Genomic DNA, 72089 nt, shown 5'->3' with positions numbered 1-72089 from the left:
GTTTTAAAGCAAATACCAGACTCGTTTAATTTTTTTATCCAAAAAATTAGCTGAAATTGAACTAAATGATTGGCAAAGTTTACATTTATGGTTGTCGCATCAAATATAAAACCTAAATTTCACAATGGAATGATCAGTAGTGGTCATTGTAACAAAGGTGAAAATTTATGGCAATGATCTAGTTTTTCTTTTTCTTTTTCAGAAGCAGAAATTCATTAAGAAAATAAATCCCTATAATAAGAGTAAAAAATGTTATAGTAAGCTTGAATCCACAATATTAATCACAGGATTAATTTCTTGTTATCAAACGTTGAGGAGTAATGATGTTCAAAAATGCGATTTGATGATTAAAACATTATTATTTACAATTAATAATATAAATTTCAACTTCCTATAACACTCTTCAATAGAAAAATGTCACAACTTATAAACTATATAGATTTTAGAAGAAAAAGAGAATTTTTTATATCATCTCCTTTAGCCGGTTCAACAACTATATGTGTCTTTGAAAAAAAATTAGAGGAACATAATTCCAAAATTAGATAACTTTTCCTTTTCAGAATAGAACCTTCTGGTTATAATTTATGAATTTTCTTTTCATCTTTTTGCATTATTAAACATTGTAATTAACTCAAAATTTAGGTATTTGGATTGAATAAATCCTGACCCAGACTGAAAATCTGGATTAAATCAGATTGGTACTTAATCCTTTGTCCAAAATACAAGAGACCACGGCTTTTGGTTTTGTTTCAGTCTAATCCCAATTAATCTGGTCCAAGTTTGACTAAGAAACCATTACATATTTGAGACAGTAAAATAACAAAATGTTATAAATAAAAATTTACCAAATCACCAATCCCTAAAAAATTCACTGTCTGTTTGTTTCCCTTTCTCCTGCGTACCTCTCCTCTCACCTCTGTTCTTCACGGCTGCTAGCTGGTGCTTCTGTGTGTCTTTAACCATCGTGACTGGCGTGTTACTCATTTCTTCTCTCTTGCGTGTATCGCCTTTGTGATAGGTTGATTCGGCTGTAAATCAGAAAATAAATTAATAAATTTTATTTATTTTTTTAAAATTTTACAAACATATTAATTAAGGATATTCAAGAGCACCAAATGAGTACAATCTATATACACAAATTTATCAAGATATCAATAACATTTTAAAGTTCTTGTTAGAATAAAAGGGCTAAACCTTGATAAAAAAGTTTCAGGGTTTGAATCTAAGAATCTTTAAGGTTATGAGAGTTTGATTCAGTCTCCTAAAAAATCTTTCTATTTCTCTCTTTTTTAGATGATTTAAAAGATAGTTAGAGAAACATAACTTTTTCTCTCATCTTCATGAAAATTAAAAATATTAATTAAACATATATATATATATATATATTAAATCAGTATACACGCATCTGCACTTATTAATTTAATATATATATATGTAACTATTTGTTAAAATAAATTAAAAGTCTTAATCGATTTTTTGAGCACTTAGTTTATCAAATTTGTATCAATTCGCAGACTTCTGCTCTGTTGTTTTATCTATGGCATAAAAAGTCACTTGTTACATAAAATTCTTAAATTTGACCAAATGGTAGCAATTTTTTTTATTAAGAAAATTACAAACTGGGGCATATTGTATGTACTGAAATGATAATTTACCTTTGAATAAAAAACAATTTTGTACACTAACCATTAGATCTACCCCAAAATCCCTCTTCTCGAAAAACAATATCTACACTATAATGCCATGTGAAATGAACAAATTGGTCCTTAATGTTCATGTTTCTGTTTAAAAATTTTCAAAAAAAGACAGCTCTTCTTCTTTTAGGGTAAACGCTAAATACCAATAGAATTTCTCATATATGTCTCTCTCTCTCGCTCTCTGTATATATAAATATATATATATATATATATAATGGACTGAGAGACCTCTTGATTTTGTTAGCCATTAAAGACGGTAAGTGATTAAGTGCATTGAAAGTTTGTCTCTTTGACTACTAACCAAAACCTGCTAGGCTTGGCAAAATTCTGAACGGATGGCTCCGGAAGTTGCCGTGCAAGATCTTCAATCTAATTCTCTCTTTTTTTTTTTTTTTTTTTTACGAACAAATTAATTTCTGCAACAAGCAATGCCTGTGGGATTGTTGTAATTTAATGATTTCAAATTGGCTAAGACCCAATTTTATAAGTCAGCTTCTTTATGCCATGACATGCATATTAGCTTGTAATTATAATAAATTGTACCTCCTCAAAAAGGAATGGTTCATGCATTTTTTATCCCTACTAACCAAGAATATATATATATATATTATATAAATAATATACACACATGGCATTGAAAGTACAGCTTTGGGTAGCTCATGTTATATGGTGCTTTCAATTATTTTAAATAACAAGTAGATTCTATAATATTATATATATTTTACACTAATTCTTTTTGAGATTTGAGTGAGGGACAAATCTCGAATGGAGTCGTCAATTCTATAGCAAGAACATTATTGTATACAATAAATTAGGTGATAAATTAAGAGAGAAAATTGTTCTCCTTATAAACAAATAATTCTCTCAATTTTGGCATTAATTATGAGATAAGAGTTTCGTCGAATTTAAAATAAATTGTAATATTTTTGTTGGTTAAACAGATATTGTGATCTTTTTCTTATAAACTCTGAGATTTTTTTAATTTTAAATAAAAATACATGAAGTTTTAGTTGGAACCATCAATTTAATGAGATATGTGTATTTCGTACCCGTAATAAGCTATTAGCAGTATGTATATTTCGATCTAAATTGAAAAATTAAGTTAAACTAGAGATTTAAAAAATGTATGGATTGGACCAAATAATACTTCGTTCAATTCTCGGTTCACAAGATAAGGAATTTAAATGATTTGGACCAAAATACTTTAAAATATATATATATATTTTATTATTTATCAATTTTTTTGTTAACAAATTATAAAAAAATAATAATAATCTTTGTCTAAACTGAAGACCCATCTCCTCACTTTTTATTGGGTGGTAAATCGGATCTTTTTCAGACTATTAATAATCTTTTAAGCTAAATCACCCTTAATTTTCTTTCTCCATGCACGTAATCGTATTTAATTATTCACGATCCAAAGGCCTAAGAATATTTAATTAGAGTTGTTCTCCTTTTTAAATTCCATCTAAGAATTTCTGCTAATTAGCATATTTTTTAATTTAATAATATCTAAATTTTACTGGATTAGAATCTCAGGATCACTAGTACGAATTCATAAATCTGTTCCGAGTATTAAAAAAAAAAAAACGAAGGAAGAAAACAATGAGCCTTAAAGTGCAGAATCTTGTTCATATCCTTTACAATTCAATTTCTTTACTTTTGCCTTTTGGAATTATCTATGGCTTCTCCTAATAGAGAAAGATACTCTTCTATTAAAAAAAAAAAGACATGCCACAAAATTCCAATCCCACTTGAGCTTAGTGGACTTTCATGTGTACTTTCCATATATTCTCTCACAAATTTTCATCAACCCATATGCAATATTTCTTCATACAAAGTATCTAAACCCTAGATAAAGCCTTGTAATCAAACCATATAATATATTTTAAAGAACATATACATACATATCTATGAAATAATAATTTGTGTGATGAAAATATGGTAGATCCCTTTTATTGTTTCAAGAAAAAAAATTAGATTAGTAAACAAAACCGGTAAAATAATCTAGAAATCTCTATACCAATAATAATAAAATAAAATATTATTTCATCGTATATTCATTAGCAAAATGGTTTTTTTTTTCTTTCATTAAAAAGTATCAAATTTATTATTCATATTTTATTTTAACATTTTACCCACAAATAATAAAATTGTACATAAAGCAAAATAGATGCAAAAACAAAATTGGTTTAGAGTATGATTGTAAAAATATAGATACAAAATGATAGACTTCAAACCAGTATCTAAGACTCTTAATTCCAATTATGTATCTCAAAATTACATATATGTATATATGTATGTGTGTGTGTAGATGTAACAACGTACATGATATTGCAACAAGCCATGCTGATTTTTTGTTCAAGAATCTCCATGATGAGGAAAGACCACTAATTACAGACACCCAAAAGCACTAAAAAGGGAATTGGTAGACATAAATGGGTGGGTATGATCACCAAATACGTACTAGAGGAGATGCTTCCTATAGGTTTCTTTAGTGGCAATAATTTTATCTCTTACTCACTTTTTCTTTTTTTAATTATTAAGCTTTTATTTTTGCTCTTTTTTTTTTTCTTTTTCTTACATTTTTGATTATATATATATGAGCACCTATAGTTTTTTTTCATGGGTGACCAACAATTAGATGGGACCATACTGAACATGATTGATTGCTCAGCTTTAGAAGTTTATATATACATATACATATCTGCAGCTTTACATAGAGTGGTGTTATAAGTATATATGGTGGATATAATTGATACAGTGAATTCAAACAGAAGATTGAATTTGGCAGACAAAACATGCCATTTGCATAGGCTTCATAGTCTCCATTTGCTAATTGATTGACGTGCTTTATATGCTTCGATTCTTTTGTGAAGTTAAGTTGTTGACAGCAATACCTTATTTATACCGACTCAATTTCCATCCCTCAATTTTGAGACACCAAATGAGAATGCTGAAAAATTGAAAAGTGGGTATAATATAAGATATTTACTAAGGTAAAATTTCATGTGTGACAAATAATTTTAAGATAAAAGTATACTCTTAAAATTATTTTGAAAATTAAAATTAATTTTTCACCGTACAAAATTTAGTTTAAAAATATATAAAATGCCAAAAGAATTTTTACTGATTACAATAGAAGCAACAGAGAGAAGATAATGAATTGATGTCACCAAATAGAAGGATTTTCAATCATGATCACCCCACTTCGCTAAAATACATATATATGGTCGTATATATATATATATGTGTGTGTATGTATGCATGCATGTAAGTGTTGATCGATTGGCTGTCACATTCATCTCCTTCATAACATAAACAACAAAAGCATTCAAATGACTTCCACTATATAAATGATCTTAATGTGTGTACAGAACGTCAACAAATTATATCTCTTAAGTCAAAGCCTATATATATATATATATACAGAGACCTATACACAATCATCAGCCAGTTATACACACCCCCATAAAAATTTATTTCTTCAACTTTGTTCAAAATCAACTTTAATACCAATGTTCAATTCTTTTTTTGTGTATTGTATATATATACATATATAATACTAAACTCTCTAGAAATAGATAAATGTTAAAAGGTATGTCCCAATTTCTGATGATAGATCAAAAAGAGGGGATACGTGGGTGTCTATGCGTGTGTGCATATAGATATATATGTGTGTGTATATATATATGTATATAGTACGTACAATACCTAATAATTCAAAGAAAAACACGTGGTGACAGTGAAGAAGAAAGTTGTAATAAATCAAAGCAATTTATTAATATTTTACTGTGTAAATAAAAAATAAGAACATTGTGATGGGTGCCAAACTGTCCGAGCGTACTTAAAAGTTGATATATACATATATGATATTCGTGTATACGTATATGCTTGTGTGTGTGTGTGTGTGGGTATACATATATGAGGAGAGTGAATGGGTGGGTAGGGTTTTTAGCATTTGGCGTTTTATGAATTTCACATGTTGACATGTTAGGTTTCAGGTTCTGCTCTCGCCTTTTCCCTTATTTTATTTCCCTGCCTAATTATGCATAAATTATCCGATCCTTAATGCGTGAAGATCTCTAAATACCACTATAATTGGCATTTTTAGGGCAGCTATAACACTGTATATATATATATATATAAATGTGTGTGTGTGTGTGTGTGTGTATAATTCTATATTGGTTTTTAGAGTAGCTATTTATAGTTGAATGTGATGATAAGAAGGGTTACTCATAATGGAAGTTAGGTTTTTTTTTTTCTAAAAAAAATTAAAGTAAATTCATAAGTTTTTCAAATTTTAGAATATCAAGTGATGCGTTTGGTAATTGATAAGGCACATAAATCTGATCTAATTTTTTTACTTAAACAATAATAATTCATTCAAAATGAATTAAAATATAATAATATAATATTTAGTAAGAAAAACCGAGTATTTTTTTAATGCATAATATTACATTATTATAGTTTATTTTTTGTTACATTAACTATTGTATACTTATTTTATTTTTTAAAATCTCTCTGCAACATCTTCTAATAAATTTTTATGTGCCAGAGATTAAGTATTTTGAGTTAGAAATAAGGGATTCATGAAAAAAAAAAAGAAAAAAAAAAAAGAATACAATAATTACCTTTTCTTAGAAAATCTTGAAGACCCATTTTTATTCATTCCATCTATTTAAGATTTTATTCTTATGAACCTATTATATTATATTATAGTTGATATACAGATGTAGTTTATACTTATATGTACTATAACTTATAGATATATGCATATACAACAAAATTAAGGAGCAGTATACCAATTTTCATTGGATTTACAACATTTGAATATTAATTTATGATTTGTAGTGAAGCAGGTGGAAAGAAGTGAGGTGATATTTTTCTATATTACTTGATTGCATGGTTAATTTGTTACTTGCAAAAGCCAAACCTTTAAACCATAATAGAAACCCACCAAAGAGGAAGATCCCAAAACAAAGAAAACATGTATATGGTAATATGCAAAAAGAAATACAATGAAAAATGAAATAAAATAATGGAGGGTAAAGCCAAGAAATTTAATAGAAAAAAGAAGACAGGTTAGACCATGAACTCTAGCCTGCAAAATGAACAACAGATGACCCCCAAGGTTTACCCTAAGGGAGGCAATTCAACAATGAAAGGAATGAGCAAGCAAGCATTAATAGTAACAACTTTCAAAAAGAGTAATGAGTATCACCCATGTTAGCTTGGTTATATATATATATATACATATTATATATAGATATATATAACATAAAATGTTAAATATTAGCTTGCAAGCTTTTAACTTACAACCCACCCTAATGGCATCGTAACAGTGATGGCTAGAGGTGAGTATAGGATGAGTTTGCATATCCTGTAATATTCGGGTTCGGAATTTGATTCAGAATTAATTTTAAATTTTTTTAAAATATATATATATATATATAACTATAATTTTGAAATTTATAAATTTTTATTTAATGTAAAATTAAGAAAAAATAGGTGGATGATGAAATTGAAAATAATTTTCGAAAAAATAGGTGAAATTTTAGATTTGAGAGGTATTTTTGAAATAAAAATTGAAAACTATGGGTCAAAATGTAATTAAAAAAAATTACGCCACATAGGACCACCCAGCAGCTCCAACGAAACGGAGCACGCTGCATGGCAAGACACGCTGACTCGGTGCCAGCGAGAGGGTCATGCTGGTAATATGCGTGCCCGCAATCGGACGGCCCGGATGTGTTCCTGCGCGCGTGGACGGTTCATATCCGTTTCGTACTCAGGCATGATCGGACGGTCACGATTAAATGTGATGAATGGTTCAGATTCGTTCTCTTTTTAAAAGTAATCGTACGATCCAGATCAAATCGTGATGAACGATTTAGATTCATTTTTTCTTTAAACGCGATCGGACGGTCAAGATCAAATGGAATGAACGGTCCAGATTTAAGGGAGACATGTATAAGTATCTCATTTCACATCGAACCTAAACCCTAACCACCAGCCCCCCACCGGAGAAAAAGAACCAGTCATCAGAGAATGGAGCTGACCGTTGCCCGCTGTCGCACCGGAGCCACCTCCGACCGCTGAAAAAAGTAAAAATTCTCTTATTCGCTCAGAATTTGATTTTGAACACCCTCATGGCTAAATCAGAGTAAAAGGAATGTCGGATGAGCCGAAAACCACATGTAAAGTCTGGCGGTGCCACTACGGAAAAAATTAAAAATCACCTCCGATGAGCTCCTTTCTGTTTCCTGTTTTATGCGATTTTTCCACCATTGTGTTCACCATTCTGTTTTCTACAGGTTGACCGAAGAAAAATGCTCAGCCGCAAAGATGAACCGGCAGAGCCGCCGTATCAAAAAATACCACAACCGGTAAATTTTTATTTTTTGATTTTTTAAAGCCAACCGAGGTCCCTTAACGTATTTTTTCGTAGGAATTGGTATAAAACCGGTCGAAATTGGTCAAAATTGGCCAAAAATGGCTAGTCTGAGGCAAACCGCCACCACGGGTAGCGGTGCTGCCGTGCTGGAATTTTGAAATTAGTCGAAAAAAAATTTTTAACACCGATTTTAAGTTCTTTAGGATATTTTTAGGTACGTGAAATGCGTTTTAATCTACACATAAAAATTTAGAAAACCTGGGAACCGCCAGTAGGCGCAGTAGAAAGTTCAGTGGTTCAGACATCGATTCGAGTAAGCATCTTTCACCTTATTTTCAATTATGAAATTGAAGTCTAATTATCAATAATACGATATTTTGCGTAATTTAAAAAATTTTGAGAATTAATTACAGGTTACTAATGGAATCAAAGCCGGTTATTTATTATTGTTGTTCTGTTTAACCAATTGTTTGATTTTATAACTTTAAATGCATGATAACATATCAAAATTGATAAAATAATTCAGTTGTATTCATTTGATGCATATATTATTTGTCTTGTGTTGATTTACGGTTAAATTGTGAAACTAAAAAGTTAAATGTAAACAGAAAATTGATTGGTTAAGTGAATGAATGAATAGTAGTCTTACTGGATATTTTGGGATATGGTGGACAAATCGAGTACATAGAGAACCCTACCGTGAATATCGACTCATACTGGATGGGGTATCAAAGATTGGTATTTTTGGCGCTCATACCAGATGGGGTATAGAGACAGCCTGTTTTACTCTCATACCGGACGAGATATCGAGAATTGATATTTTTGGCACTCATACCGGACGGGGTATGGGTACAACTCGTTTCACCCTCATATTGGACGGGGTATCGAGAATTTATATTTTTAGCGCTCATACAGGGCGAGATATGAGGACGGTCCGTTTCACTCTCATACCGAACGGGGTATTGAGGGATGATATTTTGGTGTTCATACCGAACGAGGTATTGGGACAGTCGGTTAGTTGACAATGTTGAATAATGGTTCATGTATAGTGGGACATCCCTATGAACCTACATGGATACCAGTAGGCAAATAAAAAGAGAATGTTGTTATTCTTACTTACTTGAATATGAGATTGTGATATTGTTGAACTATTGTCTCTATAGGTCGATTTTAAAAATCTCGTAACGGTAAGTATGCAATAAATAATTTTACTTATAATAAATAAATTTACTTAAATTAAGAACTCCATTAGTTATTTTTATGATTTTTATAAACATTCAGTTTCTGTATCGGTAAGTAGTGTGATATTTTTACTGGGTTACAACTCACCCATTCATTAACTATTTCATATCAAGAAGATCAAGATCCAAATCTCGATTAACAAGGAGGTTGTGAATAGTTTACAACCCTGACTCCTTCAAAAGCTAATGAATGTCGTCATATGATGCTCAACTGTTTATTTTTCGTTTATTTCTTTAATTTTCGTTTGTTTTTTTAGAAGATACATTCTCGTAACCCTATTGGGTATTTTAAAATATTGTGTAAAGAATGAAAATCATAATTCTATTATTTTGTTTTCGCATTTAATTTATAATTTATTTTCTTTTAATTTTAAAGTCATTACACATTCTCACTCTCATTTCGTGAAAAAATATAATGATTAATATCTATCTCATATCGAGAATGTATTTAAATATAATTTCATTCATACTTTGTGGATAATTTTTTATATTCGCTACTTAACTATTTTATCCATTTTTTTGTTTAAATATATTTTAAAATAATTATTTAATATAATCAAACAAATTTCAAAATAATGGTTAACAAAAAAAATAATAATTGATACTTATATAATAAGTTGTCCGTTAATATAATATAATTAAATTAAATTATTTATTTTATTTAAAATAATGAATTATTATTTAATTTAATGATTAATATATTTTTGTTTATAAGAAGTTAAGAATTTAAGTTAGTTGTAATTTCGTAACTGTCCCAAGTTATATATATATATATATATATATATATATAATATTACGGATAATATTTATATATTATTTAATTAATAAATATATATTTAAAATAACTAAGTGCTTACCTAATTTCTAAATGTCCTTAACGCTAGTGTTTGTGATAATTTTCAAATGTATTGACTTACTTAATTGTTAAATGTACTGCTCCTATCAATTATTATGCCACTTTAAACTGATATATATATATATATATATAAAATGTTTTATGTAACTTCTATATTTTTCGAATGTATGAGTTATATTTGCGAGATTTTTGTTGAATTAATCAATAAATCTTTTTTAATATTGTAATAATTAATATGTATCAATTAACACTTACCAGCAAGCAAGCGTTGTTTAAATTGTCATTATCACTTGGAAATGCAGAAGAGACAAGACAACCCTTCTCAAACGGTCACATTTTACCAATAAATAAAATAATTAATAATAATTTAAAGAGTTGAATTTTAAAGAAGGCGTGCCGTGGGTGCTCACATAATCACAATTGTTACTTTTGTCTTTGCCAATTCCCAGAAATTATTTAAATTAATTATGTCATGTCGTAATTTGGTACAGCACGACTAAAACTAAATCAATAATTAATAATTAATATTAACAATAAGCAAATTAGTTTAATATTCCAAAACTAGCATAAAATGCAATATAACTTAGGGATAAATAATTATAAAAATTAAAATTAAAAATTTACTATAATGTTTGGATGCGCCTCCGCTGATTTTTAACCATATATTATTATTTTACCTTCTCAATTTTACTATTATTTTCTAATTGGGTGTTACTGTCCAAGTGACTTGTTTTTTTTTTTGCACATTATATAATTACAATAATTGATTATTATATAGTTTTATGTGTATGACCTTACAATAAGGTTTACTCTTTGTGATTTGAAAGGTCCCTTAATTAATTTGGCTTCCAATTTTGGCTCTTTTATCGTCACTGCCTCTATTTTATGTGTGTGCGCGCACACACACACACACATATATATACTTGATTAAAAATTAACAACTTTATTAATTAAATTTTAATTTAATGCATGACGTAACCTACACATTTTATATATATGTACATGTATAAATAAAGTATTCGTGCATGTCATTTTTAAATCTGTTTAATTAATTTGCATAATGGAGTCTGAAGATAACAAGTAGGATGATCAAAAGCAAAATTAATTATTTTAAATTAGTAACGTACGTCGTGCTAGCTCTAATCGTTTTCATTTGCAAGTCCAAAAGATTATATAATTTATAATTTTATACTATGTTTCATCTGGGTAAACCATCTGTTTTATTAATTAATTGACTGATTAATTACATAATTATATTTGCAGATATGATCCATTTCATACACGGTGAATTAAATATTGTGTGTGTATATATATATATATATACTGATTTCCTGTCCATCGAATATAAACAAAATAATGTTATTATGAATTAAAATATTTTGATTGTGAAACCAAATTAATTTATTTATGCAATTTGCAAAATGTCATCTTCTACTCACAAGAACAAGCATATAAAGTGGCACTTATACACATAAAACCATAATATTTAGATATATATGCATATATGTATATATAAGAATTTTTTTCATAAAAATAATTAAACAATTTTAATTTTATTTTGTAGCAGTCATATAATCTTTCAAGAAATATACAAAAAAATTATTACTTTCCTTATGCAGTAATTTAACTTAATTATTTATTTCTGATACACATAATTAGCTTAAGAACATAATAAAAAAAATTAGTTTCCGATATACATAACTAACTATTAGTTTCACACACGCGTGCACACACACACACACATATACACACACACAAAAAATATCTAATTTGAGGTGACTGAATGTAGTAACTGGATGTAAAAAAGAAAAAAAAAGAAAAATTCTGGCATGCATGTATATATGTGTATATAGAGATAGTTAGAGTGAAACAGTGCTGTTAGGAGAAGAGGGGGAGGAAACGGCATCGTTTGGAGTAGAGGAGGAGGAAACGACGTCATTTGGAGAAAACGGTGTCGTTTGGTGACGAGGGGGAGGAAACGGTATCGTTTGGAGAATAGGAGGAGGAAACGACGTCGTTTGGAGAAGAGGGAGTGGACAGTTGAGATGAGGTGAGATGGACAGGCAGGATGGGAAGCAGGTAGGGTATAAATAGGAGACGGGAAAGAAAAAAAAAAGAAAAAGGAAAATAAAAACAAGAGGAAAGGAAATAAAGAAAACAGAGAAGAGAGATCGGGGGAAGAGAAGGTTCGAGAGAGAGAGAGAGGAGGAGAAATAGGACGGTGATGGAGCGAGCTACAGGAAGAAGGAAGATGGAGATGGGAGGTACGGTAAGCTTTAAATTACATGCGTAGGTTGATGTAGATTTGAAATTTTGACCGTAGATGAAGGATTTTGTGTGAGTATGAGTGAAGGTGTATGGAGGACGTCGCGGGACGAGAGCAAAGAAGGAATGTAGCATGTGAGGGAGGTCCGTGAGGGAGAAGAGATGTTGTGTGAGTATGAGGGGGGGCATATGGAGGAGACTGCAGGAGGAGAGAAAAGAAGGAGTGCGGTGTGTGAGTGAGGTTCGTGAGAGGGAGGAGGTTTTGTGTGAGCATGAAGGGAGGTTTATAGAGGGGGGCCGTGGGAGGAGAGAAAAGAAGGAGTGTGGTGTGTGAGTGAGGTTTGTGAGAGGGAGGAGATTCTGTGTGAGCATGAATGGAGGTTTATGGAGGGGGCCGCGGGAGGAGAGAGGGGAAGGAGTGCGGTGTATGAGTGAGGTTCATGAGAGGAAGGAGGTTTTGTGTGAGCATGAAGGGAGGTTTATAGAGGTGGCCGTGGGAGGAGAGAAAAGAAGGAGTGTGGTGTGTGAGTAAGGTTCGTGAGAGGGAGGAGATTCTGTGTGAGCATAAATGGAGGTTTATGGAGGGGGCCGCGGGAGGAGAGAGGGAAAGGAACGCGATGTGTGAGAGGTCCATGTGAGAGAGAGGATTTTGTGTGAGTATGAGTGGAAGTATGGGGAGAAGTCTGCAGGAGCAGAGAAAGAAGGAACATGGTGTGTGAGTGAGGTCCATGTGAGAGAGAGGATTTTTTGTGAGTATGAGTGAAAGTACGGGGAGGAGTCCACAGGAGGAGAGGGAAGAAGGAATACGGTGTGTGAGTGAGGTTCGTGTGAGAGATGTGATTTCGTGATTGTGAGTGGGGTATTTAGAGTAGGTCGTGGAAGGAGAGAGAATAAGGAATTCAGTGAGTGAGGTGGGTTTGTGTAAGAGAGGAAGTGGTGTGTGGTTGTGAGTGGAGGTAGGCATGGAAGGGTGGAGTGTGTGTATGTTGAAAATTAGGGAGGAAGAAAGATTCGAAACTGGTGACGAGTGAGAATATTTGTACAGTTGGGGGATGTCGAGAGACGGTCATATTTAACATGCATAATATTTAAATTACCAAGGATATGTATTAGTTCTGAGTAGTCCCAGGGTGGTCTTAAGGTATGACTTAGGTTAAGTAGGTAGAGTAAATATAGAAATGCTGAGTTCTCTATTATTGCATATGATACTTGTAACTTAATTTTTACTGTACTGAGTTGTATGTACTCACTCTTTATTATTCACAGATGAAGTAAGGATAGAGTCGAAATCGGAGTTGCTGGTTTTCGAGCCTAGCGAATAGAGGAACAGAGCAATGATGTTTTCTTTATTTGGTATAATTGAGTGTGTAAAAATTAGTAATAGTATAGACAGTGTATCTGCTGGGAGTTTATGAGATTATATTTCACCGTGATGTTACATGTAAGGTTGCAGGTTTATCTTGACTTTGAATAATAGATTGCGGTAAGATTTTTATGTGTGTGATTGATTTGTAATGTAACTTTTGTATTTGGTCGTGGAATTGTGTTAGACTATGCCATTAAGAAAAAAAAAATGGTGCGTTATAGTTGGTATCAGAGCAAACTAAAAATACTACTAACGGGTGTCACTATTCTGCAGGTAGGCCAAGGGAAGTGACAAAGAAGGGAAGGGGCCGACCCCGTCGTGAATCTGCTCCGGGGGTGCAGGGCTCATCTGGAGTCCCACGACGAGCATCGGGATTCCACCAGGTGCCACTCGCCGTATTTCAAGTGTCGCCCCCGTACCACGTTGTGCCCCCTTCTGCATAGCCGAGACCTGCTACTGGTCCGTCAGTAACCCATGCGGGGCAATCCGGCGTGCAACAGGAGAACTTTAACCGACTTTGCAGAGTAGTTGGGAGTCTGGCTACTATAATCAGAGAAAAAGAATTACGGGCGGAGACAACATCAGTGCCACAACAGAGAATTCATCAAGGTGTAGTAGATACAAGTAACATTGAGAAGTACCGAAGGCTAAATCCTCCTGCCTTCAATGGGGTTCTGACCCATTGGTGGCGAAAGATTGGATAAAAGATAAAGAAAAATTATTTGAAGTGATAACCGTAACCACGGAACAGAAGGTACAACTGGCTACGTTCATGTTAAGGGGATCCGCCGAGTGCTGGTGGAAATTGAAAAGACGAGCTCTGACCTCTCCACTCACTTGGGAGGTGTTTCTAGAAGTTTTCAATGCGGAGTATTTTCCAAATTTTCTAAGGCAGCGGAAAGAAGCAGAGTTTACTGAACTTAGACAAGGAAGATTCTCTGTGATTGAGTATGCTGAGAGATACATAGATTTGGGCTGGTTTACACCCGAGGTTATGATGAATGAAGCTAAGAAGGCCCGAAGGTTCGAGAAAGGGTTGCGGTCAGAATTATATCACCAGGTGGCTATGTTTATGTTACCTACATATCCGATGGTATTGAAATAGGCACAGTTAGTACAGGCATTGTATGAGGAACATGTTGAGAATAATAAATGATCTTTCAGTTATAGACGACCACCACCATCATCTGGCCAAATAGAGAAGAGGCAGAGAGTGGCACAAGATGCAGCCCCAAGTCATCAGATGTCTCTGAGTAACTCAATTTGCACACGATGTGGTAAGAACCATGGGGATCGACCATGTATGAGTGGCGGTCGGGGCTGCTATCGGTGCAGGAACACTCAACACTTGGTGCGAGATTGTCCCCTGCTGAGAGAGCTTGGTCGACCGTTGGTTCAAGGACGGGTGTTTGCCATAATAGTTCCGGAGGCAACCGCTACTTCGGAAGTAATACAAGGTATACTTTGCATTTCAAATATTCCTGCTAGAGTACTAATTGACCCTGGTGCCACACATTCATCTGTATTGCCTAGGTTTGCATCTAGAATAGGGATAGAACCTCAGGTGTTGGAACAAGTTTTGGTAATATCTACGCCAACTAATGGCACTTTGTGTACTGATGTAATGTTTAACTCCTGTAGTATAGAAATAAATGGGAGAAAATTAAAGGTAGATTTAATTTTACTAGACATTAAGAATTTTGATGTAATACTGGGAATGGATTGGCTTGCTGCACAACATGTTCATGTAGATTGTTTCTGTAAGAGGGTAGTGTTTAAGATCCCTAACGAATAACCTTTTACTGTATGTGAAAAATTAATGAATAAATAAGTTTTGTGTTAAAATAATGTGTTAGACAAAATATATTCATGAGTTACAACTTTATCTATGTCTTTGATAGAGAACGAGAGTAAGAGGCTTACACTCCAAGATATACCAGTGGTGAGAGATTTTTCTAATGTGTTTTCGAGCGACCTTCCGGGACTGCCTCCTAATAGGGATGTCGAGTTCACCATAGAACTCCAGCTCGGCACCCAGCCAATCTCCAAGGTTCTATACAGGATGGTGAGGTCCGAATTATTGGAGTTAAGTAGGCAGTTACAAGAGCTACTAGATAAGAAATTCATCCGACCGAGTGTGTCACCATGGGGGGCTCTGGTATTGTTTGTTAAGAAAAATAATAGGACTATGAGAATGTGTATTGATTATAGAGAACTGAATCAAGAGACAATAAAGAATAAATATTCGTTATCAAGGAATGACGACTTATTTGATCAGTTGCAAGGGGCACAAATATTTTTAAAAATAGATCTGTGTTCAAGGTATCACCAGCTACGGGTTAGAGTAGAAGACATTGTTAAAACGGCGTTCCGCACCAGGTAAGAGCATTATGAATTTCTAGTGATGCCTTTTGGGTTAACGTATGCTCCCGCAGTATTTATGGATTTGATGAATCAAGTGTTCAGGCCCCTGCTGGATCGTTATGTCATTGTCTTCATAGATGACATATTGATTTATTCAAGGGATTCAGTAGAACATGCAAAACATTTAACAACAGTGCTAGGGATGCTTCGGAGAGCCAAACTGTATGCGAAACTCAGTAAATGTGAGTTCTGGTTGGATCAGATAGCATTCTTGGGCCATATTGTATCGAAAGATGGGGTATCAGTGGACCCAGCGAAGGTAGAGGCAGTGATAAAGTGGGAAAGGCCAAAGACTATGGCAGAGATCAGAAGTTTTTTGGAGTTGGTAGGGTATTATCGACGGTTTGTTCAAGGGTTTTTGGGTATTGCGACACCTCTTACAAGGTTGATAAAAAAAATGTGAAATTTGAATGGGATGAGAGGTGTGAGAGCAGTTTCCAAGAATTAAAGTGCAGATTTACTACCACTCCGATATTGGTCATTCCGTCGGCAGAATGGGATTTTGCAATGTATAGTGATGCCTCCTATGTTGGATTGGGTTGTGTATTAATACAACAAGGGAAAGTTATAGCGTATGGGTCCCAACAATCAAGGGCACACGAAATAAATTATCCAACCCATGACTTGGAGCTAGCTACAGTAGTATATGCCTTAAAGCTGTGGCGAGATTATTTATATGGGAACACCTTCATAAGAGTTTACAATATCCGTTTTCACAGCGGGAGTTGAATATGCGACAGAGGAGATGGATGGATCTGTTGAAAGATTTCGACTGTAGAATCATGTATCACCCCGGACAGAAAAATATTGTGGCAGATGCCCTTAGTCGTAAGAGTACCGGGGTGCTGTCTCATTTGATGGTGTCCAAGTGGAGTTTACGGGAAGCCATGCAAGAACTATGTATTCAAGAAGGGGATAATGGATGGTATGTGACTAGTTTAAGGGCACAACCTACATTGGTTCAGAAAATCAGAGAGGGGTAGATGGTGGACACCGAGATGCAGAGGATCCGGAAGGGGGTGGAACAGGGGACAGTGAGGGATTTTGGGGTGGAAGGTAATGGGGTACTCAGGTTTCAAACCAGAATGTGTGTTCCTAGTGATCGTACAATACAAGAAGAAATACTTAGTGAGTCACATAACACAAAATTTTTCATACACCCAGGAAGTACTAATGTACAAGAACTTACAAAAAAATTTCTGGTGGAGGGGCATTAAGAGAGATGTGGCCGAGTATATGTCAAAGTGCTTGATATGTCAGCAAGTGAAAGCAGAACATTAGAGGCCTGGGGGTTTGTTGCAGCCTTTACCCATGCCCGAGTGGAAGTGAGAACATGTCTTCATGGATTTTGTGACCGGGTTGCCAAGGAACCGCAAGAAGCATGATAGTATTTGGGTGGTAGTTGATCGTCTAACTAAATCTTCCCATTTCTTAGCAATGAAGGTGACTGATTCAGTGGATCTATTGGTCAGACTGTATGTTAAAGAAGGTGGTAAGGTTACACGGCATTCCCGTATCGATTGTTTCTGATCGGGATTCCCGATTCATCTCTAGGTTTTGGAGAAGTTTACAACAGGCTTTAGGTACTAAATTGAATTTCAGCATAACTTTTCACCCGCAAACAGATGGACAGACAGAGAGGACGATATAGGTATTGGAGGATATATTGCGAGCATGTGTTATCAACATGGAGGGAGATTGGGAGGATATATTGCCCTTAATAGAGTTTACATACAATAATAGTTATCATACTAGCATCGAGATGGCTCCTTATGAAGCTCTGTATGGTAGACCCTGTAGATCGCCAATGTGTTGGGGTGAAGTGGGAGGGAGACAGTTGTTGGGACCGGAAATGGTGGAGGAAACTATAGCTAAAGTGTTGGTGATACGGCAGAATTTACAAGCTGCCTAAAGTAGACAAAAGGGATACGTAGACAATCGCAGGAGAGATTTGAGCTTTGTAGTAGGGGATCATCTGTTTCTAAAAGTATCTCCCATGAAGGGTTTATTGAGGTTTGGGAAGAAAGGGAAGTTAAGTCCCCATTTCATAGGGCCGTTTGAAATTTTGGAGAAAGTGGGGATGGTTGCGTACAGGGTAGCGTTTCCTCCTCGGTATAGTGGAGTTCACAATGTATTCCACGTATCCCTACTATGAAAATATCATCCGGATCCAAATCATATTATAAGGTATGAATCGTTACCATTGGAAAAGGACTTGTCCTATGAAGAGGAACCGATCTGGTTTCTTGAGTGACAAAAAGGAAGTTGAGAAGTAGGGTGATACCTATGGTGAAGATACAATGGAGACATCACGCAAATGAGGAAGCAACTTGGGAACGGGACGACGAGATGAGATGAAATTATCCGAAACTTTTGGAGGTAAGTTAACAAAATTTGAGGGACCAAATTTTTTTTGGGTGGGAAGTATATGTAGTAACTGAATGTAAAGAAAAAAAATTCTGCCATGCATGTATATATGTGTATATAGAGATAATTAGAGTGAAACGGTGCCATTTGGAGAAGAGGGGGAGGAAATAGCATCGTTTGGAGTAGAAGAGGAGGAAACAATGTCGTTTAGAGGAAACAGTGTCGTTTGGTGACGAGGGGGAGGAAACGATATCGTTTGGAGAAGAGGAGGAGGAAACGACATCGATTGGAAAAGAGGGAGTGGACAGTTGGGATTAGGTGAGATGGACGAGCAGGATGGGAAGCAGATGGGGTATAAATAGGAGACAGGAAATAAAAAAAAGAAAGGAAAAAGAAAAAGAAGAACAAGAGGAAAAGAAAGAAAGAAAACAGATAAGAGAGATCGGGGGGAAGAGAAGGTTCGAGAGAGAGAGAGAATAGCCGGAGCGGAGAGGAATGAGAAGAGAGAGAGGAGGAAAAAGAGAACGGTGACAGAGCTAGCCACGGTAAGAAGGAAAATGGAGATGAGAGGTACGATAAACTTTAAGTTACATGCGTAGGTTGATGTAGATTTGAAATTTTGACTGTAAGTGGAGGATTTTGTGTGAGTATGAGTGAAGGTGTATGGAGGAGGCCGCGGGAGGAGAGTGAAGAAGGAATGTAGCGTGTGAGGGAGGTCCGTGAGGGAGAGGAGATATTGTGAGTATGAACGGGGTCATATGGAGAAAAGAAGGAGTGCAGTGTGTGAGTGAGGTTCGTGAGAGGGATGAGGTCTTGTGTGAGCATGAAGGGAGGTTTATGGAGGGGGGTCGTAGGAGGAGAAAGGAGTGCGGTGTGTGAGTGAGGTTCGTGAGAGGGAGGAGATTCTGTGTGAGCATGAATTGAGGTTTATGGAGGGGGCCGCATGAGGAGAGAGAGGAAGGAACCCAGTGTGTGAGTGAGGTCCGTGTGAGAGAGAGGATTTTGTGTGAGTATGAGTGGAAGTATGGGGAGGAATCCACGGGAAGAGAGGGAAAAAAGAACGCGGTGTGTGAGTGAGGTCCGTGTGAGAGAGAGGATTTTGTGTGAGTATGAGTGGAAGTATGAGGAGGAGTCCGTGGGAGGAGAGGGAAGAAAGAATGCAGTGTGTGAGTGAGGTTCGTGAGAGAAAGGTGATTTCGTGATTGTGAGTGGGGTATTTAGAGTAGGCCGTGGACGGAGAGAGAATAAGGGATTCTGTGAGTGAGGTGGATTTGTGTAAGAGAGGAAGTGGTGTGTGGTTGTGAGTGGAGGTAGGCAGGGAAGGATGGAGTGTGTGTATGCTGAAAATTAGAGAGGAGGAAAGAGAGGCCTATAGAGCGTGGGTGTGAGGTGTCGGGATAGAGGTGTGTGGGTGTAACTGTGTAGGGTGAGGGGGTGAGTGGTGTAGCTATACAGTGTAAGGGTGTGGGTTGTATATAGGTTGGTATAGCTGCTGTAAATTTGGTAGTTGGCAAGGGAACATTACTGGTGTGGGTGTGTTAACACCGATGTTGGTTGTCGCTATCTGTGTGTGTGTGTGTGGCCTGTTAGGGGTCGAGAGGTAGGCGATTTAATGATGATCGCCGATACTGGTAACGGGTGAGAATATTTGTACAGTTGGGGGACGTCGAGAGATGGTCACATTTGACATGCATAATATTTAAATTACCAAGGATAGGTAGTAGTTCTGAGTAGTCCCAGGGTGGTCTTAAGGTATGACTTAGGTTAAGTAGGTGGATTAAATATAGAAATGTTGAGTTCCCTATTGTTGCATATGATACTTGTAACTTAATTTTTACTGTACTGAGTTGTATGTACTCACTCTTTATTATTCACAGATGAAGTAGGGATAGAGTCGGAATCGGAGTTGCTGCTTTCCGAACCTAGTGGATAGAGGAACAGAGCAATGATGTTTTCTTTATTTGGCATGATTGAGTGTGTAAAAATTAGTAGTAGTATAGATAGTGTGTCTGCTGGGAGTTTATGAGATTATATTTCACCGTGATGTTACATGTAGGGTTGCAGGTTTATCTTAACTTTGAATAATAGATTGCGGTAAAGTTTTTATGTATGTGATTGATTTGAAATCTAACTTTCGTATTTGGTCGTGAAATTGTGTTAGACTACGCCATTTAAAAAAAAACGGGACGTTACACTGAATCATCGTTGTGTCGATTGCACGATCAATGACACCTCTAATTAAATATAACCCAATTATATTAATAAATTACCGCTAATTTTTAATATATTATATATTATATATAGAAACAATACATAAAAATTATACTTTTTTATGGATAAAAAATTAAAGAGTTGACTTTTTTATTCAAAATACTTGACTTAATTTTGCATTGTTTGAAAATAGAAAATTTGTGAGGCTAACATGCTCCGAATTGGAATATTAATTCTAAGAGACATGACCCTTGAGCCATAAGCATCAATGATGAATGAATGTACCAAATTGACTTATCATGTGGTAGGGAGGTTCTACTTTTCCACATTTGTCATTTATTAAAAAATAAAAATAAAAAATTTCCATTACATATAATTATCTTCTTTTTTGCAAATATTGTTTAAATTTAACAATATTAAAATAAAAATTAATTAATATATTATCATTAATTCTTGTAAATATTTCTTGACGAATTGCAATGAGGTCGTCAAAGGTTAATTAATTTCTTATTAACTATTAGTTAATTTCAAGATTGGATATTATATGTATATAAATTACTATAAATATCGCTTAATTTTATATTTTACTTATGATATCATCTTCTTTATTTTTACATCAATGTCTTCCCTTCTTTCTTGTCTTAATTCATTTTCTTCTCAATCAAAACTTTCTTGTGTAAATTAATTATAAATTTTATTTTAAACAATATTATTAAAACTAGTGGTATTTTTTTGAATAAAAATATATAAATAACAAATTAACAAATCACAATAATAATTTAGTACTATGACTCACATAAATTTTTAGTAATTTAATACTAACGTTTTTCCAAAAAACTTAAAATAATAATGGATACATAAAATACTTTATATTATTAAGTTATATATGATTAACTAAATACCTTAATTACTTCATATTTGTATATTTACTTTAAAATTTCAAATATATCTACTCAAGTAAGAAATTTGATTTTATGTAAATAAATAGAGTAAAAGGCTTCCAAAATTGTGAGATTTGTTTAGAAAATAACCTTGAATTGAAGTCTTCTTTCCTTTTCGAATAATGAGATATTTTCCCATTTCAGCTTTAAAAAATAAATATTTTACTATAATTTCGTTTTTAATTTTAATTAGCAAATCAAAAGAATTTGGAAACTATTAAAATATAATATATTATTGTGTTCCCGAAAATGTTGTAATACACGAACAAGCTATCAGATTGGACTCTCCCTAATTTTTAAAATTAACTTAATTTAACAAGTTTAAACGGTTAATTATTTCAAATTAAACGTGGTAACTAAAATTAAGCAGTCAAATCCCCGTATCATTCGTTAATACTTATGTAATTAAATAATTCTTTTTTTTTTCTTTAAAAGAACAATTAATATAAATATTTTTTAAGCAGGCGAGCCGTTACCGAGCATTGATTTAGTATGACACGTGTCATTATATTATTGGGCCCCATAGATGTCCAATGGTACTGTCATGTACAAAGCTGACAGTATCTTAGCGATTTTTTTTTATAACGGTTCCGTTCAGTGCACATGAAATTAGAGTGGGGACCACAACCACTGGTCTCGTTGGCACAGACCCCTATGGAATTGATAATTAAGCATTAATTTTTTTTTTATTTGTTCTATAAATTTGCACTTTTAAAACATTTTATTTTAAAAAATTAAGAAACAGGCGTGATGGAACCCAAACCAACCTTTATTTTGTTCTTAATTTATTTTATATTTTCCTATACAATTATTTCTTTTTTAAATAGTAAATATATAATTATTATTTAACACTTATTTTAATACGTTCTCTTAAATATTTTTTATTTTTGAGAATATTAATCAAATTAAGTTAATTTTAAATCTTAAATTAGTTAATGTACTATTTGTAAATATTAGAATTTATTTTTTACTTTTTTGATTAATTTATTTTAAAAAAATATAGGCATTAATCTTTATTTTTAAATGTCACTAATATGAATTAACCATATGACGGTAAGTTTCACAAGAGAAAAGTGGCATCTCATGTTTTAAAAAAAAATTTAATTTAATTTTTAACTATTTTTTATATAATATAAAATTAAAAATTAATAAATTCTTTTAACTTCTACAAAAGGCACTAAGACAACAACTACTCATGTGTTGAAGAATTTATTTAGTTTTTAAAATTTTATGTTCTTAATTTTTAATTTTTATTATATTACAAATAATTTTTTTACATATTTTATATCACGTAATATTTTATATAAAAAATTATTTAAATAAAAATATATATGTATTAACTCACTGTAATAAATAAAGTTATCTATGTATTAAACAAAATTATTAACATTTTTAGTAATATTTAAATGTTAGATACCAAAATATTCTGAAAGTAAAAAATAAACAAAAATTACTATAAAATTAATTTAAATATTTAAACATAATATAAAAATTATTTTAATATTTAAACATATTTTATAAATAAACTAAGCCAAGGGAGAAAATTAAGTTATTATTTAAAAAAAAAAATTTCTATTTATCTATGTCTCTTATATTTCTATCGTTGTTTAATCAAAATGAGATGAAATGAAATATATTATATTTGTTAAAAAAGAAAACAAAAGATGATTAAGTAATAAAAATAAAATAGAACGTGATTTATGAAAATAATGCAAATAATTTAATATAACCCAATAGATGAAGGTCAAATCAAATTATAAATTAATAAAGTTGCACATAATTTTTTAATTTGATGGCTTCAATTACTGCATCGTATAAATTAGTGAGTGGATATAATTAATCGAATGGCAGCAAGTGTGTTTGCAAGCTCACCACCGACCTCTGCAATGTGTAGCCAAATTATTGAGCTCTAAAATTGACTCTTCCAAATTATTGTTTCCACAATCAACTTTGTATATTCCTCAACATTTACTTTTTTAAAATCAACATTTAATTCTATCATAACTTTTATTTTATATCTATTCAAAAAAATTTATAAACTAACACCTAAATGTTTTTTTTTTTTCTTGAAGAGTAATAAACTATAACTGTAACATCTCGAATCCGAGAATTAGACTTCAAATAATATATTTAGTCTTTAAAATAATAATAAAAATTAAAAATTTTAATTTTGAACGTTTTTGATATAATTTTCAAAAATCAAGAACAAACTATAAATAAAGAGATGGTATATTTAAAGAAAAAAAGTTTGAAAACAGGAGTCAAATCACAAAAAAAATACGGACCACGTAAGACAGCCACGTCAGCAGCACGACAAATCGTCGTGTGCTGTGTGGCGGACACACCAGCACGGGTTCCATGGGGGAAGCCACACAAACAGTCTGCGTATCTTTAATTGAATGGCTTGGATTTATTTTCCGAATCAGTGGAATATAACGGCTAAGATTGATCCATGTGGGTTTGGATGGACAGCCCAGATAAAGGGGAGGGGGTACTTAAGCATCACTTCGGACGACCCCCAAAACCTTAGCTGACGCTTCTGACCGGAGAAGAAGAAGAAGAAGGGCGGCCGGAGAAAAGCTTAGCCACTAAAGGGACGACGACGCCACCGTGTCGGAGACTGAAAATACTCTGGTAAGCCAAAAAATTCTTTTCGTTCTTCCTGTTTCTCTGCCCTTTAATTGCCTAACCCATTTTTGATGCATAACAACCAAAAACAACCGTGACTCGCGAGGAAGAAAGACGGAGCTTGGCTAAGCCACTGCACCGGAAGGCTGAAATCACTAGTAAGCTTCGGTTTTCTCCCTCTTTTTGCCGATAAACACCTCATAACCATGATTTAGATAAATTTTCATCGATAGTAGGCCAAAAACGGCCTGACTAAGTGGAGGAGCCACTGGAGAATGAGGACCAGGTGGCAAAGAACGACAGCATCGCGCCCCAAAACCCCAACCCCACCCCCCGATGAGAATTTTAATCCTTTTTTGGCCATTTCTCATATATTTTCACGCTATTTTGACGTACATTTCGGTTATAGCAGAAAAACACAAAAATTCAAGAATCGAGAACCGCTGAAAACTGTAGTGAAAATAACAGTATTTTAGACAGTGACCTAAGGTAATAATCTCTCATTTATTTTATCTGTTATGGTAAAATTGAAGCTAAACTGATAAATAAATGAAAATTTTAATTAATCAGCAGTTCTCTAATTGATTCAAGTACAGGTTACTAATGGAGTAAGTAACCAGTTAATTTATAGCTGTTTGAGTTTTAATTGCAATAATTACTCCTACAGTTGTTTATTATACTATTTTATTGACTGTACTGCCTACTTTGATGTTTTGTTTTAAATTCTACGGTGACCATGGTAAGGCTTCTCTATATATGTTGTTATATCATTCAATTATGTGTTTAATATATTTCTGTCAGTATAATGCATATTTATTTCATATATTTACCATAAAATATGAATTCATTACTCATGTATTTTTGAGATACATATATACATGTATTTTAAGGCTAAATAATAAATAAAAGAAAAGATAAGCATGAATTAATGGTGATGAATAAAAAGGGCTTACTAGGTGTATTGGAAAAGAGTATACAGATTTGATGCATATGGTGAACGCCACCGTGAACGTTACACTCAGTCGAACAAAGCTAAAAAGTTCCATACGGTAAGGGGTTGAGAATTATTTTAATTACGTTCATACCGAATAAGGTCTTGAGGCGGTTGTGTATTTTTGTGCTCATTACCGGACAGGTATGAGGATGATCGTTTGATTATAGAATGCATGTTCGTGTCTACGTCTAGTGGGGATCCCTATGGACCTCCAGCGTCACCAGTAAGCAAGGTATAATGATAAAGATGAATATGGTAAGGATCCAGTTTTAGAAAATAATGAAAGGTTAATTATTATGTCTTTAAAATACGTGTTGTAAATTGCTATCTTAATATTTACCTCGATAAATGACATTTAAAAATTTACAAGTGAATTGAGAAAATTAACGTTTTCAGTAAAACAAATAATGAATGCACTAGCGTTCGAACTTTTGTTAAAAATGAGCTCCATTGGTTATTTTATATTTTTCACAAATTTTTAATTTTCCGTATCAGTAGTAAAACATTAATATTTTTACTAAGTTAATGTAACTTATAATTTATTATTAACCATTTCAAATCAGGACAACTAAAACTTAGATTCTGAACAGTAAGAAAACTAGTTAGGAGATTGCCTCTTCGCTTTTTCAGTTTCGAGTAGAGGTGGATCATATTTATTTTCTTTATTGCTTCTTTCATTTAAGTTTTCAATAATATTCTCGTAATTTTATTAAGTATTTTAAGTAAACTGTAAAAGGAATGTAATCATAAACCAATTGTTTTCGCTAAATTATAAATTTCAGTATTATTTATTTTACTATTTCTAACTCATACGGTAAAAATTCTCAGTAGAGGGTTTGGATTTTTACAACACCCTCTATGTTTTGTTCATCTTTCTACTTTCTGAAGGGAAAAAAAAAGTGTCAAGGGGAACCTTGCTTCACCCTATAAGATCATATTCATTTGAAAATATGAAGAGAAACAAATTACTTGTCCACACTTTTAGCTTGTATTTGCCCTCGTGGCTTTTCTAAACTTGTCATCAATTCGATTAGCATTTGAGAATTAAAAGTACTTTTCGTATGTAGTATGTCACAAGATAAAAAGTTTTTTCTTTTTATGTATCTCCATTATCATTCTTCTCAATCTCAACAATTTCTTCCTCTGCTCTAGTAATGATAAATGATATGTGTAGTACTTAAGTGTGATTTTTTCAGCTCTTTTCTTACTTGTTTTTCTCTTGTAATAAAAAATTCTTTAGCAACATGCTAAAAAGGACCCTACACAGAAACGAAAAAATTTTTGTCGTTAAATCTAAAAAGACAAACCAGTTAAAATCACTGAAGACAATGGATACAATATATACTAGAACAAAAATTTTCAAAAATAAAAAAAAAGATATAATAGAAAATGATTGACGAAATTAAAATAATGAACAAGAAAAATATAACACATACACAACCAGTACCCACAGTGGTATCCTTGACAGAGCAATGTGGCACCTAACACTTCTCTTCCTAAATATGAAGATATGTGATAGTTTATACATGTATAACAACTTTTAGTATTGTGTCATATGACCAAAAGCTATAGGATTGCATCTTTCATGGTTTTTAAGTTTTAGTCCATGCTATTCATAGAACTTTGGGAATACATACATACATATGTGTATATTTATTTATATATTGTGGATGACTCCATAGATAGATAAAATGTAGTTTGATTATATACAAATCCGCAAAGCAATAGTTGCGTACATGACTCTTAGTTACTAAAAAATATGGTATGATACATTTTGAATTTGAAACAAAATATTTGAAAACCAAAAAAAGGAAGAGGCGTTTACCAGCAACTTTGAGAATGTCCCAATTGAATCATTCTCATCATACTAGTTTTGGGATAGGTCATATATGGCCTTTCATTATCTGGAACCATAATATCTATATATATATATATCATATACATATACATATACATGTATATTGAAAAGACAAGACTTTCATTATAGTTGGAAAGGAAAAATATAAATATAAATAGGATTTGAAGGTAGAAACATTCATGATACCATTCAAGTTGTTGGGAATCTATTTAATTTTACGCATTAATATGTTCTTGCATTGGGCTAAGCACAACATGGCTCCTTATAAGAGTTCCCAGTGCCATACTTCAATATATACACATACATATATATATAATTTTTATATGTATATAATTGAATATACTAATAGATTAATTTATTAATTTTTGGAGGCTTTATACATAGTTCTTTTACAGTTTTTTTTGTTTTTCTTTATTCTCTTTCACTTTTCTTCGATGAATAAATTATAAAGTTTATGCCTAAACTAAATCTTTATAAGTAGAAATTAAAGGTATAAAGGTGAGGGGGAAAAAAAAAAAAAGATTCTCAAAGTTCATTGAAAGTTTCATATTTGGGTATCCCAATAAAGGAAAAAATCATGAAAATAATTAATTTATTATGAGAAAAATAGTAATTAAAGCAATTTTAGAAATTTGAAAACTTAATTAAAGCAAAAATAATAAATCTCCAGCGTTGAATTGCCTAAAAAGTGAATCCAACGGTCAAGATATGACATACCCAGGATGATACACTTCATGGTTTTCAGAAAAACTGGTCCCACTCGCCTTATTATTGTTTTTTTTTTTTCCTTTTCAGAAAATAAAATTCCTCTAAAAATATTTAAAAGAAAAATAAAAAGAGTATTTTCTGTTGAGGCTGCCGAGGAGAGACGACTTTCTAAGGTACTATTATTGTGGGGGCCACAATAATTAAAAGTCAATCTCTCATGCTCCCTAAACTAAACAATTATCTTCCTATTCCTATATATATATATATATTTTAATTATTGAAACATATTTATCAGTAATATTTTTTATTTAAATATATTATTATCCAGAGCATTTGCATGTGCCCTGCCGTTCCCTTCACTCTTCATCCGCTTATTATGCCATGTACATGACCCATTATGTTTGTTATGTATATATGTATATATAAATATAAATAATCAAAAAATTATAAATAATGATCTCAATTATGTAATTTTCATCTTTTTTTTTTAAATTTTTATAGTTCCAAAAATTGGGGAGCTATGATAAAAAGTACATGTAATACTAGTTTATTAAAAATATGTTTACAGTGTTGTTTTAAATATCGTGAAATAAATTGATTTGGAAATTTGTTGTTAATTTGATTATATTGTTAATTAGGGTAATGAAATTTGATTTGTTTTTTTTTTTTTTCATGTTCAAAGTATTGGTAATTATTTTAATATAATTAAAATGGTTAATTTAATTAAATTGAGATTATATGGTGAAATCTTATTTTGAATGAAAATCTTATTCCTCATAAATTAATTTCCATATGAGTGATGATTATAGCATAAAATTGGATAACAAATATTTAAGCCCTCGAGATTTATTGCCAATTAATTTTTTTTTTTTTAATGTTATTGCCAATTTTCTTGACAATAAATAAGATTTTCCGTGTGGGACCCACACAGAGGAATCCATCCATCCATCCATCCATCAAATGAATGCAATATGAAGCTGCAAAGCTAGCGCCCATTAAAAAAGAACTCGCCGCGTACATGATGTCACCACCACCACCATCATCATCAGTTCATTCAAATTTAACCAATAAAAATGAGTTCAATTCGAAATTAAGAATATCTTTTTTAGTTTGATTGCATATCTCAAACTCATAATATTTTAGGAATAAACTTTTGAATTCCTTGTCTCAATATGAAAAAATATCCGTTCAAAATTGTCCAAAAAATAAATAAATTTTGATTCACAAAAATTAATTTGATAATAATATTATTATTTTAATGAAATAAAATATATATATAAATATATCAAGTTTAATTTTGATAATTTAGATCGCTCACCTAACTAAATTTATGGTTTGATATTTTTATGATGAAATTATAATTATTTTTGTATGGGTAATTTGTCTTTAATCTATTTTTAATGTGTAAAGTTAATTCACAAGTACTTTTAATTATAGAATAAAAAAAAAAAAAAAGAGGATCTAGAACAAATTATATAATGTTTGACTAATTTAATTTAATTTCAATAATTGATTTCTCAGTTATTCTTAAAACTATTTATTTCATAAATCATATGTAATTCCAATTGAATTATAAACAACCTATTATTAACAAATTGCTATTTCAATTAGACAATACGAACTCATGTAAAACACTGAATTATTTCATGAGGAGTAATCCTAAGTGGGTCCTACAATAGGGGGGGGTAAAACGGCGGAGGATGTGTCGTTTTCTGCGGATGGTCTGTCTCCTCCTCTTCCTCTCTCTAGCCAGCGTTAAGAGGGTATATAAAGAGAGGTATAGGCTCTCTGCAAGAAGCCTCTTAACAATCAATACACTAGAATCATTACTCTCTCTCTTCATTTCTTCTCTGTGTTATTTTTCTCGGGAGAGTGAAAGAAAATATCTGGTTCATTCAATATGCTTATTAACTCTCTCTCTCTCCTCCATTGAAGCTCTCCTTGCGCTCTACATGATCTCTGCAACTCGTTAGTCCTCCCTCTCCTGCTTAATTTTTCATTCCTTTTACAGATTCAAAGATCTAGGTTGTTCTGTTTTGCCGCGGTGATTAACCGGAGGTGAGCAACGATGGCGAGTGATAAAGTTATCACTCTCGAGCAGATCAAGAACGAGACTGTTGATCTGGTAATTTTCCTTCATTTTTCTCCTTGTGACTTTCTCGAGATTTATTTTCTTAATTTTGTTTTATCTGACGATTGGGATTGAGTGTTTTGTTGTCCTGTCCAATTAAGATCGACGAAAACTTTTCTTTTCTTTTCTTTCCCCCCGAGTTTCTATTATCCTTTCGTGAATTAGGTTTGACTGAACCTTGAATCATATTGTGGTTTGCACGCTCCGTCGGATAACTTTCATTTCTATTTTTATAAGTATGAGTTCAGGAGAATTCTATTTTGATTCCAACACTCTGCTAAAGCCATCGGATAATTCTATTTCTATTTTTATACTTTTGTAGTTTAATCTCTTAAGGAAATAGTACTCTGTTTTCATTTACGGGGGAAATAGAAATAAAAAGAGGAAAAAAAAAAACCTTTGAATTGTATTTTATTTTATTTTATCAGAAAAGGAAGAGGTGAAAGCGGATGATTTTTGCTTGTAGGTCTCATTATGTTTGAATAGAAAAATTATTGGAGACAAGAATTTCACTTTTTGTTTTATATAAACCATTTAATCACCATATATTTGGTAGGCCAAACGGACCTTTTTGTTTTCGGGGGTAAGTTCTTCAGAACAGATCTGAACATGTGAAGTGAGAGAGAGGGAGAGGGAGAGGGAGTTAAATTTCAAATAAAATTATTATTATGATATTCCAAAATCCCAAATAAATTCAAAAGAAAAAAAAATGTAAATAAATTTTAAATTAATTAATTAATGGTTATATCAATATTTGTGTTGGTTTACTTTTTGTTTTTTTGGTCTTTCTGTTTGTTTATGTGAAGTCCCGGGAATTTTTAAGTACTTTTTTCCGTAGTACGTTCGCCTTTTTCTCTGTTTGGGATGAGAAAAAATAAAATGGTGTGTCGTTTTTAGTTACTCTCACGTTCGTTCAACGGTACTGACACCCACTCTCCCTCTCTCTCTCTCTCTCTCTCCTCATAATCTACATTAATTTTTCTCGGATTCACAAAATTCTTTTTTGCCTTGATTTGACTGAACTACCCTTCGCTATCTCTCCTATTTACGCTGCGTCCTATACGCCTTTTTATCGGGAATCTTTCACGCGTGAAAATCACGACCCAATCATGTGGCGAGAAAGTGGGGACATGTCCCCACCCTGACGCAGCACTTTTTTATCTTTGTCCCTTCCTCAGTCAACGCTTTTCTTTTGGTTGGCTGCCTCAGCCTGCCTTCCCAAGGAGGCTAGGCCTGATCATCCGCTGAGTCGCGAGTCGGCTCAGTCTGACTCGATCGTCAATCTCTCTAGTCATTTTATTTTAGGGTAAAATTAATTAACGATTAGGACCAAAAAATTTTCAGTTAACAGATTGAGGCAATTGTTAGTTAACAGATCGAAGCAATTATGAAATCCAAACAAAACTAAGCTCTGTTTAATTATACAAGTATGTTTTATGAATATTTACATATTATATGTGTATCTAACCCAAGTGTTGATACAATTGTGAACTTGAGAAATCAAAATTTCTGATGCTTACTTGATTTTGCAGGAACGAGTTCCAATTGAGGAAGTGTTTGCCCAGCTGAAATGTACCAGAGAAGGTTTGAGCTCAGAGGAAGGAGCCAACAGGCTTCAGATCTTTGGACCCAACAAACTAGAAGAGAAGAAGGTATTATATAATTGATTCTCATGAAGTATACTGTGACAAAATGACTTCAATAATTCTGTTTGAATTCTTCATGAATTTATATATAAATTTATTGGTCATGAAACTTATTATATCATACAAAAATGACAGGAAAGCAAATTTCTCAAGTTTTTGGGTTTCATGTGGAATCCGCTCTCCTGGGTCATGGAGGCTGCTGCTATAATGGCCATTGCGCTGGCTAATGGTCAAGGCAAGCCCCCGGATTGGCAAGATTTTGTTGGTATTATCTGTTTGCTGGTAATCAACTCCACAATCAGTTTCATTGAAGAAAACAATGCTGGTAATGCTGCTGCTGCTCTTATGGCCGGTCTTGCTCCTAAAACTAAGGTAATGGAGTTGTAATCGTTAATATGGGCATCTAGGCAGTTAACTTGTCTTCTTTCTCTGAAAATGGTTGTGCATTTTAATTTTGTAATTTAGAATCTTCAAGATAGGAGCACATTTGCACAACACAAGCTACTAGCTTTTTAAGCGGAAGCATGAGAATAATCTCATCTTATTCATGGTTTTACGAGAATTTATGATTGGAAATTAAAAATGAGTTCATTTCATATTAAGTTGTATAGGAATGAAGTGTCTTCCTCTCTTAGAAGATAATTCTGCACAACTCTTCTGATGTTTACTTCTGGTGTATGTCTAGGTTCTTAGGGATGGCAAATGGAGTGAGGATGAGGCTGCAATTCTGGTTCCTGGAGACATCATTAGCATCAAACTGGGGGATATCATCCCAGCTGATGCTCGTCTCCTTGAGGGTGATCCTTTGAAGGTCGATCAATCTGCACTCACTGGAGAATCCCTTCCTGTTACAAAGAATCCAGGGGATGAAGTGTTCTCTGGTTCTACTTGCAAACAAGGTGAAATTGAGGCTGTTGTTATCGCCACTGGTGTACATACATTCTTTGGAAAGGCTGCACATCTTGTGGATAGCACTAATCAAGTTGGTCACTTCCAGAAGGTGCTTACAGCCATCGGAAACTTCTGTATTTGTTCCATTGCAGTCGGTATGCTGGTTGAAATCATAGTCATGTACCCAATCCAACACCGCAAGTACAGGGATGGAATTGACAACCTATTGGTTCTCTTGATTGGTGGGATTCCCATTGCTATGCCCACTGTCTTGTCCGTGACGATGGCTATTGGGTCTCACAGGCTGTCTCAGCAGGGTGCCATCACTAAACGTATGACTGCAATTGAAGAAATGGCCGGTATGGATGTTCTCTGCAGTGATAAGACTGGGACACTAACTCTTAACAAGTTGAGTGTTGACAAAAACTTGATTGAGGTGTTTGTAAAGGGTGTGGACAAAGAACATGTCTTGCTGCTTGCTGCAAGAGCCTCCAGGACAGAAAATCAGGATGCTATCGATGCAGCCCTTGTTGGAATGCTTGCTGATCCAAAAGAGGTACAATTTGTCTCTTCATTTTCCTCCCATATTTTGTTTTTGCTTGTTCCTTCAAGAAGAAATCCTCTTTAAGTGCTTGTGTACAATTTACTCAGGCACGCGCTGGTATTAGAGAAGTCCATTTCTTACCATTTAATCCGGTGGACAAGAGAACTGCTTTGACATACATTGACAGTGATGGCAACTGGCACAGGGCTAGCAAGGGTGCCCCGGAGCAGGTCATTGACCTTGTCCCAACTATATTCACTTAGTTATGGCAATTTATAATGTTATTAGAACTTTTTCTGTTTGCTAACTCATTACCTTATTCCAGATCTTGACCCTCTGCAACGCCAAGGAAGACCTCAAAAAGAAGGTTCATGGTGTTATTGATAAGTTTGCTGAACGTGGTTTGAGGTCATTAGCTGTGGCTAGACAGGTTAGTGGCATTATGAGGTCTCAATTATTGTTTCCCTTCCATTCATAACCAAGAACCCCCTTACTTGATTCTTTGTTATGTATTTCCAGGAAGTACCTGAGAGAACGAAAGAAAGCCCTGGTGCTCCATGGCAATTTGTTGGTTTGTTGAATCTTTTTGATCCTCCTAGGCATGATAGTGCAGAAACCATTCGCAGGGCTCTCAATCTTGGTGTTAATGTCAAGATGATTACTGGTATTTGACTCCCTTGATCATTTGTGTCCATGTTGAACGTGAATCATCTTTTTATTCCTCTACTTTTTGGCTTACTTCTACTTTAACGATTTAGGTGATCAACTTGCCATTGCAAAGGAAACTGGCCGCAGACTTGGAATGGGAACAAATATGTATCCCTCTGCCTCCTTACTTGGTCAAGATAAGGATGCAAGCATAGCTGCCCTTCCTGTAGAAGAGTTGATTGAGAAAGCTGACGGGTTTGCTGGTGTCTTTCCAGGTAGGTGCACTGTTGTTGAATCACTAACAAAAAACTCTGTTATCTCAAAAATTGACAGCAAAATTTATCTTTCTAATGCTCTGAATTTTTACTCACTGCAGAGCACAAATACGAGATTGTGAAGAAATTACAGGAGAGAAAACACATTTGTGGAATGACTGGAGATGGTGTTAATGATGCTCCTGCTTTGAAGAAGGCAGATATCGGTATTGCTGTTGCTGATGCTACAGATGCTGCACGAAGTGCTTCAGATATTGTTCTTACAGAGCCTGGTTTAAGTGTTATTATCAGTGCAGTGCTGACCAGTAGAGCTATTTTCCAGAGAATGAAGAACTATACTGTTAGTTGCTTCCTTAGCATCCTTCAGTTTTTATCTTGAGTGAACATATTTTAACTCCCTTGTTTTTCTCTTTACAGATTTATGCAGTCTCGATCACAATTCGTATTGTGGTAAGTGAAATATTCCTGGTTTTAATTTATATTGCTTCACAATGACATTGTCACTGGATGATACTTTGTTCTTGCTCTTGATCTGTCATCTTTTCCTGATCGTTTGTTATCAAATTTTGCAGTTTGGTTTTATGTTTATTGCTTTGATATGGAAATTCGACTTTGCGCCATTCATGGTTTTGATTATTGCCATTCTAAATGATGGTGAGTTTTAACCAAGTGTATTTTCACAAATGTTCTAGCTTTCCTCTTGCTCTTTTTTATGGTCAATTTAATAGTTTTGGTCCTGACACATTCCATTATTATGTATGTACTAGGTACAATTATGACTATCTCAAAGGACAGAGTTAAGCCATCTCCCTTGCCGGATAGCTGGAAACTAAAAGAGATTTTTGCTACTGGAATTGTTCTTGGAGGCTACTTGGCTCTAATGACTGTCATATTCTTCTGGGCGATGCATGACACAGATTTCTTCACTGTATGATATATTACTTTTTTCTTTGTCGTCTTATATTTAGCTGTAAGTATACAAATGTAAACATATTTATAATCTGTTACATGCAGGAAAAATTTGGCGTGAGATCTTTGAGGCATAGGGACCATGAAATGATGGCTGCTCTGTATCTACAAGTGAGTATTATCAGCCAGGCTCTAATTTTTGTCACTCGGTCACGCAGCTGGTCTTTCATAGAACGCCCTGGACTCCTTCTGGTCACTGCTTTCATCATTGCACAACTGGTAAGAATCTTTCAAAACACTAACTGCATTCTCTGTGCTTTGCTGAATTGGTAGGAAAAGGATTTGGTAGAATAAGCAGCAGCTAATCCCTTGTGTTTCTCTCAGGTGGCAACCCTGATTGCTGTATATGCTAATTGGGGATTTGCTAAGATTAAAGGAATTGGCTGGGGTTGGGCTGGTGTCATATGGCTTTATAGTGTTGTTTTCTATGTCCCACTGGACTTGATGAAGTTTGCCATTCGTTACATCTTGAGTGGGAAGGCCTGGCTCAATTTGCTTGAGAACAAGGTATAGAAATCGATCTTAACTTCATTATATCTTTTCAAATAATTATGTCAATTGCCTAAACTAACTAAGCAGCTTTTTCCTTCTATTATAACAGACTGCTTTCACCACCAAGAAGGATTATGGTAAAGAGGAGAGGGAAGCTCAATGGGCACTTGCTCAGAGAACCTTACATGGGCTCCAACCACCAGAAGCTACTAATCTGTTCAATGATAAGAGTAGCTACAGAGAGTTGTCTGAGATTGCTGAGCAGGCCAAGAGACGAGCTGAGGTCGCAAGGTATGCAAACAAACTACTGAGTTCTTGAGAGGATATTTGATATTAAATTGCTCGTCTATAATGTATCTGGTTCCCCTTAAAGTTAATTAATAACCCTGTACAGTTTTAAAATTGTGAAGATCCATTTTGGTCTTTTTACTTGTCCAACAACAAGTTTTTAGAAAAATATGTATATATATTTTTTTGTTATTTACTAAACATATAACAAGATCTAAAACTCTGTAGAAGAACTTATAAACTCATATTTTATCCAAAAAAAAATTTGTGAAACACTCTGATAGTACAAAATATAACAGTAAACATTATGTTTCCACTATGTGTTTACAGGCTTCGGGAGCTTCACACACTCAAGGGGCATGTAGAATCTGTTGTGAAGCTGAAGGGGCTGGACATCGACACAATCCAGCAACACTACACCGTGTAGAGACCTGCGAAACAAAGAATTGTTGAGAGAGAGAGAGAGAAAGAGAGAGAAGGGATGTTGTTCAATGGAAATATGAAGAGAAGGGCTAATTTAGTTTTTTTTTTTTTTTTTTTGAAGACATGTTAAATGGGGAGAGCATTGTTTATTGTTATAACTCTCCCCCCTTCTTGTTTTATTTTCCTCTGTTATGTATTATTTCCAGAAGGAAGGGTTTAATTTATGTTTTGGCTACTTTGTTTTAACTCCATTTAAGGAGCAAAGTACTTGCTACTTGTCACACACTTTCTTCTGGCCTCTATTCTGCTTCTTCCTTCCTTCGTTGCATATATTAAAGAGTTTTGAATTTGATTGGTAATTTCTTCATCACTTGAATTGCTAGTTGTTCTAAATCTCAAAATATATTTTATATATTACTAAGGAGTTAAACATATTTTTAAGCAATGAGTAAAAACTAGTATACAATTCAATTTACCTCAAGGAGGTATTGTTGACTGGTTAAATAGATTCTCCTAAAGAAAATTAAAAAACGTGATTAAAACACATCAAATGACTTATTTTAGAATCATGCTCGTACTTCAATTTTAAGAAACTAAACTTTCTTCCATGAGTATTAGACTTGATTTAAAGAAATTTGTGGTTGGACTATTGTGAAGTCAGTAATTAAAATATTAACTCAAAAAGCTTTTTCTGAATATTATCTTTTTTGAAAAATTATTAGATGATTTGAATTTTATTAGAGTGAGTTATATTTCTTTCAATAACAATAACTGTAATTCTTTAAGAAAAATGCAAATAATAATAATAATAATAGGCGTGCCGCTTTTGCCAAGAACTTCTGTACTTGTTCTACAGAACCATGAGTTCTCCCCTTAAGGCGCATTTGTAGTGTCCTCATTGTCGCAATTTCTGTGTCTGGATAAACTCAAGTCATGACAACACCCATAAATAAAAAGTTACAATTCACTCTTTATAATTTTATTAAAATTTAAAATTTAGATATTTGTAATAATTTAGTATCTATTTTTTAATATTTTCATTTTTTTTTACAAGAAAACAATTTTTTTTTTTTTTTTTTTTTTTTTTTTTATAGAAAACATCAATGTGTTTGAATTTTTAAACATGAATAAGTAGAAATTCCAAATATAATAAATTAAAAAATATTTTAAAATTTTATAATTTTATATAATGGAAAAATAAACCTTCATAAAAGAACATAATTAAAATTACAATAAGACAAAATCAAGTATACAAAGTTCCAACTTACATTCTGACATATGTAATATAATTAATTATACAGTAAAAAAACTAGCTTGAAAGCACATATATATATCTATATATTATAATATTAAGAAAATGTGGGATAGCATGCGCATACCAATAAAAAATAATTGAAAAAACCTGAATTAATGATACATTAATGTTCTTTTTGCTAGATTTATGCATTTTACATCTGCACAGTATTTGTATGCTGTATACTATCAAATCACCATCTGCAGTTCAAGGAAATATGTATAAAAAAACAAACCCACATTAATATCCACATGCATCTCCTGTTAATTTCCTCTCATCATTTACTCAATCAATCTATATATATATATATATATATATATACACACACAAACACACACACATATATGTTAATCATAGTTCTGTCAAAAATATTATAATATATAATTGATTAATTGATTCCCACATAAAAATAACAGTTTCTTAACCCTCATTTCCCTTTTCTAAGCCCTAAATGTATTCAAAGAGAGAAAAATTAAATTAGTTAAAGCTCAGATTCTGGTATGTTTTATACATATATATAATTTACAAAAAAAAAAAAATTGACAATAAAATAAGGACATTATATCTATATGCAAGCTTTTCCTGATTTCCTGATAGAATTATGAAATACATAAAATATACATGCTATAATTTGAGTAATTAAACAAATTAAAAATTAGGAAGAAGAATTAACTTGATTCAACCAGAAATTTAAGAATATCCATCTGTAATTCCAGACAGACAATATAGCTTCCAACTTCAATCAGCATTTCTTCAATATCCATCTCATCTCCTCCCGGCAAAACACTTCTCAGATTCATCAATCCTCTGCTAACATATTCCTCCTCCTCCTCCTCATCCTCCTCCTCCTCCTCATCATCATCATCATCTTCATCATCTTCTTCTTCTTCTTTCTTTTCTTTTGACAGCTTTTGATCTGTTCTCTTACACCTCTTCACCCCACCACCACCATCATCATCAACCTCGATCTTCTTCTGGTTATCGCCCATGGACGACACTGGATAATTTACATCATCATTACCACTGCGACACTCTTCGCTCTGTTGGAGCTTTGCTTTCATAGCGTGACTCCATGCAAACCCTTCTTCGTCTGTGGACAGCACCATTGCCATGTCAACTTCACGTCTCACCATTTTCTCCAGCTCGTGGTGATCGCCATTTTTATTATCAGAGATTTCGTGATGAGAAACAGTAGGAGGAGGGCGAGTACTCCGCCCGATCTGCTTTAAAGCTGGCAGCAAGTAATTCACGTATTTTCTGGCAAAGTTGGCTCTCATTATCTTGCTTGGTTCCGGAGAATATATGCGACGACGTCGTTTGCTCATCATCTCCATCTATTCATAAAAAAACCAAACACAAAATATATTATTTCAAATGTATTTGTGTAAGTATTGATGCATATGTGCAGAAAAGAGAACAATAGTGAAGTGGGTTTGGGATGTAAATGTATATAAAATGTATATATGTATATCTTACCTTGAAGAAAATGTTGGAGAGAGAGAAAAAGAAGAGAGCTTTGTAGCTAGGGTTGAAGAGAAGTATAGAGATTATGATGAAGGAAATAGATAGAGAGGTAGAGGGGAATTATAAACAAAGGATTGGTGGATGTTATGGGTTGGAAGTACTGTGATATCTTATCCCGGTTAGGGTTACTAAATTTCCCTCCCTAAAACCCTATTCTCCACCAAACAGACTTTGACATGTAGAGAGTCCACCCCACAAGAATAATAATTGGAGTTACAAGGAAATTCAAATTCATTATCAACATCATGGTTCATTAATTCTTTTAATGTAATATAATATTGTTTTTTAGGCCTAAAAATATTTCTTTACATTGTTTTTTTAATACACTGTGATTAATTTTTTAATAGTTTTCAAGATACAATTTTTTTTTTTTTTTTACTTAATCTATTTAGAACTTATTATCTATAATCAAATTTATTAAAATATGAAGAACATTTTCTTATCAATTTCAGTGTATTCGTATCATACACATAAAAATTTATTTGTATAATTACCTAGTTTAAAATCCAAATCTAAATTATAAAAAAAACATTCATAAATTTGTTAATCTGTCTTTTAATTCAATCAAAATGGTGAGAATGTTTATAAAAATTCTTTTATTCCTAAGAAAATCTTCTTAATTTCAGTAATCATGAGTTCATGTTAATAAATTCATAACTTATGTGTATCAAATAAATGAAAATGATAATTTATGTAATGAGTTGTCAAGTCAAGAGCAGAATTTCAATTTGGATGATCTGTAAAGAAGGATCAAATTAAGAGGTAATTGGGTGTAGGGTATTATAAATAGGTAGATATAATTATAAAAAAAGTGTAAGTATATATGTATGGATATAAAAGATTGTGATAGGAAAATCTTGGAGTTGGTTGTATTGAGAGCTGGGCACATGGCCTCACATGGTGTTTTGCCTTTTTACACCTACCTAAAGAAGGACTCTTTCTCCATGTGCCACTACCCAACAAGACAATATAACCCCACTATATAAATGCCTTCACATGATCTCTCTTACCTCTTTTAATTTCCTAATTTCAATTCTTCTTCCTCAACCCTAAATCTAATACATACATACATACATACATACATCCATATATGTATGTATGTATGTATAGCTGCTATATATACATGCCCACATATATATTGCCTTTTTCTTTCTTCTACATTTGCATGTGGCCTCATTTCAAATCAAACCTCACTCTTTCTGCCACTTTCCTCTTTATTTTTTCTTGGTCACCATTTTTCTTTTTTGTCAACCATTATATAGTATTTTATATTTGGAATTTCTTTTTCACGTTAATCTCGAGATGTATAAAAAAAAATATCTTTAATTTTTAAGTACGAGAAAGATAAAGATATATAATAATAAAAGTGACTATAGAATTTACTATATTATATTTATTACGTGACTTAAAAATAAATATATAAAAAAATCTAAAAATTTTATGTGATTAATACCATCAAGAATCCAATTTTATTCCCCAAAAAAACATGAATCTAATTTAAATTTGGATTTTAACAATTATATAAATGTTCTTCAATCAATGCTAAATTTTAAACATTAATTTAGTGGATTAGAATTTTTATTTTTGTACAGTAAGAATCAGATTTATATAATCAAAATAATAAGCAGACAATCTTGTCAATTAGTACATGCCAGTAAGCTCCGGTTTATGTTGGTAAGTTGTCTTAATCAGAATTTTGGTGTTTCTTTTTCTAGGACAAGATTTATTTATTTTTTTTCAAAAATAAATCTGAAATTTTTAAAAGAAGATGAGACAAATTAACAAGTCTACAATTGTTGCTATCTTCTTTTCCCACACCACGCCTGCTGTTCATCTTAACTACTATATCCAAGTGATATATAACACCTTATATCGCAATTTTCATATACGTACACATGATATCTTTAATTATATATTATATAAGCCAATCATAGTTTTAATTCACTCGAATGATAGTCCACAGAAAATGGCTTAAGAAACTTAATTAATTCTCATGCAGTTTGTCTATGATATGTATGCATGCGTACACATATACATACATACATGTATGCATATGTATATATATATATTATATTATATTGTATTGTATGCATATATAATTGAAAACCAAGTGGGCTAAAAGGGGGAAAATGTAATGTCTTTATCGTCGGTGGCAATATTACTTTTAAATAAAAGCTAAACTTGTGTATGTTTAATCGAGGTAATATCTATAGGAATTTGTTTTATTTGTTGTCTGCTTGTCTTTGTTGGACTACTTCTAATATATTATTATTATTATTTTCCTAACATAATATTTTAATAAAAACATATATATATAATATTAATTATTTAATTAAGAAATAATTAATATTTTAAAAAATTTAATCATAAAAAAAAAACACACTGCAATAATTTACTAAGAAACATCAATATACTTTGCGTACATAATAAAAAGAAATTCTAGTTTCTTCGTAAAAAAAATAACCATTAATTCCTTTTTTTTTCTCTTGGAAAAAAAAATAGATTTATAAATCATATACCGTAAGATAAAATTATAAGTTTTTTTCAACTATTGATATCATATATTAATATAGTTAGATGTATAGCTTAGATATTTATGGAATTATATATATATATATATATATGTTCATAAAGATTTGGCATATTAGAGTTGAAAATTAATTTGTTGAATTGTTGCTTTAGAAGCTAGACCCTTGCATGGCATGGGACCAAATTTTGTGGTCTTCTTTTCTATAAGATCTACTTCGTTGTTCATTAATTTTACTTAGCAATCTCTAATTTATGAGATATATTTTCATATATTAACATGCTTTATTTTTCTTTTCCAATTTTAAATTTAATTATTTTTTTAAAATATAAATCTCATATGTTTGATATAAAAATTACTTATAATTTACATATTCTAAAGATAATTGAATTAATTTTATAATACTAAATTTGTATTTTCGTCCACTAACTAATGAATAACAAGAATATTTAGTTTGGGTTGAATATAAAATTAATTTTTAATTAATATATTGCTTTTATTGAATATAAAATTATTTATATTGTATTTTTATTTTATTTTGAAAAGAGTTAAAACTAAGTTAAATCAATACGTAAAATTCAGATATTGAGAAAAATTAAGATTATATTAATTATTCTGATGAAAATTTAATTTATAATATACATATATATATATATATATCAAACAAATATTTATTTTTTGTATAAAATATATAAAGAAGAAAAACATGAGATAATTTTAGCATTTTCTCAACGTTGTCGTGGTCCCAAATATATATATATGTACATATAATATTTTTCATATTTATGTTAAAAAAACAAAAAATTGCTGCATGATTTGATTTGATTAATATTATTTGCATAATATATATATATATGTGGGTGTGAAATAGAAAGTAAAGATTTGGTTGGATTTTGAGGGACACCACGAGGGGACTTCACTCATGTGGGTGGGTTTTTTGTTTTTATTCCTATTTTGGACGTATCTCAACAATCTCATCACGTGCAACAATTTCGGAACTTGAAAATTAAAAATTCGAAAATTGAAAATTAAATATTGTACTGCAACCCCCAACAGACCCAAATAATTATTTAAATTAATTAATGAATATTGTTATATATATATATATATATATAAATAAAAATAAGGATGATTGGGAAAAAAACAAGGTTAGTTGGGGCGGTGTCGTTTTGACTATAAGGTGAAATTGAAACGACGAGACCTAATTTGGATCACAAGAAGGTATATTTGGTCCGTACAGCTTCCCACTTTCTGGGTGGACGACAACGCACGTTCTTTCCCCCCTTTCTTTATCGTTTCTTCTACTCCCAATTAACCACCACCAAGTAACTTTTTTTTAATAAAATAATAATAATTAAAACAAAAAATTACAGATGGTAGAAAACAAAAATTACAGATGGTAAAAAAAAATTACCGGGTAGTAAATAGTACGAATCAAAGTAGTAAATCACATAGTTGTTTGGATTTTAGAAAAGCTTATGAGATAATTTTCTCAATAAGGCTTGTGTAGGACACCCGAAATTCTCTTTTTTAAAAAAATAAATAAAAATTGATGATTCTACAATCTTCTGCTTTTATTTTATATAAAAATATTTAATCGTTATGTGTTATCATATTCGTAGAGGTGCAGAACTAAAAAAAACATAAATTTAATGCAGAAATAATTAATAGAGTTAATATTTACATTCTTTACATAATAATTTTAAACGTCTAATAGAATTATGAGAATGTTCATTCTAAAAAAATAAATAAAAATTAAAAAAATAAAACAAAAAGCGAATAATTAAACATCTTACAATAACCTTCACTAGCACTTGAAGGAAGTTCGGATAGCGAACTTGTAATATCTGGGTCCGAAATTTGGTCTAAAATTAATTTTTTTAAAAAATAATAATAATAATAATAAATATATTTAAATATAATTTTTATTTAATATAAAAATTAGAAAAAAATAGGTGGATGATGAAATTGAAAATAATTTTAAGAAAAATGGGTGAAAATTTGGGATTGGATGATATTTCTGAAAGAAAAACGAAAACTGGAGGTCAAAATATAATTTAAGAAAAATGTGTTACGTAGGACCGCTCAGTTAGCAGCCCTGACAAACCAGAGTGCGTTGCGTGGCAAGGCACGTTGACTCGGTGCAACGCGGGAGGCCACGATGGCAATCCACGTGCCCACAATCGGACGGTCCAGATTTGTTCCTGTGCGCGTGGACGGTCTAGATCTATTCATTCCTCAGGCGCAGTCAGACGGTCGCGATTAAACGCAATGAACGGCCCATATTCATTCTCTCTTTAAATGCGATCATGCAGTCTAGATCAAATCGCAATGAATGGTCCATATTCATTTTCTTTTTAAATGCGATCGAACAGTCGAGATCAAACGTGATGAACGGTCCAGATTGAAGGGAGACGAATATAAATACCTCACTTTACACTGAATCTTAACCCTAGCCGCCAGCCCCCCACCAGAGAAGAAGAACCAGTCGCCGAAGAAGAAAGCCAACTGCTGCCCGTCACCACATCGGAGCCATCTCCGACTGTTAAAAAAGGTAAAAAAAATTTCATTCGCTCGAAATTTGATTTTGAACACCCTCATGGCCAAATCGAAGCAAAAAGACTGGCAGATAAGCTGAAAACTGCGGGTAAAGTCCGGCGGAGCTGTCGCAAAAAAAACTAAAAATCGTCTCCAATAAACACCTTCCTGATTCCCGTTTTATGCAATTTTTTCATAATTATAATAACCATTTTGTTTTCTACAGATTGACTGAAGAAAAATGCCCAACTGGGAAGGTGAGCTGGCGAAGCTGCTGTACCAGAAAATTCTATCGTCGGTAAGTTTTTATTTTATGACTTTTTTCGACCAACTGATGCCCCTTAATGTGTTTTCTAGCAGGAATGAGTATAAAATCGGCCAAAATTGACCAAAAATGGCCAGTCTGAGGCAAGCCGCCGCTGGTGGCGGTGCCGTCGCTTGAGCACGGCGGTGCCACCCTATCGAAATTCTGAAATTGGCTAGAAAAGATTTTTAACACTAATTTTAAGTTTTTTAGGATATTTTTAAGTGCTTGAAGTGTGTTTTAACCTCCGAAGAAAAATTTAGGAAATCTGAGGACCGCTAGTAGGCGTATCTGAAAATTTAGTGTTTTGAACACTGATTCGTGTAAGAATCCCTCACCTTATTCCTTATTATGAAATTGAAGTATAATTATAAATAATACGATTTTTGTATAATTTAGAAAATTTCGATAATTAATTACAGGTTGCTAATGGAGCCAAAACTGGTTATTTATTACTGTTTGTCCTATTTTAACTTATTGTTTGATCTTACAATTTTAAATGAATAATAACACACTCGAATTGGTAAGATGATTCAGTTGTGTTTCCTTGATGCATGTATTGCTTGTTTTGCGTGATTCACAGTTAAATTGTGAAATTGAAAATTAAATATAAACGAGAAATTGCTTGATTAAGTGAATGAATGAATGGTAGCATTACTGGATATCCTGGGAAATGGTGGACGGACCGGGTACATAGAAAATCCTACCATGAATGTTACCTCATACCGAATGGGGTATCAAGGATTGGTATTTTGACATTCATACCGGACAGAGTATGGGGATGATCCGTTTCACCATCACACCAAATGGGGTATTGAAAGATGATATTTTTAGCGCTCATACCGGACAGGGTATGGGAACGACCCGCTTCATCCTCATACCGGACGAGATATTGAGAGATGATATTTTTGGCGCTCATACCGGACGGGAACGACTGGTTAGTTAACAATGTTGAGTAAGGGTTCATGTGTAGTGGAAACATCCCTATGGACCCTCATGAATAAGAGGCAGTTAAAAAGAAAAAATTGTTGTTCTAGCTAATTAAAAATGAGATTATGATGTTGTTTGTGTTATTTTCTCTATATGTCAGTTTCAAAAATCTCGTTACGGTAAGTATGTAATAAATAATTTTATTTATGATAAATGAATTTACTTAAATTAAAAGATTCATTAGTTATTTTTATAATTTTAATCTATCAACCTTCATTTCTGTATCGATGAGTAGTGTGATATTCTTATTGGGCTAGTGTAGCTCATTGTTTTATTAACAATTTCAAATAAAAAAGACTAAGATCCAAATTCTGATTCACAAGAGGGTTGCGAATAAGACATCCAGTTGTTTACTTTTCATTTATTTCTTTGATTTTTCATTTGTTCTTTTAGAAGAGTCATTCCCGTAGCCCTATTATTGTATTCTAAATTATTGTGAACCATAACTTTATTATTTCACTTTCGCATTCAGTTTATAATTTATTTCCTTTTAAAGATCTGGGCTGTTACAGTTAGAATCAGAACTAGGTTCCTTGGAACCATTTCTTACACAAAATCCTTACAAAATACAGAAAACAATGGATTATCACTCAACCATTTCTTGTGAAATGCAGGTACAGATAGATGAGGAGAGGGATACCGCTACTAAACCGAATAGCTTGGGAGGGTTCACTTCGAGAGGATGTGGACCGACTATTTAAAATGTTGGAGAAACTCATCGCTGGCCAGCAGACCCGGGATGAAAGAGGGAGTTACCTGACCTTCTTCCACTACCACAGGTTTAGCCACCCCTGCAGCAGGAGGATCCTGAGCCATTCCGGTATGACCCTGCTCCTCTACAATATCATTCGACACCACCATAATATCATTTGGCACCACCATAGTATGGTCCGGTGACCCAACCGTATCACTCGACACCACCACAGTATAGCCCGATGCCCCAACCACATCACTCAGCACCACCACAATACAATCTGGTGCTTCCATCATATCATCCAGTACCACCACAGGACCATCTAGTCCATCCTCAGCACAATCTAGTCCCTCTTCCACGGGACCCAATTCCTCCCATGATAGACGCAGACTACTTTGAGAGGTATAAAAGACTAAACTCATCTACTTTTGCAGGAGTATCCTCATTTAAAGAAGCCGAGTACTGGTTGGCTGAGACAGAGAAGGTCTTCACGACTCTTGGGGTGATTCCCAAACAGAGAGTCATACTTGCCACCTACATGCAGGTGGAAGAGGTAGGCTGTTGGTGGCAACTCAAGTAGGCCACCCTACCCGTTCCAGTCACTTGTAAACAATTCTTAATGACCTTCAATACAGAGTACCTCCCAAAGCATCTTCGACATCTGAAGGAAATAGAGTTTGCACACTTTGTCTAGGGTGATGTGACTGTATCAGAATATGTCCAAAAGTTCCTAGAGTTTGGTTAGTATTCCTCTGATAGCATGATAGATGAAGGTAGAAAGGCAAAAAAGTTTGAGTGAGGTCTCCGTTCTGAGATTAGACAGCAGCTGTATGTGTTCGAGCTCAGTACTTACTCGGTCGTTCTAGCTAAAACACAGTTAATGTAGAGGAACCTTCGCATTTTTTCTCCAACAGCAGGGAACTTTAGGCCCCCGGTTTTACACCGTAGACCAGCACCTACTGCACATGTTCAACAAAATAAGAGATCTAGGTCAATGACTCAGGCTCTTTCTCAAATTTCGACAACAGGGCGTGGTAGGACTTGCCAACACTTTGGCAAGGAGCATGGGGACCGACCTTGTTATCGCTTCAACAATACCTGCCGCATATGTGGGAGTGCCTAGCATTATGCAAGGGAATACTTGAGGAATCAGAACCAGGCCAGACCTCCTATCCAGGGCAGAGCTTACAACCTCACCAAGTAAGATGCAGAAGCCAACCCAGACGTGATACAGGGTACATAAATTATCTGTAATCATCTTGCACATGTTTTGATTGATACTGGTGCCTCACATTCATTTGGTTCACATGCTTTTGCACCAAACTTGAATGTATTACCTGAAAGACTTGATTTTATGTTGTTTGTGTCTACTCCTGGGAGTAGAACACTACTGGGAAAAGTTATATACAGAGCCTGTATCATAAATATAACAAATAAAAAATTGAGTGCGGACCTAATAGAGATTGACACAAGAGACTTTGATATAATCCTAGGAATGAACTGGCTCGCGACATATCATGCCACAATATATTATTTTCATAAGAAACTTGTATTCAACTCTCCTAATGAAGAGTCATTTATAAATTAATAAAATTTCTTAAATATTATTTCCTTATGGAAAATTTTCTATTTCTAAGTGCTTTAACTCGGTTGTTTTCTCTAACTAAGCAAACCTAAGAAAGAAATTTGTATTAGAAAGATTTCGGTAGTCTGAGACTTCCTGGATGTGTTTCCAGATGAACTATCCGGATTACCAGTGGATGGAGAAGTTAAATTCACCATAGATCTTCAGCCGGGCACCTAACCTATTTATGTTGTCTCTTACTGCATGAGTCGTGTTGAGATAGATGAGCTGAAGAAACAGATCAATGAACTGTAGGATAATAGATTCATCCGACATAGTGTGTCCCATTGGGGTGCTGGAATTACATTTACAAGGAATGGAGATGAGATGTTCAGGTTATGTATTGACTACAGATGACTGAACAGCGTCACGATCAAGAACAAGTACCCCCTGTACAGAATCAATGACCTTTTTGATCAGTTGCAGGGTGACAGGTCTTCTCCAAAATAGACCTGTGTTCAAGTTACTATCAGGTAAAAATTAAGGCAGAAGACATTCCTAAAATAGCTTTTCGAACCAGGTACAGATACTATGCGTTCCTGGTCATACCATTTGGACTAACCAACACACAAGCCATCTTCATAGATTTGATGAACAAGATTTTCAAACAATTTTTGGATCAGTTTGTTATTGTATTTATCGATGATATCCTGGTCTATTCAAAAAGTAGAGAGGAACACACTCACTATCTGACTCAGATTTTGCAGGTTCTTAGAGAAAAGAAGTTATATGCAAAACTGAGTAAATGTGAGTTCTGCCTCGAGCATACTACCTTCCTAAGGCACATCATATTAAGGGATGGAGTGTCAATGAATCCCAAAAAAGTTACGGCATTGCTCCGCTGAAAAAATTAACATCGATCAAAGAGATTCGTAGCTTTATCGGAATGATAGGTTATTACCGCAGGTTTGTGAAAGAATTTTCTAGCCTACCTACTCCTTTGACTTGGCTCAAAAAGAAGAATGTCAAGTTTGAGTAAAATGTGGACTGTGAAATGAGTTTTTCAGAACTAAAGAAGTGGTTGACTACTGCACCTATGTCGACTTTGTCGAGCGGGACAGAGGGATATACAGTTTATTATGATGTGTCCTACCTGGGGTTGGGTTGTGTTCTAATGCAGCACGAGAAGGTCATAGTCTATGGGTTCAGACAGTTAAAGAGTCATGAGAAAAACTATTTCACCCATGACTTAGAACTTGTCGCGATTCTCCACGCCTTGAAGACTTGGCGCCATTACTTGTATGGGAAGACCTTTCAGATCTATACCGACCATAAGAGCTTGAAACACATATTCACTTAAAAGGATATCAACATGCGTCAGAGAAGATGGATAGAACTCCTTAAGGACTATGATTGCAATATTTTGTATCACTTGGACAAGGGCAACAGGACTATGATTGCAATACACCGATTCATGTAATACAGTATTTTGTGTAATTTAAAAAATTTTGATAATTAATTACAGGTTACTAATGGAGCTGGAACTAATTATTTATTATTATTTGTCATATTTTAACTAATTGTTTGATCTTACAATTTTAAATAAATAATAATGTACTAGCTGAGATTTGGATGAAAAAAATGTATTTATATATATATGGTAATAATAATAATAATTATTATTATTATTATAATATATAAATATAAATATATATTTGGGGAGAGGGAGAGGAGTGAACGGTGTCGTTTGGAGGAGAGGGAATGGACAGCTAGGATGAGTGCAGATGGTGAGATGGGATGGACGGTCAGGATGAGTAGTAGGTGGAATATAAATAGGAAGAGGGAAAAAAAAGAAAAAGGAAAAATAGAGAGGAGGAAACGAGTGAGAGAAGATTCGAGAAAGAGGGAAGTCAGAGTGGGAAGGAACGAGAAGAGAGAGCGGGAGAATGAGAAAGGTGACGGTGTGAGCTACGGAGGTACGAAAAGAAAAGATGGAGACTAGGGGTGTTGTAAATTTAAATTTTGAGTGTAGGATGAAGATGAAATGTGGAATTGTGACTATCAAGGTTGAAGAAATGTCTAAATAACTAAGGAAATGGAGTTAGAAAATGATGATAGATGGAATAGGAGAGCAGAAAGAGACTGTGAGTGGCGAAACCATTGGTTGGAGCTGTGAGTGAAGAGAAATGGAGGAAGTCGCAGGAGGAGAGATCAATAAGTACGGTGAGTGAATGAAGGTGAGTTTTGATTACGGCTAGAGGAAGGAGTACGGTGATTGAAAAGGTGTAAGGGAGGCGAGGTGAGCTGGAGTGAGTATGGAGAAGTAGAACGAGCATGGGAGGATGTGAGGCGAAATGCTAAAAGAGAGAGAAAGGGAGAAGTGAAGGGTTATGAAGGATTGGTAAAGATAGGGATAAGAGTGTTGGAAGCTGAGACATACGAAGAGGAGGAAAGAGAAGGACTGAGAGTGGAACAGTTAGAGATAAAATGAGTATGGGAGGATAGGAGGCGAGATGATGAAAGAGAAAGATAGAGAGAGGCGGAGTGTTATGAAAGAGTGGTACTGATAGGAAGAAGAGAGCGGGATGCCAAGAAAAACAAGGATAAGGGAAGAGAGGGACGGAGAATGGATTGGTTGGAAATAATGTGTATAGGCATGTAGGGGTTAGGTGTGAGTATTTTAAAAATTAGGGAGCAGTAAATGTAGGCATGTAGTGGTTGTGTGTGTGAGTGGTTAGTATAGAGGTGTATTTGTGTAAATGTGCTGTGTGTGGATAGGTGTTGTATGGGAATGTGCATTGGTGTATATGATGTAAATTTACAAATTGTATGGGTGAGTACTTAGTGTAGAGGTGTATTTGTGTAAACGTACTGTGTGTGGGTGTGTGTTGTATGGAGATGTGTTAGTGTATGTTCTGTAAATATGTTTGTGAATTTGAGAATTTCAGGACAATGTTGATGGTTTAGTAATAACTAACGTTGGAATACCCGGCGTGTGGGTTAAGTATGCGAGTATGCAGGGCATATTGAATAGGGATGGGGTGAGGTTGCCTTAGAGGCGGTTAAGTTAGGGGACGCCGATATTAGTTGTCATTACCTAGAAAGGATAAGTCGATCATCAATAGTGGTGATGTTTGGGGGTTCCAGATGGATAATATGTTGAGTTGCCGATGTTGGTGACGGAAGGAAACAGTACTGGTGTATGTGGGTGGCCAGCTAGGGGTCGAGTGGTAGAAAGGTAAATAATAGTCACCGATACTAGTGACAGATGGGGGTAACCGTATGGGTGAGTGGCCGAGTCAAGGCCGAGGGGGTGATGTCACGGGGTGATCACACCTAGTATGAATGACAATTAATTACTTTGGAGACGTAGTAGTACTATAGAGTTAAAGGGTCGGAAGAAAGCATGACCTAGGTAACAGAAAAGGAAAACATATAAGAATGGGGTTTTAATTGGGTTTTTATACTATACTTATGATTTAAATTTATTGTAGTGAGTTATATATACTCATTCTCTATTATTTACAGATGAAGTAGGACTGGAGTCGGAATCGGAGTTGCCGGTTTCCAAACCTAGCATATAGAGAAAATGGAGCAAGGGTTATTACTGATAGAATTGGATACTTACATAGTTGGTAGTAATGTAAATCGCATGTAAACCAAGGATGTATGAATTTGTACTCTTTTGTATTGATGCGTTTACGGTTGAGGATTTCTATTAGACATTGAGCAATTGATTGTGGTATTTTCCTTTATGTGTGTGACTAATTTGAAATGAGATACAAATATTCTGTATACTGATTTATTTGAGACTACACCGTTTAAAAAAAAAAGGGCGTTACAAGTAATACACTGGAATTGATAAGATGATTCCGTTGTATTTTCTTGATGCATGAATTGCTTGTTTTGCGTGATTTATAGTTAAATTGTGAAACTAGAAATTAAATGTAAACAGAAAATTACTTAATTAAGTGAATAGATGAATAGTAGCCTTACTGGATATCCTAGGAGATGGTGAACGGACCGGGTACATAGAAAATCCTACTATGAACATTGCCTCATACCAGACGGGATATCGAGGATTGGTATTTTAGCGCTCATACCGGACGAGGGTATCGAGGATTGATATTTTAGTGCTCATACCGGACGGGGTATGAGGATAACCCGTTTCACCCTTATATCGGACGAGGTATTGAGGGATAATATTTTTGGTGCTCATATCGAACGAGGTATAGGGATGGCTCGCTTTTGCCTCATACCGGACGGGGTATTGAGGGATGATATTTTTGGCACTCATACCGGACGGGGTATGGGGACAGCCGGTTAGTTGATAATGTTGAGTAAGAGTTTATGCGTAGTGGGAATATCTCTATGGATCCCCAAGGATACCAATAGGTAGATAAAAAGAAAAACTTATTATTCTGGCTAATTGAAAATGAGATTATGATGTTGTTTGTGTTATTGCCTTTATTAGTTGTTTTTATGATTTTTACCAACCTTCATTTCTGTATCGGTGAGTAGTGTGATATTATTATTAGACTAGTGTAGCTCACTCTTTCATTAACCATTTTAGATCAAGAGGACCAAGATCCAGATCCTGATCAATAAGAGGGTTGCGAATAGGATGCCCAATTGTTTACTTTCTATTTATTTCTTTGATTTTTTGTTAATTCTTTCAGAATGGTCATTCCCGTAGCCCTATTGGGTATTCTAAATTATTGTGCAAGGAATGTGAACCCTAACTCTATTTTTCACTTCTGTATTCAATTTATAATTTATTTCCTTTTAAAGATCCGGGCCGTTACAGAACTATTCACTACCCTCATGCTGATCGGGATCTGAATTTTGGCCCTTGATCTGAAATACTTAATGAAAGGGTGAGCTACAATAACTCAGTAAGAATATTACACTAATCATAGATACAAAAAACTGAAGATTGGTAAAAAAATAAAAAAAAAATGCTAATGAAGCCCTTACTTTATCTAAATATATTTAAAACTTGAAAATATTTGTTTAATACTTACCATAACGAGTTTTTCAAAGATAACCTATAAAGGCTCATATCCATCTCTCTTTTCACTTTCACACATAAGAGAACGAAAAATAGTAACTTTCGTTTCTTACCTGCTTACTAGTACCTCTGGGGATCCATAGAGGTGTCCCCCTTACTCATGAATCCAATATCCAATTTTACAATTAATCTGTCGTCCCCATACCCCATCCGGTAATGGACGCCAAACATTCCATCGTCTCGATACCCCATCTAGTATGAGGATGAATCATATCTCTCAAATCTTTCTGGTAAGGGATTTCTCAGTCCTATCCGACTGAGGTAACATTCATGGTAAGGTTCCCTATGTACCGGGCTCGTCTGCCATTTCCTTGGGTAACCAACAAGTCTTTAACATATAGATTTTCATCAACAAATAACCAACAAACTCATACTAATATCTCATATCATATTCACAGATTAATTAAACTGTATTCATACTGATAGTATATAACCAAAATAACAAGATAAGTTGATAAGATTATTGAACTATAAATTAAGAACATGTATTATACGAAAATCAAGCAAGTAGGATAATATAGGAAATAAACAAGAAATCAAGATAGTTGTGAACTAACCAATTTCGGCTTCACTAGTAACCTATAATTATTTTTAACATTTTTAATTTTTCACAAAAATATAAAATTATACATCGTTGAACCTCAATTTACCATAACGGAGAATATGGTGAGGAATCCTTATCCGGATCGGTGTTTCGAGATGTCGAGCTGTCTACTACGCCTCCTAACAGGTACTGGATTCCCTGAATTTTTTTCGTGGAATTCAAAACACTCGTTATATACATAAAAATATCCTAAAAATCCAAAATCAATGTCCAAAACTCATTTTAGCAATTTTGGGGTTCTGGCACGATGGCAGTTCATCTCGGCCTGACTAGTTTTGGCTGATTTCTACCGATTTTGGTTGTATCGCTGCAGAAAGATACATTAGATGCCTCAGTTGGCTGGAAAATCACAAAAAAATCGAACCAACTGAAGGGGAGGGGACCTTCGGGTGCGACGACTCCACCAGTCCTCCTTCACAGAAAAGAATGGTGAACACAATAGTAAGAAAATTAAGTAAAACGGGAATCTAAAAGGGGCTTATCGGAGGGGTTTTGGGGTTTTAGCTGTGGTGGCTTCGTCGGGCTTTACCCGCAGTTTTCGACTCATCCGCCTTTCCTCTTGCTTCGATTTGACCACAGGGGTACTCGGAATCAAATACCAAAAGGGTAGGGAGAATTTTTACCTTTTTGGTGGTCGGCGGTGGCTCCAGCACAGCGGCGGTTAGTTTTCAGTCTCCTTCTCCAACGTTTGGTTCTTCTTATCTAGCGAGGGCTGACAGCTAGGGTTTAGGTTCTCGTGTGATGCGAAGTATTTATAACTATCCCGTGTTGATCTGGACCATATATAACACCCGAATAAAAATAAATATTTTATTTATTTATTTTTATTCTTATTTATTTATTTGGATTTCTTATTTAATTTAATTTAATTTAAATCAAGAAAAATAAAAATAATAATAATAATAAAATTGGGTAAAAATATTATTTGGATTTAATTGAAATTGATTTTGAAAAAAAGGGGTGAAAATTTAGATTCTGGGGGTGTTTTTAAAAAGAAAATCGGAAACCGGGGATCAAAATACAATTTAAAAAAGTTGAGCCACGTCAGCACCACGTCAACAGCCACGTCAGCGGCCCAGTCAGCAGTCCCGGTCAACCAGAACGCGCTGCGTGGCAAGGCAACGCTGACCAGGGAACGGGCCACGTGGGCGATCCGCGTGCTCGCGATCGGACGGCCAAGATCCGTTCCCGCGCACACGGACAGTCCAGATTCAATTAGGCACGGACGGTCCAGATTGCATCGCGATGAACGGCTCAGATTTAATCCCAATTAAATCGCGATCGGACGGTCCAGATTCAATCTTGATGGATGGTCAAGATTAAAAGGCAAAGGGTATATATACCCCCACCCACACCTAACCAAAGAAACCCTAGCTGCCAGTGCTCGCAGGAGAAGAAGAACCAGACGCCGGAGGAGCCGGCCGCCGCCACCCGTCGCCGCACCAGGGAAGTTTCCGACCGCCGATCGAGGTAATTTTTCTCCTCCTTGCTCATTTTTCGACGCTGAGTCCGCCTATGGCCAAACCAGAGCCAAACCACCGGCCAAACGGCCGGAAAACCCAGCCGAAACCCAGCGGCGCCGCCGCACCCCTCCTCAGTTTTTGCCTCCGATGAGGCCCTTCCCGGCCTCCGTTTGATGCAAATTTTATACCACTGTGATCACCGTTCTTTTCTCTACAGGTTGATCAGAGCCAAACATCAAAACGCGACTCACGGTGGAGGAGCCGCCGTACCCGAGAGCACCGCCGCCGTTAAGTTTCGATTTTTCGTAATTTTTTGGCCCACCGAGGGCCTTAGGGTTGTTCTATTGCAGGGACCGATGCAAGCTGGAGCTCAAGACATATTCAGCAGTCCTAGCAAAGCCACAGATCATGAAAAGAAGCTTCAGCACCCGTCCTCAGCCAGGAGGGAGTTCTCGACCCTTAGCTCCGTTCCGCAGGCCAGCACCCACGGCGCCTGCCCAACCTAACAAGAGGCCCATACCAGCCATCCAGGCCCCTCCTCAGGCTCTAGGGGCAGCACGTGGGAAGATCTATCAACACTATGGCAGAGATCACGGGGACCGACCCTGCTACCGCCTCAACAACACTTGTCGCATTTGTGGCAGTGCCCAGCATTATGTTAGAGAATGCCCGAGGAACTAGAATCAAGGGAGGCCTCCTATCCAGGGCAGAGCTTACAACCTTACCCAGCAGGATGCCGACGCCGACCCGGATGTGGTACAGGGTATGTATACTATTTGTGACCATATTGCTCATGTTTTATTTGACATTGGTGCATCGCACTCTTTTGTTTCACATGCTTTTGCTTCTAAAATTAATGTATCACTTGATAAACTTGAATCACTGTTGTTTGTGTCTACTGCTGGGGGTGAAACACTACTAGGGGAAGCTATCTATAGGGCTTGTGCCGTGGAGATAGCAAATAGAAAACTGAGTGTAGACCTGATAGGGTTAGACACGGGGGATTTTGATGTAATCTTAGGAATGGATTGGCTAGCGGCGTATCACACCACCATATGTTGCTTCAACAAGAAAGTTGTATTTAATCCTCCTAACGAGGAGCCATTTACAAATTAATAAAACTATTCAGTACGTATTCTTTGATGGCAAGTTTTCTTAACTTCTAGTGCCTTAATCTTGTTGTTTTCTCTGACTAGGCAAACCCAAGAGGAAAATTTGTATTCAAGAGATTCCTGTAGTCCGAGACTTCCCAGATGTGTTTTCGGACGAACTGCCCGGTCTACCAGTGGACAGAGAAGTCGAGTTCATTATAGACTTACAGCCAGGTACCCAGCCCATTTCAGTTGCTCCTTATCACATGAGCCGCATTGAGATGGAAGAGCTGAGGAAACAGATCACTAAATTGCAAGACAGTGGTTTTATTAGACACAGTGTGTCCCCTTGGGGTGCCGGAGTCACTTTTGCAAGGAAGGGAGATGGAACGTTGAGACTGTGCATTGATTACAGAGGATTGAACAAGGTCACGATAAAAAACGAGTATCCCTTTCCCCGGATTGATGACCTCTTTGATCAACTGCAGGGTGCACAAATCTTCTCTAAAATAAATCTACGATCAGGTTACCACCAGGTGAAGATAAAAACAGAAGACATCCCCAAGACGGCCTTCCGAACAAGGTACAAACACTATGAGTTCCTGGTCATGCCATTCGGGCTAACCAATGCCTCGGCAATCTTTATGGATCTGATGAACAGGGTCTTCAGAGAGTTCTTGGATCAATTGGTCATCGTGTTCATCGATGATATCTTAGTCTACTCAAAAAGCAGAGAAGAACATGCTCACCATCTGGCCCAAGTTTTGCAGGTCCTTAGAAACAAGAGGCTATATGCGAAGTTGAGTAAGTGTGGATTCTGGCTTGAGCAGACTGCCTTCCTAGGACACATCATATCAAAGGAAGGGGTATCAATGAATCCTGAAAAGGTTGAAGCGGTGCTTGGTTGGGAGAAGCTGACATCAGTTAAGGAAATCCGTAGCTTCCTAGGAATGGCAGGTTATTACCGCAGGTTCGTTGAAGGATTCTCCAGTCTAGCAGCTCCTCTAACCCGACTCACAAAGAAGAATGCCAAATTTGAGTGGAATGAAGATTGCGAAAGAATTTTTTCAGAATTAAAGAAGCGGCTGACCACTGCACCCGTGCTAGCCTTACCGAGTGGATCGGGAGGATATACAGTTTATAGTGATGCCTCCTATCTGGGCCTGGGTTGTGTCCTGATGCAACATGGAAAGGTTATAGCATACGGGTCCAGACAGTTAAACAATTATGAGAAGAACTATCCCACCCATGACTTGGAACTTACTGCAATCATTCATGCCTTGAAAACCTGGCGCCATTATTTGTACGGAGAGACCTTTCAGATCTATACCGATCACAAGAGTTTGAAACACATATTCACTCAAAAGGATCTCAACATGCGTCAGAGAAGGTGGATGGAACTCCTTAAGGACTATGATTGCGACATCTTATACCATCCGGGTAAGGGCAACGTGGTAGTAGATGCCCTCAGCAGGAAAAATGCAGGTATCTTAGCCCATTTGATGGTTTCAGAATGCAGACCAATTGGGGCCACACAACAGGTTCGACTTCATGATCTGAAGAGAGTCACATGTTTGGGCCGCCTGACAGTCCAGCCCGAGTTAATTCAGAGAGTAAGGGAAGCCCAGACAGTTGACCCCGCCCTGGTAGCCCGCAAGAAGGATGCAGAACAGGGAGGGAGCTCATAATTCTGAATATCTGCCGATGGACTACTTCGTTTCCAAGACAGGGTGTGTGTCCCAGATGACAGTAAGTTAAAAAGGGACATCAAGACGGAGTCCCATAGCTCGAAGTTTTCCATGCATCCAGGATGCACCAAAATGTACCAGAGCATGCGACCCCGGTTTTGGTGGCAAGGGATGAAGAGAGACATAGTCGACTTTGTATCTAAATGTTTGGTATGTCAGCAGGTCAAGGCAGAGCATCAGCGTCCAGGTGGGTTACTTCAGCCTTTACCGATCCTGGAGTAAAAGTGGGAACATATCACCATGGACTTCGTATCGGGGCTACCCAAGGCACGTTCAGGACACGATGCCATATGGGTAATCGTTGACCGACTTACCAAGTCTTCCCACTTCCTAACCATCAGGATGACCGATTCATTGGACAAGTTGGCAAGGATGTATATCCGGGAGATAGTCAGATTGCATGGGGTTCCAGTGACAGTAGTGTCTGACAGGGATCCCAGGTTCACCTCTCAGTTTTGGAGTAGCTTCTAGCAAGCTATGGGAACCAAGCTATCTCTTAGTACTGCTTTCCATCCCCAGACTGATGGACAATCAAAGAGGACAATTCGTACGCTTGAGGATATGCTTCGAGCTTGCGTCCTTGACTCCGGGGGCCATTGGGACGATTATCTGCCCCTGATAGATTTTCTCTACAACAACAGCTACCAAGCAAGTATCGGCATGGCTCCATATGAGGCGTTATATGGGCGCCCGTGCAGATCACCGATTTGCTGGGAGGAGGTGGGCGATAGAAGATTGTTCGGCCCGGAGTTGGTAGAAGAGACCACGTCCAAGATAGTTAAAATCAAGAAGAACATTCAGACAGGTCAGAGTAGGCAGAAGAGTTATGCAGATACCCGGAGGAGAGACCTAGCGTTTGAGAAAGGCGATCGGGTGTTTCTTAAGGTCACTGCTTTCAAGGGAATTAGTAGGTTTGGCAGGAGGGGAAAATTAAACCCCCGGTATATTGTACCCTTCGAAATCTTAGACATGATTGGTACTGCTGCCTACAGACTAGCACTGCCTCCAGAGCTCTCCAGAGTCCACAACGTGTTCCACGTATCCATGCTACGTAAGTACAACTCGGACCCTTCTCATGTCTTGGCTCATGAACCGCTCCCATTCCAAGAGGACTTGTCTTATAAAGAAGTGTCGGTCGGTATCACGGACCGAAAGAGCAGAATACTCTGCAACCAGAAAATATCATTTGTAAAGGTCGTGTGGCAGAACCGCACGCCCAGGGAGGCTAATTGGGAGCTAGAATCAGAATTTAGAGCCCAGTATCCCCATTTGTTCGACCAAGAGTAAGAGGCAAATTTGAGGGACCAAATTTCTTTAAGGGGGAGAGAGCTGTAACACCCGAATAAAAATAAATATTTTATTTATTTATTTTTATTCTTATTTATTTATTTGGATTTTTTATTTAATTTAATTTAATTTAAATCAAGGAAAATAAAAATAATAATAATGATAAAATTGGGTAAAAATATTATTTGGATTTAATTGAAATTGATTTTAGGAAAAAGCGGTGAAAATTTAGATTCTGAGGGTGTTTTTGAGAAGAAAATCAGAAACTGGGGGTCAAACGCAATTTAGAAAAGTTGAGCCATGTCAGCACCACGTCAGCAGCCACGTCAGCGGCCCGGTCAGCAGTCCCGGTCAACCAGAACGCGTCGCGTGGCAAGGTAACACTGACCAAGGAACGGGCCACGTGGGTGATCCGCGTGCGCGCGATCGGACGGCCCAGATCCGTTCCCTCGCACACGGACGGTCCAGATTCAATTAGGCACGAACGACCCAGATTGCATCGCGATGAACGGCCCAGATTTAATCTCAATTAAATCGTGATCGGACGGTCCAGATTCAATCTTGATGGACGGTCAAGATTAAAAGGCAAAGGGTATATATACCCCCACCCACACCTGACCAAAGAAACCCTAGCCGCCAGTGCTCGCCGGAGAAGAAGAATCAGACGCCGGAGGAGCCGGCCGCCGCCACCTGCCGCCGCACCAGGGAAGTTTCCAACCGCTGATCGAGGTAATTTTTCTCCCCCTTGCTCGTTTTTCGACGCTGAGTCCGCCTATGGCCAAACTGGAGGCAAACCACCAGCCAAACGGCCGAAAAACCCAGCCGAAATCCAGCGGTGCTGCCGCGCCCCTCCTCGATTTTTGCCTCTGATGAGGCCATTCCCGGCCTCCGTTTGATGCAAATTTTATACCACTATGATCACCGTTCTTTTCTCTACATGTTGATCGGAGCCAAACATCAAAACGCGACTCACGCCGGAGGAGTCGCCGCACCCGAGAGCACCGCCGCTGGTAAGTTTCGATTTTTTGTAATTTTTTGGCCCACCGAGGGCCCTAGGGTTTTTTTATCGCAGGGACCGATGCAAGCGTGGCCGAATTCAGTCGAAAACGGCCAACCCGAGGCGAATCGCCGCCGCTTGCGGCGGCGCCGTTGCCGGAGCACGGCGGAGCTACCGTGCCGAAATTGCGATATTGGCCGAAAAGGGCCCTAGGTCTAATTTGGAATTTTTTTGGACACGTGCAGGTACCAGTAGTGCGTTTCAGTTTCTCGAAAAAAATTCAGGAAAAATTAGGGACAGCCTGTAGGCGCACTGTAGAGCCGTATTCAGACCTCGAAACAAGTAAGGACCCCTCACCCTATTTTCTATCACGGTGTTAAAGCTAAATAAATAATTAAACTGTACTGTGTGACTTTATAGATGTATAATTGATTAAGGTTACCAATGGAGCCCGAGTATGATACAGTGTTGGTCTGTTATTATTTGATCTAATTTTCAGTATTAAATGCAGCATGATGTTTGATGTAATTATGTTATGGTCTCGTATACATGAACTATGGTTTCTTTTATTATGGTTTGTATTATGGTGAATCCAGTACTGTATTGTCTTATTTGATGTCCATTACTGGTTTATATGTTGTGTATGATTGGATGATTGAGATTAAGGAAAAAGGCAAAAAGGTTATGTGAATTGATAAGTGGAAAATGTGGATAGCCTGACTAGATATCCTGGGAGATGGTGGACGGACCGGGTCCGTAGGGAACCCTATCGGGAACGTGGTCTCTCATACCGGACAGGGTATGGAGACCTTATGTGTTTTGGCGTCCATACCGGACGGGGTATGGGGACGGCCCGTTTCACCCTTATACCGGACGGGGTATTAAGGTTCATGATTTTGGTGCCCATACCGGACGGGGTATGGGGACAGCTCTGGAATCAGGTTATAATTGTTAAGGGTTCACGGGTAGCGGGACCCCTATGGATCCCAATGGATACTAGTAGGCTGGTAAATGAGGAAAATGTGTTGTTTAATGATTGAAATGCAAAGGCGTGGTAAATATTATGTTATACAGTTCATATGATTTCATGATGATGATAATGTTATTGCTTTCATATGTTGTTTTATGGATCTCACCGAGGTGAGTGGACAGTAAAGGTTTTTATGTTAATAAGCGAGTTTATTATGAATTATGCTCCATTGGTCTTTTTGTGTTTCCTACCCACCTTTACCTCCGTGGCGGTGAGATAGTGTGATGTCTTTACTGGGCTGGTGTAGCTCATTCCTTATTTAACCATTTCAGATCAGGAAGATATTGTTCCCGAGCCCGTTCCGCAGGAAGACGGCGAAGGGGACGCCTAAAGACTTCGTAGTTATATTTATAGTTCTTATTTTCGAGTATCTCTTTTAATTAGTTTGTTCTTTTATATTTTGAGCACGTTTTTGGTTTTTGTGTAAGGGATGTTAATCAAATTTTTATTACGCTTCCGCATTTGACATTCTTAATACACATATTTCATTCTAAATTTCTGGGGCTGTTACACCATCCATCGCGATCGATCTCGTCCATCCGATCGTGCCTAAAGATAAAATAAATCTGAACTATTCATCGTGATTAATCTTGACTGTCCGATCGCGTCTAAGGAGAAAATAGATCTAGGCCATCCACGCGCACGAGATCGATCCTAAGTTGTCTGATTACGAGGCATGCAAATTGCTAGTGTGGCCTCCTGTGTGGCACCGATATCAGCACGCCTTGTCACACAACGCGCTTCGGTTCGTCGAGGCTGCTAACTGGGCAGTTTTACGAAGTTGAATTTTATCTATTTTTACTTTAACCCCCTGTTTCTAATTTTTCTTTCAAAAACACTTCTAGAACCTAAATTTTCACTATTTTTTCTAAAATTATTTTCAATTTCATCCCTAATTCATTTTTTCTCAAAATTCTACTTAAATAAAAATAAAATAAAATAATCAATTATTTTAAATTAATAATTAAAGAATAAAAAATTTATCTTGGGTCATTTTTCGAGCTTGGGTATTACAACTCTTCCATTCTTAAGAAAATTTAGTCTCTCAAATTAGTCATTCTCTTACTCAATTTAATAGATGGGGGTAATGGCCATGAAGCTTGATTCCAGTTTCCAAGTGGCTTTTTTTTTACGTGTGGTTCTGCCATAAAACCACACTATCAGTTCTACACTCAGTTTCCTACTTACTATGTCTATGACACAAGCTTTGTATATAATATTTCCTAGTAGTGGCATACTTTCAGGAGTAGATATAAACAACATAAAATCAAGTCTTTCCGATGATCAAATGAATGTGAAGCATTAGTATCAATCAAAACATGTGCAAGGTGATTACAAATAGTATACGTACCCTGTATCACGTCCAGGTTGGCTTCAGCATCTTGTTGACTTAGGTTGTAAGCTCTATATTGGATAGGAGGTCTGACCTGATTTTAATTTCGTAGGCACTCTCTTACGTGATATTGGGTACTCCTACATATGCGATAAGTATTATTGAGACAATAGCAGGGTCGGTCCCCATGATCTTTGCCACTTTGTTGGTAAGTCCTACCACGTCATGTTACCGAAGCTTGAAGAGGAGCCTGAGTCACTGTTCTAGGCCTCTTGTTCTGTTGAACTGGTGTAGTGGGTGCTGGTCTGCAGTATGAAACCGGTGGTCTGAGATTCCCCACTGCTAGAGGAAAGATGCGAAGGTTCTTCTCCACTAGCTGTACTTTGACCAAAATAGTTGAGTAGGTATTAAACTCAAATACGTACAGTTGTTGTCTAATCTCAGGGCGAAGACCCCACTCGAACTTCTTTTCCTTCCTGCCCTCATCCATCATGCTCTCAAGAGAATATTGGCCTAACTCTAGGAACCTTCGGGCATACTTCAACACAGTCATCTTATCCAGTACTAGGTGTACAAACTCCATCTCCTTCAAATATCGAAGGTGCTCTAGGAGGTACTATGTGTCGAAGGCCATCATGAACTGTTTCTAAGTGACTGGATAGTGTAGGGTGGCCTGCTTAAGCTACCACTAGTGGTTTGCCTCTCCTACAAACATGTAGTTGGCAAGTACAACCTTCTATTCAGAAACCATATCAAGAGTTGCGAAGGCCTTCTCTGTCTCAGCCAACCAATATTTGGCATCTTCAAAAGATGATGCACTTGTAAAGGTAGATGAGTTTAGTCTTTTATACCTTTCAATGTAGCTTGGGTCCATCATAGATGGAACTAGGTTCCGTGTAAGAGGAATTGAATTATGCTGGGAAGGGACCAAGTGGCCCTGTGGTGGTACTGGATGATACGGTAGAGGCACCGGGTTGTACTATGGTGGTATTGGATGATGCAGTGGAGGCATCATATTATACTGTGGTGGTGCTGAATGGTACGATAGAGGAGCAGGGTTGTATAGGGGTGGCTCTAGATCTTCCCACTGCAAGGGTGGCTCAAATTATGGTAGCGGAGAAAGGTCCGACAGCTCCCTCCTTTCCTTCCGGACAGAGATGAGTCTCTCAAGTATCTTAAAGAGTCGGTCAAAGTCCTCCCAAAGTGAGCCATCCCAGGCTACTCGATTTAGTGGGAGTTTTCCTCTCCTTATTTTATTGTACTTACATTTTACAAAGAAATGTTGAGTGGTAGTTTGTATTTGGTATTTTTAAGTCTTTGTGCAAGGAATAGTTTAGAGGAATGCGACTCTGATACAAATTGTAGAGGCCCAAAACTAAAAGAGAAATAAATTCATAAATTTAATGCGGAAGCGATTAATAGAGTTAGGATTTACATTCCTTATACAATAATTTTGAATGTTCAATAGGGGTACAGGAATGTCCATTCTAAAATACAAACGAAAATTAAAGAAATAAAATAAAAAAACAAATAACTAAACATCCTATGACAACCTTCACTAACACTTGAAGGGGGTCCAGATAGTAAACTACTCATAACCCTTTTGCTGATCGGAATTTAAATCTTGGTCCTCTTGATCTGAAATAGCTAATGAAATGGTGAGTTATACTATCCTAGTAAGAGTATTACACTAATTACATATACGAAAAACTGAAGATTAGTAAAAAAATCAAAAAAATAATTAATGGAACTCTTACTTTATTTAAATACATTTAAAACTTAAAGACATTTATTTAATACTTACCATAACAAATTTTTCATACAGAACCTATGAAGACCTATATCCATCTCACTTTTCACTTTCACTTTCACACATAAGAGAACGAGAAATAATAACTTTCATTTCTTACCTGCTTACTGGTACCCCTAGGGGTCTATAGGGGTGTTCCCCTTATTCGTGAACCCAATAATCAATTTTAAAATTAACCAGCCGTCTCCATACCCTGTTCGATAATGAACGTTAAATATTCTATTATCTCGATATCCCGATCGGTATGAGGGTGAACCATATCTCTCAAACCTTTCTAGTAAGGGACTTCCCAGCCCCGTTCGACTGAGGTAACATTCATGGTACAGTTTTTTATGTACCAGGCCCGTCTGCCCTTTGCCTGGGTAACCACCAAGTCTTTCACATACATATTTTCATCAACAAACAACCAACAAACTCATACCAATATTTAATATCGCATTCACAAATCAATTAAACTACATTCATGCTGATGGTATATAACCAAAATAAGCAGAAAAGTTGATAAAACTATTGAACTATAAATTAATAACATGTACTATATAAAAATCAAACAAGTAGGACAATACAAGAAATAAATAGAAAAACAAGATAATTGTGAACTAATCGATTCTGACTCTATTAAAAACTTGTTATTATTTTTATAATTTTTTCACAAAAATACCAAATTATACATCGTTAAGTCTCAATTTACTGTAACAGAGAATAGGATGAGGAATCCTTATCCGAATCGGTATTTTGAGATATCGAGCTGTCTACTACACCTCCTAACAGGTATCGGATTCCCTGAATTTTATCTATGAAATTCAAAACACTCGTCACATACCTAAAAATACCCTAAAAATCTAAAATCGGTGTCCAAAACTCATTCTGGCCAATTTTAAGGTTTTGGCACGACGATGCCGCCATGCTCCAGCGTCGGCTCTACTGCCCAAGGTGGCGATTCACTTCATCTTGGCCGGTTTTGGTTGATTTTGGTCGTATCCCTGCATAAAAACAAGTTAGGAGCCTCGGTTGGCCGAAAAATCACAAAAAAATCGAACCTATCAGTAGGGGGACCTCCGGGTACAGCGGCTCAGTCGGTCCTCCTTTGCAGCTAAGGTTCTTCGGCTACTCTGCACAGAAATGGATGGTGAACACATCGAAAAATAACATGAAATGGGAATTGAAAAGGGGCTCATCAAATGAGTTTTGGGGATTTAGTCACGACAGCTCCGTCCGGCTTTGCTCGCAGTTTTCGGCTAATCCATCGTTCCTCTTGCTCCGATTTACCCACAAGAGTATTCGAAATCAAATTCCAAGTGGTAGGGGGTATTTTTACATTTTTCTGGCGGTCGGCGGTGGCTTCGGCGCGACAGTGGTCAGCCTTCTTCTCCGTCGTCTGGTTCTTCTTCTCCGGCAGGGACTAGTGGCTAAGGTTTAGGGTTCAATGTGATGCAAATTATTTATAACCATTCCACGTTGATTTGGACCGTCTATTGTGATCGATCTCATCTGTTCGATTGCGCCTATGGAAAAAACGAATTTGAACCATTTATCGCGTTTAATCTTGACCGTCCGATCGTGCTTAAGAAAGAAACAGATCCAGGTCGTCTACATGCGCAGGATCGATCCTGGACCGTCCAATCGCAGGGCCCGCGGATCGTTAGCATGGCCTCCCACGTGGCATGGAAATCATCACGCTTTGCCACGCGGCGCGTTCTGCTTTGTCGAGGCTGCTAACTGAGCGGTTCTATATAGCTGAACTTTTTCTATTTGTACTTTGATCCTCTATTTTTAATTTTTCTTTCAAAAACACTTCTAAAATTTAAATTTTTACCTATTTTTTAAAAATTATTTTTAATCGAGTCCCTAATTCATTTTTTTCTCAAGATTTCGCTTAAATAAAAACAAAATAAATTTTGGATAATTTTTTGGGACCTAATTCTACATCAAGTTTGAAATAAAAAACTTTAAAGAAAATAAAAGTTTATGAGTTTTACACCATTTTATTAATAAGAATTAAGTTTTCTGTTCATATTAATAAAGTATAATAGATCCTATACTGTCACTCTATAATACATCAAATTTAAATTATAAAATGTCAAGTAAAACATAGGAGTATACAACTATGAGACCATCATTTTGTTAGTGAGAATATTTTAATTGGATGATATTAAAATATGTCTTGTTTGTGTATGTGAGTTAAGAATCCTCTTTTTATATAACCTTTTTTTTTCTTTCAATAATTTTAAAATTATATCCTTTAAAGAGTTCATACCATTTTGGATACAATACGCGTTGGAGTGATTACAACAAGATTTTGATCAGATTTATATATATATATATATACACGTATATGATTTACATAACTGAATAAAATAAATGTAGATTAACTTTTGAATGTTTATTTCATTTAAAACCAAAATGCCACGTTTTAATGATATTATAATTATTGATTTAATATTATTAATTGAATTATAATGATAAATTATTAAATTAATCTTCAAAGTTTGATACTTGATATAAGTTTGTTCTTAATGCTTGTTTTATTATAATTTGACACTTGGCATCTTTTATTTGTTTCAAAAAAAGTATTTTTAAAAAGTTATATTGTAATAATTTTAATTTTTTATTATAAAATAAAAAATAGAACATCTGAAATAAATAAATAAATAACTTTTATGATGAAATATTAATGAAAAATATTAAAAATTAAAATAGAACATATGTTAAATATTAAGAATTAATTTAATAATTTTATTTAATTAATTACTTAGATTAGTTAAGAAGCTATTACAATTAGAATAAAAAACATTAGATCATAATTAGATTTCATTAATTATGTTAAACATAACACTGAAAAACGTAATGGCTCCGCAACTTTATTGGGCAGTACCACACAGCTTTCAAGTTTCACCATACACCCACATATACATATACATATACATATACATATTCTTTACAGTATATGTTATATGACAAATATATAATGAGACATCAAGTATGAAATAATGGTGGAGTCGCGGCCAAGACCAAAAAGGCCTGATTTGATTTTCCAACCAACATTTTTCAAGCTTCTACCCATCAGAAAACATTTATTGATACTGACCAAATTTAAGTCTCTGCACAATATGAATATTAATTCCCACTTAAATATGTCACTATATACACCACGAATATTAATTATAACTTATTGAAAACCCAAAATTTATATATTTAAATTATGTAATTTTAAATAATTCATTCTGCAAAAATTTTAAAAATTAATTATTTATAAAAAAGAAAATTAAAACTTTGATTATTGATTCAAAAAAATTAAAAAAATTTCCGCAGTCAGAAATCTTCATTATGGAAATTTTCAGAAAGATTATTAAATATTTATTAATTTGGAGGCTTTGATAATTTATGGGCCTCGGCTAAAACATCTGTTGTTTATTGGGCTTTGTATAATTATTTATGGGCCTAGATTTATGTATTTTTCATATTTTATTATTATGTTAAGTTCAATAAATAGAGTCAGATATTACTATTTTTATGTTTGAATTATTTTAATTTATTAAAAGATTTAAGGCATGAATGGAATGGCCTAAAATATAAATTCTACTCATCCATACAAAACAGAATTGGGTAGAAGTTTAAGCAGAGGAAAAGTAGTAAAGTAGTCCTTTGCGGTTGAAAAATAATATTTAACAAATATGAAATATGTATTTTTTAATATTTAAAAATTTACATTTCAAAATATTTTAGAAGACCCAGATTAGAGTATCATTATTTTTGGATAATTCAGATTGAATTAATAAACGAATTAGGTTTATATTAAATTAAAATAAATTTACCACATTCATTTGAATTATTAGATTCCACACTGTTTGGGCCCGCACCCGGTATAAATTTGATACATTCAAATTCAATTTCGTAGACTAAACTGGATCGAATAGATAACTTATTTCGTAATTTTATATATCTTTTAATCCAGTTTATTTGAAAATTATGATTATAACATTGATTTCAATTTTAATTTTAAGAAAATAAAATTGAGAATAATCTAAGATAGAAATTTAAATGAATATAATATTATAAATTCAAGTTCAATTAAAATTATTTATTTTTATCATTGACATGCATAATCATAGAATTGAAAATATAATTGAAGTTAATTAAACTACTTATAAGTTTTTTTTTTTTTTAAAGAAAAAAAATGAAGTGAGGGGTATGATTTCAATTCGAATGATCAATCTCTAATAAAAGCTTTATGTTATTTGACCTAAATGCTCTTGTTAAATTAACTTTAAATATCAAGGAATCAAAATTAATAATAATAAGAATATAATATATTTGAATCAAGTCTAAATGATAGCCAGAGAAACATTTATATGTTTGTTTTATTAATTTTAAAGATTGACAATTGTTATAATTTAGTTTCTATTTTTTTTAATTACAGTTTGATTTTTAATATTTTTTAATTTATTTTAAATGCAGACTTTCCTTTCATTTTCTAACCAAAAGAATTAAAGAAATTTGACCATGTTGGGATGTTTAAAAAAAATCAAAAAAATAACTTTAACTAATCAGCCCCAAAAATTTAAAAAAAATGCATATAATAATTTGAGTGCGGAAGCGAAATAAAAGTTAAAGTTAACATCCCGTACACGATAATTAAAAGTACTAAACAAACATCACGGAATAAATTCTCTGAAAAAAATACGATAAATGGAAAAAAATAAAGGAAACTATAAAGTATCTAGCTTATACTCGCAACCTTCTTGCGGATCGGGATCGGGAACCAAGTCTTTCTGATCTGAAATGGTTAAATAAGGAGTGAGATACATTAGCCCAATAAGGACATCACACTATATCGCCGGCACAGAAGTAAAGGTTGGTAGAAAATTAAAAACAACTAATGGAGTACTAAATTTAAACCAATACATTCATTAAAAGTAAAACAGTTTACCTTTTTACTTATCATTGGAAAATCTGTGAAAATAACCTATAAAGACAATAACATCATACATATTATAACTTCATGCACAATCAGTAACATAGAACATATCATAAATTCATATTCATTAACAATAACTAATCATCACCGTTTCTCGTTTCACCAGTCTACTAGTATCCATGGGGATTCATAAGGGTGTCCCCGCTACACAGGAGCCATTTCCCTTGATAATCTTAATTCTAGGGTCATCCCTATACTCCGTCCGGTATGAGTGCCAAGACATTAAACCTCAATACCCCGTCCGGTATGAGACTGAAGCGGGCCGTCCATATACCCCGTCCGGTATGAACGCCAAATGACCAAGTCTCCATACCCCGTCCGGTATGAGACAACGTCCACGGTAGGATTTCCTATGAACCCGTTCCGTCCACATCTCATAGGATATCTAGTGAGGCTGTCACTTTATCTGTTTATTAGATCACATCCCTTTCCTGTTTCTCCTTAATCTCCGTTACTAAATTAAACACAATCACATAAAAAATGAATATGCACCCAGTAATACAATCATATCTTAAATTCCAAAATCATACAGTGGTCAAGTAAGACAGTAATACATGCATTTAAAACCCTAAACCAGATATCATCATGCCTTTAAAGTGTAAAATAAATCAACAGGAATCAATAAAGGACAATGTCCGATTTCGGGCTCCATTAGTAATTCATAATTAATTATGCATATTTATCTAACTTGTACAAAAGAGTGTATTATTATTTATTAAAACTTCACATCTATGATAGGAAATAGGGTGAGGGGTCCTTACTTGATTCGACACCGAAAATTAAATGGTTACTGCGTCTACGGGCGGTCCTTGTGTTTCATAAATTTTTCTTCGAAAACTGGAACGCGCTTACAGTACCTACAAATGTCCTAAATAAACCCATGTATCAGTCCCAGGGCCTATTTGGCCAATTTCGAAAATCCAGCACGGCGGCTCCTCCGTTTTCCGGTGACGGCGCCGCTGCCCACGGCGGCGACCCACCTGAGGTTGGTTTTTCCCGACCGTTTTTGGCTGAATTCACCCAAACTTGCATCGGTTCTTGTGAGAAAACACACTTAGGGCTCTCGCTTGGCCGAAAAAAACGTAGAAAATCGAAACTCACCAGCGGTGGGGTTCTCTAGTGCGGCGGCTCCTCCGGTTCATGTTGCGGTTGGGTGTTTTACTTCAGTCAACCTGTAGAGAAATAAACAGTGATCACAACAGTTGAAAATCACATCGAACGGGAATCGGGAAGGGTCTCATTGGAGGCATTTTTTGAAACATCCAGCAGCGGCGCTGTCGAGCTTCAGCTGCATTTTTCAGCTAAATGGTCGGTTCTTTCACTCCAATTTGGTCATAAGTGAGTTTAAAATTGAATTTCGTGCAAGAGGGAAAATTTTTACCTCGTCTGGCGGTCGAAAATTACTCTGATGCGGCGGCGGGTGGCGGCGGTCGGCTCCCCGACGGCTGGGTTGTCTTCTCTGGCGAGGGGCTCTGGCGGCTAGGGTTTGGGTGCTGATGAAGTTATTTATACCCATTTGCTTTTGATCTGGGCCTTCCATTACTTTTAATCTGGACTGTCCGATCGCGATTAAATAGGGAGTGAATCTGGACTGTTCATCGTGATTCAATCTGGGTCGTTCATGTGCGATTTCAATCTGGACCGTCCGTGCACGATGCAATCTGGGCTGTCCGTATGTGTTTTGAATCTGGGCTGTCCGTGCGCACGGAAACAGATCTCAGTCGTTCGATCACGCGCACGCGGATCGCCCACGTGGTTCCCCCCACGTGTCCTCCTGCGTCAGTACCTCTGCCACTTGGCGTGTCTTGGTTGGTCAGGGCTGCTGACCGGGCATCTGACGTAGTGCAATTTTTCTAAATTGCGTTTTGACCTCCCGATTTCATATTTTTCTTTTGAAAAATACATCCAGAACCCAAAATTTCACCCTTTTTTCCCCAAAATTATTTTTAATTAAATCCTTAACTAATTTTTTGCCCTTTTTATTATTATTATTATTTTCATTAAATCAAATTAAAATAAATTCAATTCAATTAATAAATAATTATATTTATAAAAAAATAAAAATAAATAAATAAATAAATGTTGGGTGTTACAACAACTCTCCCCCTCCTAAAAGAAATTTGATCTCTTAAATTTGTCTTCTACTTTCGATCGAACAGCTGGGGATACTGGGCACTAAAGTCTGATTCTAGCTCCCATATAGCATCCCTTGGTGTGTGATTCTGCCATATGACCTTTACAAAAGGTATTTTCCGGTTGCAGAGTAACTTGCCCTTACGATCCGCAATGTTGACTGGTACTTCCTCGTAGGATAAATCCTCATGGAGTGGAAGAGGTTCGTATGCCAAGACATGAGATGGTCCAGGTTATACTTGTATAGCAGCGACACATAAAACATATTGTGGGCCTTAAAAAGTTCCGGAGGAAGTGCTAGTCTGTAGGCGGCGGTACCAATCCTGTCTAAGACTTCAAATAGTCCAATAAATCGGGAGTTCAATTTTTCCTTCCTACCGAACCTACTAATTCCCCTGAAGGGAGTGACCTTGAGGAACACCCGGTCGCATTCCTCAAATTCTAAATCTCTCATCCAGGTGTCCGCATAACTCTTATGTCTGCTCTAAGCCGTCTGAATGTTCTTCTTGATCTTAACTATTTTAGATGTAGTCTCCTCTACCAGCTCTAGGCCAAACAGTTTTCTATCGCCCACTTCTTCCCAAAAAATCGGCGATCTGTATGCGCGCCCATATAACGCCTCATACGGAGTCATGCCAATACTCGCTTGGTAGCTGTTGTTGTAGGCGAACTCTATCAGGGGTAGATGGTCATCCTAATGGCCCCCGAAGTCAAGGACACAAGCTCGGAGCATGTCCTCAAGTGTATGGATTGTCTTTTTTGACTGTCCATCAGTCTGAGGGTGGAAGGCAGTACTGAGGGATAGCTTCGTTCCCATGGCTTGCTGAAAGCTACTCCAAAACTGAGAAG

The 72089-nt window shown here is 35.2% G+C and overlaps 3 protein-coding genes across 3 annotated transcripts; 2 read left to right on the top strand and 1 right to left on the bottom strand.

Moving 5' to 3' along the window:
- The first annotated feature begins 14594 nt into the window (after window positions 1–14594).
- LOC148253100 (uncharacterized) lies at window positions 14595–17631 on the top strand. The gene is made up of 6 exons (XM_088208535.1): window positions 14595–14890; window positions 14987–15279; window positions 15724–15912; window positions 16449–16789; window positions 17184–17302; window positions 17520–17631. Exons 1-6 carry the CDS (start codon window positions 14595–14597, stop codon window positions 17629–17631), a joined length of 1350 nt encoding a protein of 449 aa, XP_088064661.1.
- Window positions 17632–29741: 12110 nt separating this feature from the next.
- LOC110811089 (plasma membrane ATPase 4) lies at window positions 29742–36545 on the top strand. The gene is made up of 16 exons (XM_022037468.2): window positions 29742–30078; window positions 31617–31736; window positions 31866–32102; window positions 32416–33177; window positions 33273–33395; window positions 33491–33595; window positions 33685–33829; window positions 33924–34088; window positions 34190–34428; window positions 34506–34538; window positions 34661–34742; window positions 34856–35016; window positions 35103–35276; window positions 35382–35564; window positions 35659–35840; window positions 36168–36545. Exons 1-16 carry the CDS (start codon window positions 30022–30024, stop codon window positions 36262–36264), a joined length of 2865 nt encoding a protein of 954 aa, XP_021893160.2. The 5' UTR covers window positions 29742–30021; the 3' UTR covers window positions 36265–36545.
- Window positions 36546–38093: 1548 nt separating this feature from the next.
- On the bottom strand, window positions 38094–39227 carry LOC110811095 (transcription factor/transcription regulator). The gene is made up of 2 exons (XM_022037480.2): window positions 39031–39227; window positions 38094–38888 (listed from the first exon to the last, which is right to left on the bottom strand). Exon 2 carries the CDS (start codon window positions 38886–38888, stop codon window positions 38223–38225), a length of 666 nt encoding a protein of 221 aa, XP_021893172.1. The 5' UTR covers window positions 39031–39227; the 3' UTR covers window positions 38094–38222.
- Between the last annotated feature and the right edge of the window lie 32862 nt (window positions 39228–72089).

Source organism: Carica papaya, chromosome 7 (assembly GCF_054855325.1).
Source record: "Carica papaya isolate Zhongbai chromosome 7, ASM5485532v1, whole genome shotgun sequence".
Classification (NCBI taxonomy): domain Eukaryota; kingdom Viridiplantae; phylum Streptophyta; class Magnoliopsida; order Brassicales; family Caricaceae; genus Carica; species Carica papaya.
Note: the sequence above shows the minus strand (reverse complement) of the source record. Positions and strands in the feature narration are given on the sequence as shown.

Coding starts and splice junctions, on each gene's coding strand:
- LOC110811095 (XM_022037480.2), bottom strand. CDS start 38,888: ATGGAGATGATGAGCAAACGACGTCGTCGCATATATTCTCCGGAACCA.
- LOC110811089 (XM_022037468.2), top strand. CDS start 30,022: ATGGCGAGTGATAAAGTTATCACTCTCGAGCAGATCAAGAACGAGACT. Junction 33,830..33,923: donor TAATGTCAAGATGATTACTG/GTATTTGACTCC, acceptor TTAACGATTTAG/GTGATCAACTTGCCATTGCA. Junction 34,429..34,505: donor AGAGAATGAAGAACTATACT/GTTAGTTGCTTC, acceptor TTCTCTTTACAG/ATTTATGCAGTCTCGATCAC.
- LOC148253100 (XM_088208535.1), top strand. CDS start 14,595: ATGTTAAGGGGATCCGCCGAGTGCTGGTGGAAATTGAAAAGACGAGCT. Junction 15,280..15,723: donor TACTTCGGAAGTAATACAAG/GTATACTTTGCA, acceptor TGTCTTTGATAG/AGAACGAGAGTAAGAGGCTT. Junction 16,790..17,183: donor CCTATGTTGGATTGGGTTGT/GTATTAATACAA, acceptor GTATGTGACTAG/TTTAAGGGCACAACCTACAT.